The following is a 72,089-nucleotide window of genomic DNA, read 5'->3' as shown; positions in this document are numbered from 1 at the left end:
CAGGCAGAGTGACATTCCTCTAGGGACTCAACTGCCTTGATGTTGACGCTTTACTAAGGGCAAAAGGCAATCCTAGCCAGACCCCAACCCCCGACCCCGACCCCTACCCCCACACCCCGCCCCACTACCACTCCCCATCCTGGATCCTGTAAGCCTACTTTAACATGTAAAAATTCCTTCGGAAATTTCCTTATTCTCTACTCCCCAAGATACATGTGGGCAGTCATTTTCCAAGCATGTGGCCCACCCATATACATCTGAAGGGTCTCGTGACTAAGGTTTTATTAGACGGTAATAAATGACCTTTTCCCAACAACAGCTAGCCCCCTCAAGGTCTTGGAAACTTTGCTTCCAAAATTCCTTAGAGACTTATGCTATCCCAAACCCTCTCCCAACTTGAGAGTATGTAATAAGCCACTCCTCATGACCCTGGTGCAGCGCTTTCTGCCCACGGGTCCTGTCCCCGGTCTTTAATAAAACCACCTTTTTGCACCAAGGATGTCTCAAGAATTCTTTCTTGGCTGTCGATTTCGAAACCTAATGCCTTTCCTACATCACTCCCATCTTAGTGGTCCTTCCTTTTTGTTCCTAGATTAGATTTAAGGTTACCAGATTTAGCAAATAAAAATCCAGTTAAATTTGATCTTCAGGTAAACAACAGACAGAACTCTTAGTATACAATATTTGGGACATACTTATACCAAACATTTTCTTTCTTTCTTTTTTTTTTTTTTTAAAGATTTTGTTTATTTATTTATTTGACAGACAGAGATCACAAGTAGGCAGAGAGGCAGGCAGAGAGTGAGAGGGAAGCAGGCTCCCCGCTGAGCAGAGAGCCCGACTCGGGGCTCGATCCCAGGACCCTGGGATCATGACCTGAGCTGAAGGCAGAGGCTTTAACCCACTGAGCCACCCAGGCGCCCCTATACCAAACATTTTCATTGTTTATCTAATATTTAAAATGAACTGGGCATCCTGTATTATATGTGGCAACTCTATCCAGGTGGCCTTTCTTTTATTCTCTGAAGATCAGGTAGACCTCAGTCAGTAGTACAAAAGAGCTTTGTCTTCACACTATTTCTTTTCTTAAAGGGACCCACAGCTGTTTACATAACATATGGCAGTCTCACACCCGTGCAATTGTAAGTTAGAGCTTGCTTATTTATCGTCAAGTTAGGAACTCAACCATATTTCTCAGCTGTCTTCAGTTTCCCAGCCTCAGATTTAATAAATAAATGCATTGTTCTCATAGTGTTAGGGCGTTGTGTTGCCTTTGTTCATTGTCTGTACCCACTTGGGGCCGCTGGGCGAGATGGCCCTGCCACCCTACTGTGACACTGCCTCCACAGTTAGCATCTCTGGGTTAATCTTTGTAAGGTTTGAAGGTAATTCTTTACCAAATATCCATCTTAAGAACATTAGCACATCCTGTTGGTTTCCTCATTTACAGGTGCTGGCCGGTGACGGGTGTATGGAGAAGGACTTGTTAGTACCAGGTGCCCAAGAACACAAACCGGACAGAGAATTCTTGTCCAAAAGAAAACCAAAATTACAACGGAACCAATTACATGAAAGAATACAGGGAATGAATATAATGACCCTAAACCATGCAGGAAAGCAATTCCCAAAATAACATTAACATTTTCATCAAATCCCCCTCGAGTCATCCTTTTTTAGGTCATCTCGTTGAAGGGAATTCTTCCTTTCCAGTTATAAACCTGTCTGTGTTATTTCACTCTCAATTCACCATCAAGAACTCTCCCCAATCCATTCCTGAGGAGATCCAAAGGGGTCAGCTATTAACGGAGCTGAGCTAAATACATCCTTTCCGGGAGCCTCCAGTGGTTGTCCCAGCATCCGCATTCTGTCAGCTGGAGCTTATTTATAATTTAATAGCTTATTTATTTATTCCTGCTTCCCTTCCACCTGGCCAGGCTGCCTCATCAGAGACTTCTTAAAGGCTCCATTTACATGACACGGTTGTCCCACCCGCTCTGCCTTGCCGCTTCACCACACACACATCTATACATCTCTGTGTAGCCTGCCTCCGTGTAAAACATAAAACATATAATCCCCTGACCTAGCAGCAAAGACTCACGCTAAAGGGGGGCTTTTATACCTGGGATTTGCGGGGTTCATCAAAGGGTGGGGGGGATCCCCCCCCCCAGTGGAAAGAAATGAAGGTTTTTGAGCAAAGAGTCTGAAATGGAAATTTTTTGGTTTTCTTAGGACCAAGGGGCTTTCCCAAGACAGTTTAGGACAAACCAGGATGGCTGGTCACTCTCCATCACCTTCCTTATCACCACCCTACAAATGCCCTTCTTCATTTGTCCTAGCACTCACTAGCCGAGAGACAGGGAGATGGGGCATAGCCTGAAATGGAGCTTTCGAAGTTTTTGCCAGACAATCCAGAGATCTGGAGGGTTTCGTATGAAAGCAGCATAAGGAGGAGCCAATAATTTTTTTAGAAAGTATGTGTGAGAAAAGGAACCTTAAGAGATGAAAGGGGAAAATGAAACTGTATTTCTCATTTGTAAAACCCCTCTGAAGAGCTATTTAAAATGTTTGTGAATATTTTGTTTGCATTTTGCTATTTCAGCAAATGTTTCTGATAAAAGAGAAATAGAAACACGTATGATTTTAAATCTCTAGGGCTTGAACCCAGAACCGTAATCTGCAATTTTCGCAAATTTTCTAGAGACCCTTGCAGACTCCACAGCCCATGGCACTCTGCCTCCACCTGGTGGCGGTGTACGTAAATTCAGTCTTGACCACCCACCCTAACTTCCATTTTTTGGTGTGTGCTGAGGGACTTACTTTTAGGAATTGAATCTTGAAAGCCAAATTATAATAAAGATACCAAGTGGTCTCATATGATACTGTGGTCCTTTTTGTTTGGAATGCAGGGTCAATGTGAAACAAAGACTATGTTTTTCTATCTATATATACCTCATGCTGTGAAGTACTATGAGCCCATGAAACCATTAAAATAATTGATCTCTTCTCTTAGGGATTACAAGAACATTATAAGCTGATACTGTGAAGTGCCTAATTTGTGAAAATGTCATGTGTATAGATCTTAGATTATAATAAATAAAATTAAGAAATTTATTAATCAGACATGGTTCATCACAACCATTATCACACTGAGTTTGACAGTTATTAGTTCACATCGGGGGACTTAATTGTAATTGCTTTTACACATGTAAATCTCCCCCTTTTTATGTTATGTTTTCTCTTTCTATTTTGTTAATTCTTCAGCGTGTGAAATAATTGCTAAAGTTCATGAATTGTTTTATCATCAACATACTTTGTGGGAGCAGAAGACTCAAACCTCACTTATGCATTTTGTTCCTTTTGGGGGAGAAGTCATTTCACTTCCCTAGGGCTGGATTTCTGGGTCTGTAAGGTTGAGATAATAATTATGTATGTCATTAGCTTGGTGTAAGAGTCAAATTGTTTGTGTGTGTGTGTGTGTGTGTGTGTGCGCTGTTAGCCACATGTTAGTCTCAGGGACATTATTATCCTTGTAAATTGAAGACAAAGTTTCCAGATTTTTACTATCTAGCCCCTGGCTACCAGGACTGAGTTTCCCTGAAATATCCCCAGGAATTCTGATTCCCTCTCCATGTGCTGGCCCTCATCCCTTCAAGGCCCTCCCACGAGCCCCTCACACTCTCTGCCCATACCCCCAGCCTCTCTGTCCCCCACACCAGATGAAAGCCACCTGCACCAGAGGAGAAGGGGCACTGGGCCTAGACTGGTTGTGGGGTTCTGGGGGGTTGGGAGCCACGGTGAGCGTGGGTGGGACCTGGGCTGGTTGCCACAGAGGGAATAGCTTGAGCTGAATTGGAAATCGGAGGAGCATGGGGCGTGGGGGCAAGCAGAGGCGAGGTCCTCCCCAATCTCACCCTCTGCCTAGGTCCGCTGACCTGAGTGAGGTAATGACAACCTCAGGTCTAGTTCTCATTTTAGGAAGAGGGGAATCCTGTATCTCCCTGCCCCTCTTCCTCGTCACAGAAGGGGGCGGGGGCGAGCACCAACACTTTATCTTCTCTTCCACATGCTGCTATGACTGATGTTCCTTCAGTAAGACGCAGGCATCTGGCCTCACCGAGTTAAAGGTGTGAGAAGTGCTCTGGGAACCCAGAGTGAAGGGGGAGGGTGGGGAGGTGGGAAGTGGTCGATGGAGGTGGGGGGCACAGGACTGCAGCAGGGAAAGCATCTGGGACAGTAAGGTCTATATCCGCTCCTGAGGAAGTAGAGTTCAGTCTGTTGAAGATAGAGTATGAGAAAACATGGTCTTTTCCAAGAAAGGTGAACGCCGATTGTCCATCCAGGCCTCTGCCATTCCTTCTTCTGCTCGGGGTCCGGGCCCCTTCTCCACACCTTACCCTAACCCACCCCTCTCTGCACAGATGCACAGACAGCTGGCTTGTACGGACGGGATCACGGGGCATGCATTTCTGGAAAACCACTTCGATGACCCACTTCCTTTCACTAACCTGATTTTATTTTTACCTTCATCTTGATTTTTTCCTAAATGGGGGGAAAAAAAACCCCACACCTATCTCAAGCTTTTTTCTGAAATCAAGTTGCGGTTTCCAGCATTTTGTCATTTTTATAAGGATTCAAAATCACTGTGGTTTTCAGGCTCCCGGGGCCTCCCGCCACTCTCTGCTGTGTCATGTAGTGATGTAGGGCTAACCTCTCGGCCTCTCTGCCCTTCCCACCCTTGGTGATGCTGTTTCTGACAAGCCTCCATGTTGCTGGCATGCTGCTTCCCAGGTCACCGAGGTTCTATTACTGTACAGGAGTTGGAGCAGCCACTGAGCTCCTTCCAGAAAAAGAAGGAGAAAAAGAAGCCTTTCCATGCATAGATAGTGCTGCTGCTGAGGCTATGCTGTGTGGGCAAGAGCACACGTTGGGTGTTAAACCTTCTAGAACAAAGGAGCAGTCAGCCTTCTCCTGTCTGGAGTCTGAGGCCTAAGCCCATGGAGGACGTGCTGTACCTCGGGGCCATGTTTGGAGATTGGTTTCTCCCTGCGTGGAGGTACAACCCTTGTCCCAACCTCGTTTTTGCACATCTGGCCTTGGCAAGGGGAGGCCAGCCACAGGTGGACTTCCATACCCAGCAGCCTGTATGTGGGATGGGGGGGCTTTGGAGGGGCCAGAGCCCCTAGGCCCTGTCATTCTGAGATCCAGTGTGCCTTCAGAAAATACTTCACGTCAAGTTCATCCATTTCAAAAGTCTATGAAACCATAACGGGCGATACCATCTACTAGCTCATGTAACACCTTTCATGTCAAAGCCAAATGAAAATCTGCGTGAGATTATTGCCAGAAAACATTTTGTCTCTAGAGATAAAATTCTGGTGTGAAAAGGAAAATGAAAACCATATAATCCTTTGCATTTTCCTCCAAGTCTTGAGTGCCAGAAAGCTTAGAGTCGAAGATGTTGTCCAAATGTCCTCACTGGCTTAAGTCAGTGCCTGAGATAGAGTTTCCTTTGGCTACTTTTTAAATGAGATTATCTTTTGGTTTATCTTTCTGTCCATTGACATGTCTGTCCCTCCGTCATTTTTTTTTTAAAGATTTTATTTATTTATTTGACAGAGAGAGATCACAAGTAGATGGAGAGGCAGGCAGAGAGAGAGAGAGAGAGACGGAAGCAGGCTCCCTGCTGAGCTGAGAGCCCGATGCGGGACTCGATCCCAGGACCCTGAGATCATGACCTGAGCCGAAGGCAGCGGCTTAACCCACTGAGCCACCCAGGCGCCATTTTTTTTTTTTTTTAACTGAAGTGCTCAAGTCCCCGACAGAAGCAGATTTGCAGGTATAGACTCAACTTGAAACTAATTCCTCAGGATATGGAAGAAATGGCCATTTCAGAATTGCAGTAATTTCTTCTCATGGTTCCATTCAGACATTTTACAACCATTATGTGGTGAAGCCAAGAGACCCAGACAGGCAGAATGGGATCTATTTCGATTTTTATTTTTCCCACAGGAGAGGTGCACTGGGTGAATGGGGTGGGTGGCATGGTGTTGAAGGCCCAGCAGCCATGGGGCACGTCTAGGGGGCTCAGGTGCCGGCAGCCACATCCCAAGAGGCTCTTTCTTCTTGTAAGACCTAGATTGTCTTCCGGCTACCATAATTCCAACCCACAATCTTGGGCTGGCTTTTCTGTTTCTGGCCAGTTCTGTGAGCTTCATGGTATCTTTTTTTTTTTTTTTTCTATTTTATTTTTAGTTTTTTTATTTTTTCAGCATAACAGTATTCATTATTTTTGCACCACACCCAGTGCTCCATGCAATCCGTGCCCTCTACAATACCCACCACCTGGTGCCCCCAACCTCCCACCCCCCACCCCTTCAAAATTCTCAGATCGTTTTTCAGAGTCCATAGTCTCTCATGGTTCACCTCCCCTTCCAATTTCCCTCAACTCCCTTCTCCTCTCCATCTCCCCTTGTCCTCCATGCTATTTGTTATGCTCCACAAATAAGTGAAACCATATGATAATTGACTCTCTCTGCTTGACTTATTTCACTCAGTATAATCTCTTCCAGTCCCGTCCATGTTGCTACAAAACTTGGGTATTCATCCTTTCTTTTTTCTTTTTTTTTTTTTACAGCTTTATAAACATATATTTTTATCCCCAGGGGTACAGGTCTGCGAATCGCCAGGTTTACACACTTCACAGCACTCACCATAGCACATACCCTCCCCAATATCCACAACCCCACCCCCCTCTCCCAACCCCCTCCCCCCAGCTTCATGGTATCTTGTCTATAGATTTCCTTTCTTTCTTTTTTTTTTTTTAAGATTTTTATTTATTTATTTGACAGACAGAGATCACAAGTAGGCAGAGAGGCAGGCAGAGAGAGAGGGGGGAAGCAGGCTCTTCGCTGAGCAGAGAGCCCAGTGCAGGGCTCGATTCCAGGACCCTGGGATCATGACGTGAGCCGAAGGCAGAGGCCTTAACCCACTGAGCCACCCAGGCGCCCCTCCTTTCTTTTTAAGTAAGTCCTATTAGTTTCTATTGCTTGCAATCCAGAACTTTGATGCCTCTAGTCCGCAAATTAATTAGTTCGGTGATTCGCTTAATCAGCATTCCCTGAGCAAGACACCCGTGTGAGGTAGGCATTCTTGGTCTTCATCTCGTGGATGCAGAAACGGAAGCTCATGGAATTTGTTTTGCAAATTGATATTATAATTGAGGGTTTGGTGTTTACAGTGGTGTTTTCCATTTCTTCATGATCTTCCTGCAGGCAGTGGTCCACATTTTACCTCAAATCCTAGAGAATGTTGAGGTTTCATCACCAGGAAAATGCCTGTCCTCAGGACCCCAGCGGTGACTTACCCAGTTGGAGTTATGCTCCTTGTCTAGGAAGAACCAGGGTATGATGGCCAGAAGACCCTTCATCTGTAAGAACTACAAAGGCCCCAGTATGTGGAGGCTTTTGGTGGGATCTTTTTTGAACAGCACCGCCTGGTGACTCAGTGGAGGCAGAGGGAGACACACATACAGAGTGGAAGAGAGAGAGAGAGGGGCTGGGGGAGAGACAGACAGAGGGAGAGAGAGAGAAGAAAAAATAAAAGGAAAGTTCATCTTTACAGAAGAATGTTAGCTAACAAATATAGAAGGGAGGGTAAAATGAGGCAATCCCCACAAACCCAACATAATGACGAATTCAGGTAAGGATCTCGATGGTGCTAAAACAGTTGGGTGAGAAGTTTGTATATCAAAGTGTTATCCCACAGATTACTAGTGACAAAGGAGGAGAAAATGCACCTATACTTGGGGGACACTTGGCCATCACCACCTTAACCAAGGGACCAGACTTAACATCACAAATACTAGGACTGCTTGATGTGAAGTGGCTTCTGGTGGGAATCAGTATGAAGAACACAAAATCGCCCCAGAACCATTCTTGCCAGAGGTGTTGACCTGAATCTGAAAGTCACCAGACCTAACTTTAGGTATATACAGAATATACAGGCCTAGAGGAACACGCGAGATTTCATGACAAGGGAGCAGCCATGTCCAGAATGTGTGAAGTGTTCTTCAGAATAACTGGGTGGCTTGGAAAGTGAATGTAAATAAATTAAAAAAAAAAAAAGAAAAAGAAAAAGAAAGGGAAGCCCTGTTCAGTATCTTAAAAATGCTAAAGGCTAGGGGCGCCTGGGTGGCTCAGTGGGTTAAGCCTCTGCCTTCAGCTCAGGTCATGATCTGAGGGTCATGGGATCGAGTCCCGCATCGGGCTCTCTGCTCGGTGGCGAGCCTGCTTCCTCCTCTCTCTCTGCCTGCTTCTCTGCCTACTTGTGATTTCTTCCTGTCAGGTAAATAAATAATCTTTAAAAAAAAAAATGCTAAAGGCTAAACTCCTAATTGAGTGCAAGAATTTGGTACAATTAGAAATATGAATATGACTTGGATATTAGAGTATGCTGAATTATTATCATTTTTCTTAGATGTGATTATGATGTTGTGGTTATATGGATGGATAGCTGATTGATAAATGGTAGGAGATAGAGATACAGACAGAAACAGAAAATTAAACAAACGCAGCAAAATGTTCACAATTGGTGAAATTAGATGAAGAGTGTATGGATGTTAGCTCAGTTTTTTTCTATAGACTTGAAATTTTTCCCAATAAAACGCTCGGGGGAAAAAACCCAACTGTATAAAATAAGACTTGGAAGAGTCCTTCAATTTTTATATTCTAAATCTTTCCTTTTGTGAATTGGAAAATTTAAACCCATGGGGGTAAAGCAGCTTGCCTGAGGCCCCAGAGTCAGCAAGCAAGAGAGCCGGCCCGCAGTATTATTTCCACTTTCTTCGCTGTCTCATGAAAATTAGACTCACGTTTTAATGTAAAATTCTTTTTAATCTCTTCTAGCATCGCACTGGCCTTTCCATATTAAAATGAATGGGGGCGGGCAGGCCATGTTGTCTCTCTCCCTAGGGCCTTGGTTTCCCCCTGCTCACTAGACCTGCGCCTTGCCTCTGGCCCACAGGACTCCCTCAGTGCTCTCCTAGGTGGTCCCCCTCAGCCCCCAGCCCAGCCCCCAGGGCTTCACCGTCTCCTTGTTTCATTAACTTGGTGCCGCTCCCACGGACCCGAATCAAGCATTGGTTCTTAATATTCCTGGGCTGGTTTTTAAACAGCTTCTTTGCAGAATTGAAACAAATTCTAATACAACCAAGTCAACATGATCACATTTGGCATGCTAATTGAAAACCTCCGTTTTAAACAAAAGGTTATACCCAGGGCAATATCTTCCTACAATCTCCAGAAAGGTAGCTTGAAACGCACCAACCTATAAATAAAACTACGGGGCTGAGAACATTTTGTAAGTCAGTGAAACCACAAAAACGAAACTTTTCCCAATTAGCCTGTCTTCTCCCAGAGGAAGGGGGATCGTGGTGGAGAAGCTCTCTGGAAATTGCACATGGGTCTGACGACGCCTGCAGAGGTGGGAGAGTGGGAACAACTCAAGAATCTTTAATCAGTCTGGATGGAACTAGTCTGCTAGTTGATGTCTCCCCTTTTTTGCATTTTTATTTACCATTACCTTTTCTCTTTCCTATTCTGATGTGCCTGCAGTTTATTTTGTTGTTGTTCACTAGAACAAAATGACTGTTCGTCTTCATGCGTATTGGCCGTTCGGTATACAAAATTCTAGATGCTCAACCCCTTTCCCCCCACCTCGTTGTTGCTTACAATGAGCCTCTTTTCAATGAATATCTGATGAAGGTAGCTGTTAAATAAAAATGAATGTTATGTATAAAATTGTGAAATGTTATTTTCTACCTTTGAAAAAAAACAAAAATACATCGGCGTGGAATGTATAATTTATAGTCAAGCTGGAAGACTCTGGGAACCCAACTGGCATCAGCCGTGGAGTGGGCAGAAAATCTGAAGTCACCAAGAAAAGCTGGAGGATATTCTAGAGATTGCAAAATAATCCTCGGGGGTTCAGTGTGTTTGCTGAGTAAGGTCCTTGGAAAAACATTCCTGTGGATTCATATTATTGGCACTCCAAATGGGAGACATAATATCTTCTCCTGCGTTTATTGGGCTGAGTTTCTCAGTACTAGTGTGTTGTGTGTCTGCTGCAGATGGTTTTCTAAAATTAACTTGAAAATAACAAGCTGCTGGCCTGGATTTTATTTGGCCTGTACAATATTTTTGAAAATCAGAAATTTGCACATAAAAATCCAGATTTCCAATTTCTCTCAATGTGCCGGAAGATCTGACAACAGTGGGCTTGAATTTTCCTCCCGGTGAAGGTTGTCTCCCATGGCCATGAACTCTGTGGTTTGCCACAGTCCCCAGAAGTCCCTGTTGTTGTGTATCCAGACAGCTTTATTTAAATGGCTAGCTCCTGGAAGCATCTGGGTTTGGGAACTACATTATCCATCTTCAATTCACTTAGATAAAATTATTTTGACAAAAATAGGTACTTATATCTGTTAAGGCATCTATCTCATGCATAAGGCGTGAATTGCCTTATGAGACATTTTATATTACATTTTGCATTACATTATTTCATTTGCTTCTCCCCCAAATCCTTTGAGATAAGTACAATTATTACAACCACTTAAAAAACATGATACTGAATGCTGGAGAGGCTGGGTACCTTGCCCATGGTCACAAGGTTAGTAATGAGCAGAGTCAGGATTCGAACCGAAAGATGATGCTATCAGATAAGATAGGCAAAAGAGAGCCCCGAAGTTGCAGTTGTCTGCAGCTGATTTCCTTGAAGAGGAAGAAAACAACATAGTAGCCTAGGAAGAACCATGAGTCAAAGACCCAGGAACCAGGACTGAGAGAACACAGGCTTGCTTTTCTGAGAACCTTACCACTTGTTAGTTGGTAAACTTAGGAAGTCCCCTTTCCTCCACTGGTCTGTTTCACAGTCTATAATATGAGGGTGGGGAAGGTGGATAGGATACGTCTCCAAACACCCGTGATCTGTCTCCCTCTCTGGCACCTAATCTGAGAAAGGATTTGTTCCTTTTCTTTGGCTCCCTCTGCTGACATGGAGCAAGAGAACACATTGGTTGCCCAAACCATTTTGGGTTTATTTCAATCATTAATCAAAGGTTTGCCCTTTCCAAGGTTGCGGTGGGCACCTGGTTACCTGCTGAGAAAACTTAGACCAGTAATAATTGTAAGTCACTTCCTGATCACCACTCAGCAAAACAAAAGAAGTGAAGGTCTAAAGTAATTCAAGATTTTATTGTATATGTGGGAAATCATAGAATCATCACCACCACCATCATCATCATGATGGAAATAAATAAGAACTAATATTTATTAAGCACAGACAATAGGCCACTGTCTATCTAAAGTACTTTCTCTACTTTCATTTTCACTTTATTCTTAAAGTAACCCAAAGCTGCTGTTTATCATCCTCACTTTGCCGTGGGAGAGAAGTTACAATCCCAAGTCCTCCTTTTCCAGTTGAAGAAATTGAGGCCCAGGGACATTAAGTGATTTACCCAAAGTCATACAGCAGCTGACTGCTGGTAGAGCTAATACTAGAAGCGAGTCCAGAAATCTCTTATTTATTTATTTTTTTGTCCAGCTTCTTCAATGTAAAGTCTGGCTGAGGAGATAGAACTAATATACTAAGAAATAATTAATAGGAGGAAGCATGTAATTAGAAGCTTAGATTTTGAGGTTGAAGGGGGCCTTAGAAGCTATCTTGTATGAACTTTTGCTTTGACAGAAGCTTCTTGGGGCACCTGGGTGGCTCAGTCGTTAAGCGTCTGCCTTCTGCTCAGATCATGATTCCAGGATCCTGGGATCGAGCCCCACATCAGGCTCCCTGCTCAGTGGAAGTCTGCTTCTTCCTCTCGCACTCCCCCTGCTTGTGTTCCCTCTCTCACTGTGTCTCTCTCTGTCAAATAAATAAATAAAATCTTAAAAAAAAAAAAAAAGAAAGAAAGAAAAAGAAGCTACTCTTCCTATCCCTGACTTTGAATACTTAGCAGTTGAGTTGAAACCTACCTCCAGTCCCAATCCTGTTCCCTGGAGCTATATAGGATATATTTAAGCCATCTTCTGTACACAGTCCTCCCGAAATTTGGAAACAACCCTTGTGAACTTGTAAAGCATCATGTCTGTGCTAAAATCCCCAAATGTATTTGTTTTTCACATTATATATAAATCCTAAAATTAAAATTCCTTACAAACCTCATTGTCCTGCTCCAATGAACTCCAAAGATGGCCGCCAGTGAATGACTCCTCCTGGTATCTCTGTCCTTGTGTAGGCCCTCCCATCCTGAATTTTGGCTGTCCTTTGACTGACATTGGATGGGAAGAAGTGACTGTGCCAATTCTGGTGTTAAGCCTTAAGAAAGCCTGACACCTAGCGTCTCTGTGCTCTTGGAAGCTAGCCAACATGTGAGAAGTCTGGCTGCTCCGCTGGGGAGGAAAGGCCCTGGAGGGTAAGACACCGCATGGAGGACGAAGGCCTCAGCTCTGGGAGTGACGTGGCCCTCTTGAATGTTCCTGCCCAAGAGCTTCGAGAGTACTTCAGCCCCAGCTGCTGACTGACCACAACTACAAGAGAGTTTCCAAGCAAAGTCAAGAGAAGAACCACACGACTGAGACCAGTCAACACACAGAATCGTGAGAGATAAGGATAACATTTATTGAGCTACTAAGTTTGAGTGGTTTGTTCTACACCAATAACTGAAACAAACCACTCAAAAAATATTCCCAGAACCCGAATTGGTTGTCCACTGCCGAGGATGGGAGGAATAATGTCTGTTTATCCTCACACTATTAACACTGTCCTGGACTTACTTTGCATTAACAGTCATATCATCAGATTGAATGTGTAGCTAACTACACATCTCCAGCATTTGTTGCAGGATGGCTGTTTGGCTACTTCTCTTCAATGTCTTCCTGAAAGGTATTAGGGACACAAATAAAATATTTTATATCTTTTTCCTTGATAATTTTCATCTCTCCTGTTGTGACTCATCATTCCAGCTCGATGAGATGTTTGGAAAAACATTTTGCACTGTTATCTAAGATAATAATGATCTCTTGTGCCCTCTGCAATCTGAGAAACATACCATATATATCTTATTCAAACCACTGTGATAAAATTGTTGAATGGGACCAGGCAGATTTCGAGTCCTTCAGCCGGGCCCCGAAGGCTTCCATGAGGAATAGGTTTGTTCTACTGATTGGGTGACTCTTAGGAAATGATTGTTCCAGGTCCAAGTGTGTGCGGCCTGTTGTTCCCTGAGCTGCTTTTCTTTTGTTCTTCACAACAATATCGCAGAACATTCGCCTTCCCTGAACTTCGTGGGTATAACTTTCCAGTAAGGTGGTTCCAATTTAGTCTGACATGATTGGCTCTTAATCAACTCACGTAGGCTCCTCACAAACAGGACTTTATTTTCTACACAGTCAGAGACAATTTGTGGTAGAATTTGAACAGCACCGGTTTGGCTTTAAACACACCTGGGTTGAAAGCCTGGCTATTTTTAATTGAGAACTCAGCCAAGTTGTTCAGCTTCTCTGAGCCTCCATTTCAGCTGTAAAATGAGGATAATGATACTTTCTTTAGGAGTTTGATGTGCTGATCAAAATGAGAGATGGTACGGAAAACGTTTAGCGCCTTGCTCCTCGTGTGATACGTCAATACGTGTTGGGTTTCATTATTGTTCCTGTCTTATTACAGTAACAATGAGTTGTTACTCAATCAGTAGTTTCTAAAATTGACCTCTTTTCTTTGCACTTCTCTGAAGATTTGAATAATATATGCCTATCCCTAGTCTTATAGTGCTGTGTTGAAGAATATAGCAAAAATAAAAATAGTGCTTCCTTCTATCTGCCATCTGTTAACATTAACCATCTGCCTGAAGCTATGGGCCTATCCCTTTTTTCCTTCCTGCTCAAAACACTGATTAAAGTGTGTCCCCCACCTCTGCGCCCAACTCACACCTTTTGTGTTCCTGGCATGTTTCATGGGGCTCAATTCATTTGGGGCTCCAACCTCCATCAGACACCCATTCGGGCTACTCTTGCTCCTGCCGTATTTTGCATATGTCTCTCATCCTATCATAGGTCTGTCAACCCAGGAGTAGGTTAGGCCAGTACTAGAAGTTACTTAGCTCTTCCAGAATGGGGTAGAAAGCCAGTCAACCCTAAGAAGTCATAAGATCTGGGGTTAGGGAGCAGGGTTTGGAGAAGCAAGGGGAATTGGGGCACCAGAAAGGGAAATGAAGTAGAATTACATTAGCAAGGATATGGGTATCAAGTCATAGAACCAGGCACAGAGCTGACACAGTGAGATCCTAGAAAGTACCAAATCCAGGTTTCCTCCCATACCACCCCCCACTACCCCTAAGGCTGGTGGTGTTGGATCCTAGGTCTGAGTTGAATTGTAAGTAGAAATAGGTGGACCCCAGTGATGCAGAGAGCCCAGTGAGGTACAAAGATGTCCTCTCAGAGGGTTTCCAAGATTTCTGACACTTGCTTATCCCATCCAGTTCTGGCAGTTGGTTTTGAGTTAAATCCTGGAGAGCCTTTCTTAACCGATTTCTGAGACTTTTGAAACATGGCCTTATTTTAAGTCTAGATAGAAACCTATCAGATATCTTTCTTTCAGCAAGATGACAATAGTTGACTACAGCTGAGTGGGATCCAGGTCACTGCTGACTCTGAGTACTCAAAATGTCAATTTTATGTTAGAACAGATCTGATAAGAGTGGAGAGAGGCAGTGATGGGTTATACTTCACAGGGCAGTCATTTTTAATCCACTTTAACAACCTAAGGGAATGGTACTGGTTATAATCCTTCAGATGTCTATAACATCAAGGTGCCCTTAAATGTCACTCAAAAGCCATCTCAGACTTTTACCATTTCTTAACCTTTTAAAACAAAACAAAACAAAAAATATCCCCTTCCATTTTCTTTTAAGAGTTGGAGAAATAAACGTCACCACAAGCCCACCTCCTAGAGATAACATCTCTTAACATTTTGGAGTGTATTTGAGCTAGTTTCTTTCTGCCCTTCTCTCCTTCCTCTATCCTTCCTTCTTGTCCTCTTTCTCTCCTTAGACCTCAAGGACAGAGAGTTGAATTATTTATACCTCTCAGTCATGACACATTATCAACATTTGCATGTCCTTGGCTTTGCTTCTATTTTATTTTATTATTTTCCCCCTTTATCCTGAATATTTGTTCCCAGTCCTCACTGCTGCCACTGCTAGCCATTCTAAGATGCTCTATTCTTGTATTTGCATGCATCATTAAAGAATATATTGTATTTGTGTATTTTTAATTTGCATAAAAGGTACTTGCTCTAGGTCTTGTTCTGTTTCTTTTTAATTTTAACTCAACACTATGTTTATGATCTATTTAGAGTGCAAAATGTCCATCTGGCTCATTGCTGCTGACTGCTGCATGGTGGTTGATAACAGATATCCACCATATTTCATTTATCTATTTCTTGAGTCATGGACTTCTATATTATTTCTGACATCCTGCTATCAAAAACAACACAGTGGGGCACCTGGGTGGCTCAGTGGGTTAAAGCCTCTGCCTTCAGCTCAAGTCATGATCCCAGGATCCTGGGATCGAGTCCCACATCGGGCTCTCTGCTCTGCGGGGAGCCTGCTTCCTCCTCTCTCTCTCTCTGCCTGCCTCTCTGCCTACTTGTGATCTCTGTCTGTCAAATAAATAAATAAAATCTTTAGAAACAAAAAACAAAAAACAACAACACAGTAAACATGCCCATGTATATATCCCTATGGATCTGATTACAGGAAGTATATGGATAGGAGTGAGACTGCGGAGTCATAAGCATACAAATATCTACTATAACTAAATGCTTCTAGGTTGTGGTCATGTCAAGTGTGCCTGGCTGGCTCAGTCAGTAGAACATGCAGCTCTTGCTCTTGGGGTCATGAGTTCAATCCTCATGTTGGGTGTAGAGCTTGCCTAAAAAAAAAAAAAAATACTAATCTAAATGGTCATAACATTTTTTTTATTTGAGAAATGACTTGCTTACCATAAAATTCTCTCTCTTAAAGTGTGTAATTCAGTGGTTTTTAGATTATTCACAGACTTGTGCATCTAATTCCAGAACATTTTCAGCACCTCCAAAAGAAATCCGGTTACTATTAGCAGTCACTCTCCCTTTCCTCTTCCTGTGGACCATGTTCATCTGTTTTGTTTCTTAAATTCCACATGTGAGTGAAATCCTATGATATTTGTCTTTCTCTGACTTATTTTGTTAATTTTATCTATTGTTTTTCTATTTCTTATTTCATTAATTTTTACTCTAGTCCTTATTACTTCATTCCTTTTGCTCACTCTGTTTTGTTTTGTTTTGGTTTGGTTTGTTTTTTTTTTTTAATTCCAATATAGTTATCTCTGCTGTGAGGTTAGCTTGACCTTCTTTTTCAGTATCTTAAGTTAGAAGATTAGGTTGTTGATTGACGATCCTTCTCTTTTAATGTACATATTTATAGCTATAAATCTTCCTCTGAGCAATGCTCTCATTGCATCCCATAAACTTCCATATGTCATGTTTTCATTTTCATTCATCTCAGAATATCTTCTAATTTCCTTTGTGATTTCTTCTTTGACCCATTGATTATGTAATAGTGTGCTGTTTAATTTATACATATTTGTGAATTTCCCAAATTTCCTAGTTATTGATTTTTAATTTCATTTCAGTTGTGGTCAGAAAACATATTTTGTATGATTTCAATCCCTTTAAATTTGTTGGCCTACCTGTAGTCCGTCCTGGAGAATGGTTCATGTGCACTTGAGAAGAATATGGTTTCTGCTGTCTTATGGGTTGAGTGTTCTATAGACACTGTTAGGTCTATTTGGTTTATGATGTTGTTCAAGATTTTTATTTCCTCTGCCTATTGTTCTTTCCATCATTGAAAGTGAGGTACTGGTATATTTATAACTGTTGAATTGTCTGCTTTTCTCTTTAATTCTGTACATTTTTGCTTCGTGTATTTTGGAGCTCTATTTTTAAGTACATGTATGTTCATATTTCTTATGTTTTCTTGATAGATGGACTCTTTTTTCATTTTTAAATGCTTTTTTTGTCTCTGGTAATACTCTTTCATTAAAACCCATTTTTCTGGGGCACCTGGGTGGCTCAGTGGGTTGGGCCTCTGCCTTCGGCTCAGGTCATGATCTCAGGGTCCTGGGATCGAGCACCGCATCGGGCTCTCTGCTCGGCAGGGAGCCTGCTTCCCCCCCTCTCTCTGCCTGCCTCCTCTCTGCCTACTTGTGATTTCTCTCTCTGTCAAATAAATAAATAAAATCTTAAAAAAAATAAAAATAAAACCAATTTTTCTGATTTTAGTATAGACACTTCTCTTTTGATTACCATTCATATGGTAAGTATTTCAAGTAGTGCAGATCTGCTAGTGGCAAATTCTCTGTTTTTGTTTATCTGGGTAAGTCTTAACTTTTCCTTTATTTTAAAGGATAGTTTTGCTGGACATAGAATTCTTTCTTGACCATCTTTTACTTTTATTACTTTGAATTTACTATATTCCACTGACTTATGTCCTCTATAGTTTTTTTTTTATCATTTTTTAAATTTATTTTCAGCATAACAGTATTCATTGTTTTTGTACCACACCCAGTGCTCCATGCAATCCATGCCCTCTCTAATACCCACCACCTGGTTCCCCCAACCTCCCACCCCCCACACCTCTTCAAACCCTTCAGATTGTTTTTCAGAGTCCATAGTCTCTCATTGTTCACCTCCCCTTCCAATTTCCCCCAACTCCCTTCTCCTAAGTCCCCATGTCCTCTATAGTTTTTAAAGAGTTCTTGTATTATTATTATTTACACACAGTGAATTGCACAGATTTTTTAAGTGTAAGGTTTGATAAGTTTTGATGTATGTATTCATCTATATACTGTCTAACCCAATCAAAAACTATAAAACTTCCATATTTACAGGAAATTTCCTCTAGCCCTTTTATAACAAATACTATTGTCCACCTCTACAGCATCTACTACTCTGATTTCTTTTTCCTGTCCTTGAGCTCTATAAAAATAGAATCATATATTATGTATTTTTTATGTCTGATATTTTTACTCTATATATTTTAAAGATTTATCCAAGTTGTGGCATGTATAATAACATGTTATTTTTTATTGTTGACTAATGTTTCATTGGAAGAATATACCACAAATTATATATACATTTTCCTGTTGATGGCAACTTGGATTTTTTCCAGATTAGGGCTATAATGAATAAAAAAGTTAGTAACATTCTTTTTTTTTTTTTTTCTTGAGCGAGTGAGCAAGAGAAAGAGAAAGAGCGAGAGCATGAGTGGAGGGAGGGGCAGAGGAAGAGAGAAGCAGACTCTCTGCTGAGCAAGGAGCCCGATGTGGGACTTGATCCCAGGACCCTGAGATCATGACCTGAGCCAAAGGCAGACGCTTAATCGACTGAGCCCCCAGGCACCTCTGAACATTCTTGTATAAGGTTTTTTGGTGGACATATTTTCTGTTTAACTTGGGTAAATACTTGAGAGTGAAATGCACCATTATGGGACATATGTATGTGTAACTTTATAAAAAACATTTTCACAAAGTATACCACTTTACACTTCCACTGAAAATATACGAATTCAGATACTGTTATTTGACTTTGTCCAGTCTATTCTGGAATTAGCCATTCTAGTGCCTGTAACATGATGTATTATTGTGATTTTAATTTGAACTTCACTGATATTCTTATTGTCCATTCATATACATTCCTTAATAAAGTGTCTACTTAAGTCCTTAGCTCATTTAAAAATTTGATCTGGTGGGGAGGAGTCAAGATGGCGGAGAAGTAGCAGGCTGAGACTACTTCAGGTAGTGGAAGATCAGCTAAATAGCTTATCTAAAGATTGCAAACACCTACAAATCCAACGGGAGATTGAAGAGAAGAAGAACAGCAACTCTAGAAACAGAAAATCAACCACTTTCTGAAAGGTAGGACTGGCGGAGAAGTGAATCCAAAGCAATGGGAAGATAGACCGCGGGGGAAGGGGCCGGCTCCCGGCAAGTGGCGGAGCAACAGAGCACAAAATCGGGACTTTTAAAAGTCTGCTCCGCTGAGGGACATAGCTCCAGAGGCTTAACCTGGGTGAAGCCCGCGCGGGGTCAGCGCGGCCTCAGGTCCCACAGGGTCGCAGAAGGATCGGGGTGTCTGAGTGTCGCAGATCTCACAGGTATCAGAACGGGGAAGCCGGCTACAGAGACAGAGCCGAGGAGTGACTCTCAGCTCGGGGTTGCCTTGAACCGGTCGCAGGCTCGGTCAGCTCGGAGCGTGGCCGGAGGCCAGGGTGACGGGAGTCATTGGGCGCTGTTCTCTGAGGGCGCACTGAGGAGTGGGGCCCCGGGCTCTCGGCTCCTCCGGGCCGGAGACCGGGAGGCCGCCATCTTCATTCCCGCCCTCTGGAACTCTACGGAAAGCGCTCAGGGAACAAAAGCTCCCGAAAGCAAACCCGAGTGGATTACTCAGCCCAGCCCGGGTAAGGGCGGTGCAATTCCGCCTGGGGCAAAGACGCTTGAGAATCACTACAACAGGCCTCTCCCCCAGAAGATCAAGGAGAAACCCACCAGGACCAAGTTCACCTACCAAGGAGTGTAGTTTCAATACCAAGGAGAGCAGTGGAATTCCAAGGAGGAGAAAGCAAAGCACGGAACTCATGGCTTTCTCCCCATGATTCTTTAGCCTTGCAGTTAATTTAATTTTTTTTTCTTTTTCAATTTTTTTTCTTCTTCTGCTAATTTTTTTTAACTTTTACCCTTTTCTTTTTTAACATTTTTAAACTAGTTTATCTAATATATATATATATATATATATATATATATATATATATATATATTCTTTTCCTTTTTATACTTTTTCTTTATTGGTTTTCTTTTTTTAATTTTTTTTCTTTCTTTCTGAACCTCTTTTTATCCCCTTTCTCCCCCCTCACGATTTGGGATCTCTTCTGATTTGGCTAAAGCATATTTTCCTGGGGTTGTTGCCACCCTTTTAGTATTTTACTTGCTCCTTCATATACTCTTATCTGGACAAAATGACAAGGCGGAAAAATTCACCACAAAAAAAAGAACAAGAGGCAGTACCAAAGGCTAGGGACCTAATCAATACAGACATTGGTAATACATCAGATCTAGAGTTCAGAATGACGATTCTCAAGGTTCTAGCCGGGCTCGAAAAAGGCATGGAAGATATTAGAGAAACCCTCTCGGGAGATATAAAAGCCCTTTCTGGAGAAATAAAAGAACTAAAATCTAACCAAGTTGAAATCAAAAAAGCTATTAATGAGGTGCAAACAAAAATGGAGGCTCTGACTGCTAGGATAAATGAGGCAGAAGAAAGAATTAGCGATATAGAAGACCAAATGACAGAGAATAAAGAAGCTGAGCAAAAGAGGGACAAACAGCTACTGGATCACGAGGGGAGAATTCGAGAGATAAGTGACATCATAAGACGAAACAACATTAGAATAATTGGGATTCCAGAAGAAGAGGAAACAGAGAGGGGAGCAGAAGGTATATTGGAGAGAATTATTGGAGAGAATTTCCCCAATATGGCAAAGGGAACAAGCATCAAAATCCAGGAGGTTCAGAGAACCCCCCTCAAGATCAATAAGAATAGGTCCACACCCCGTCACCTAATAGTAAAATTTACAAATCTTAGTGACAAAGAAAAGATCCTGAAAGCAGCCCGGGAAAAGAAGTCTGTAATGTACAATGGTAAAAATATTCGATTGGCAGCAGACTTATCCACAGAGACCTGGCAGGCCAGAAAGAGCTGGCATGATATATTCAGAGTACTAAACGAGAAAAACATGCAGCCAAGAATACTATATCCAGCTAGGCTATCATTGAAAATAGAAGGAGAGATTAAAAGCTTCCAGGACAAACAAAAACTGAAAGAATTTGCAAATTCGAAACCAGCTCTACAGGAAATATTGAGAGGGGTCCTCTAAGCAAAGAGAGACCCTAAAAGAAGTAGATCAGAAAGAAACAGAGACAATATACCATAACAGTCACCTTACAGGCAATACAATGGCACTAAATTCATATCTCTCAATACTTACCCTGAATGTTAATGGGCTAAATGCCCCAATCAAAAGACACAGGGTATCAGAATGGATAAAAAAACAAAACCCATCTATATGTTGCCTACAAGAAACTCATCTTACACCCGAAGACACCTCCAGGTTTAAAGTGAGGGGGTGGAAAAGAATTTACCATGCTAATGGACATCAGAAGAAAGCAGGAGTGGCAATCCTTATATCAGATCAATTAGATTTTAAGCCAAAGACTATAATAAGAGATGAGGAAGGACACTATATCATACTCAAAGGAACTATCCAACAAGAAGATCTAACAATTTTAAATATCTATGCCCCTAACGTGGGAGCAGCCAACTATATAAACCAATTAATAACAAAATCAAAGAAACATATCGACAATAATACAATAATAGTAGGGGACTTTAACACTCCCCTCACTGAAATGGACAGATCATCCAAGCAAAAGATCAACAAGGAAATAAAGGCCTTAAATGACACGCTGGACCAGATGGACATCACAGATATATTCAGAACTTTTCATCCCAAAGCAACAGAATACACATTCTTCTCTAGTGCACATGGAACATTCTCCAGAATAGATCACATTCTTGGTCCTAAATCAGGTCTCAACCGTTATCAAAAGATTGGAATCATTCCCTGCATATTTTCAGACCACAATGCTCTGAAGCTAGAACTCAATCACAAGAGGAATTTGGAAAGAACCCAAATACATGGAGACTAAACAGCATCCTTCTAAAGAATGAATGGGTCAACCAGGAAATTAAAGAAGAATTGAAAAAATTCATGGAAACAAATGATAATGAAAACACAATGGTTCAAAATCTGTGGGACACAACAAAGGCAGTCCTGAGAGGAAAATATATAGCGGTACAAGCCTTTCTCAAGAAACAAGAAAGGACTCAAGTACACAACCTAACCCTACACCTAAAGGAGCTGGAGAAAGAACAAGAAAGAAACCCTAAACCCAGCAGAAGAAGAGAAATCATAAAGATCAGAGCAGAAATCAATGAAATAGAAACCAAAAAAACAATAGAACAAATCAATGAAACTGGAGCTGGTTCTTTGAAAGAATTAATAAGATTGATAAACCCCTGGCCAGACTTATCAAAAAGAAAAGAGAGAGGACCCAAATAAATAAAATCATGAATGAAAGAGGAGAGATCACAACGAACACCAAAGAAATACAGACAATTATAAAAATTTGATCTGTTTGTCTTTTTTATTGAGTTGAAGGAGTAGTTCAGATGTTCTGGGTACAAGTCCTTTGTTAGCTAATAGGTATTACAAATATTTTTTCCCAGTCTGTGGTGCACACATTCATTTATTTTCCATCTTCCTTCCTTCCTTTCTTTCTTCCTCCCTCTCTCCCTCCCTTCCTTCCTTCTTCCCTCTCTTTCTCTCTTTCTTTGTTTTTTTTTTAAGATTTTATTTATTTGTTTGACAGAGAGCATGAAAGAGCACAGGCAGGGGGAGCGGCAGAGGGAGACAGGCTTGGTGGATCAGTCTATCTATCTACCTACCTATTTATTATCTACCTATCTATATATCTACTTATTTTTTATATATATATATTTATTTATTTGACAGAGAGAGAGAGATCACAAGTAGGCAGAGAGGCAGGCAGAGAGAGAGGGGGAAGCAGGCTCCCTGCTGAGCAGAGAGCCCGATGCGGGGCTTGATCCCAGGACCCTGAGATCATGACCTGAGCCGAAGGCAGAGGCTTAACCCGAGCCACCCAGGCGCCCCTTTACTTATTTTTATAGAGACCTAGAGAGTCAACCCAGTAATTAACCCAGGACTAATACTGCTTCTCTCCATTTGCTGTGATTAGTAAATATGTTATCTCAGAGAACTTAAATTCCCAGTTTGAGAACTGATCAACATCTTTGTGAGTGATTTTTGGTGAGTTAAGTAGTTCTGTTTAAGGTGGCTCCATTGTTAAGTCTCTGCCTTTGGCTTGGGTCACGATCCCAGGGTCCTGGGATCGAGCCCCGAATCTGGGTCCCTGCTCGGCAGGAAGCCTGCTTCTCCCTCTTCCACTTCCCCCTGCTTGTGTTCCTTCTCTGGCTGTGTCTCTCTTTGTCAAATAAATAAACAAAATCTTTTAAAAAAAATTTATGAAGAAGTCGGAAAATTACCTGAGATTGAACTACCATGACCTTTGGAAGGTTCTATCCTTGAATCTAATCCTTTTACAAAAATGTTCATCAACAACTTGTTCCACGTCCTTTATCAATGGCTTTCAAATTATGTTCTGAAGATCCCCTACACACATACACACCTACAGTTTCTTTTCAGAAACCCCTCAGCACTGGGCTACGTGGGGGCAGACAGCAGTAGCATGATGATACACAGGCAGAGTGAAACTTCTCTTTCCTTCCCCACCCTCCTTCTATTTATAGCATCTTTGGTTTACTAGTGGTTACCATACAAATTTTATTTGACTAGGTTCTGTGGCTGAATAAAACTTGTAAACCCTTCTCTTTAACTGGAAGTTGTATATCTTTTTCCATGATGGTATTTTTGAGTACCGATGTGTCTTTATGTAAGACTGTGTGTGTGTATGTGTGTGTGTGTGTGTGTGTGTGTAAACAATTTAATTTATATCTTAAGGATCAGATTTTAATTGTTACATTTCTACTTCATTTAGCCTGTTCAACAGCTGAATATTGACTCTGGTTCCTACTGGTTAGAAAAGTCCTACAACGTCTGACATACTTTGAGATCTCAAAGGGTTGGGGAATCATGGAGAAATTGTTTTTGGCATAAAAGTAAATGATTCTTTTAAGTTTTGTGATCAACAAGGAAGGGGGGGGGTGTTTTTAAAATTCCACCTCCTAAAGGATCTATTTAAAATATAGGTTATTTGGCTCTACTTGACTTCTGATACAGATCATTCAAACACAAAGACATTCTCTGGTATAAGAATCCACCACAGGCAAACCCAATTGTAAACTGGGGGAGAGGGAGAATTTGAATGTGAACACGTAGAACAAGAGGACTTTTTTCTTTTTTTTCCCCATTTAAAAAAGTCTTCCTGGGGCTGATTTCCTAATGTGCATTCTCCTTTCATGATCCCGGTCATTAACCACCAGTTAGTGTTTAATGATCACCTGCATGGATCCTAGATTCCACAATCCAACCTGAAAACTCAAAATTTAGGTTGCCTTTTTCTCTAATAATTATAATCCACCAACCCCCAGGGGTTGTTCCTCACGTGTTTGGCATTTCTGTTTTTGCAGAATGTGAATCAGGGCACAGGACTTAGCGTCGTCTCTTATTCCTCCCCTCGCCTTTTCTCAAATCCAGAATCTCTCAACCTCTGCACAAATTGCCATTTTGGGCTGAAGAATTCTTTATTGTGGGCTGTGGGGGTGGGGGGGGGCTGTCCTGTCCTTTGTAGGATGTTTAGCAGCATCCTGACCTCTACCCACTACCCACCAGCAACTCTCCCGCCCTAACTGTGACAATCAAAAATCTCTCCAGACATTGCCACATATCCCCTTGCAGGGGTGGCGGAAGGGACTGAGAAGGGGGTAAAGCTGCCCATTATTGAGAACCGCTGCTCTCAAATCTGTAAGAATCCCAAGCCTGAGAATCCTTCCAGAAATCATCTGGCCACCACTAGACATGGTCCTCAAAGAAAACTTAGACACATGTAATCTAACCAAGTCAATATTCTCGACCCCCACTACACATTTGAATCACTTCAATATTTACAAATGATTAACTGGGACATTAGTATTTTTTAAAAGCTCCCCAGGAGATCTCAATTTATAGACAGGGTAAACATGTGCCCTTAATAGTCACAGCACTCATAAAAACTTAGAAAAAAAAGCCACCAATTTTATTTCAAATGGGAAATATCCAGGTAGTTTCAGAGCAAGAAAAAAAATTCCATGTTGGTAGATTATAGAGCATAGGCCACTGGAGACATTTCACATTTGCTTTTTGTTCTGTTATCATCACAATGCAACTGGGAACTGGACACCTCTGGGAATGCTGGGCTTTTTAACAGTTTGACTGAAGGTGTATCGTTTGATGTAGAGCAATTTCTCTGGTGCTTGTAACTCACTGACACTTTCACCAAAGTGACATCAATTAGGGAACTTCACAGGGAAGATCCTGACCAAGGGGAAAGTCCCCATACATAATGTTTGTGATTGGCGGGGAAGGAGGAGCAAGAGTTACAAGGAGCAAGGGTGGGCTAGGAAGGGAGGCCTTCAGATAATGTTTTTCAACACATGAAAAATAGGACCAAATTGCCATGTCTTTCCTTGGTTAGTGTTTCAGTAACAGCAGGAATAAAACCACACGATGAAGGTCTTTATCTTTTAGGGTCCCAGGAACATTATATCCAGAAGGTGGACACATTCTGGCCGCTGCCAGCGCCACGTCTTCTGGCCAGCCAAGGAGGGCTGGCCGAGATTCTTGACTAGTTATTGATCTTCTGAAAGGTGTAGGATGCATTAGATGAGGTTTGACTTTCCATGTGACCTTAGGCAACTCACTCAACTTCCCTGAGACTTTGTTTCCTTGTCTGAATAAATGGGCAGCACAGCATTTACCTTGGACAGTCATTATGAGGATTAAATGAGATAATAAATGGGAAAGTGTTTTTGTGAATGGTAAAGCCCAATAAGGTAACATTATCTTTCTGGGGTCCTTCTCTCCTGAAGATTCCACTAGACCAGGATCCCATGGCTTCCAGTTTTGGCTTCTAGGACACGGGTAGAATAATGGATGAGTGCAGCCATTGACTTAACTTGTCAAATGTCTGTCCTCAAGTGGACAATTAGGAAAATGCATTTGAGTTAAAAATATAGGGTGATGTAATTTTCATGACTGAGGTTATGGCTGTATTTTAGGTTATTATATACTAAAGACAAGAAAATTAATTGGTGCCCTCTAAAATGCAAAGAGCAAGAGATTAATCTGATAAATGGTTTCCATTAAAAAATTCCATTTGGTTTCCCAAATTTATCTTGTCTCCTGAGGTTTTTGAATGCCACAGTGTCCTTCCCCTGTGCTTTCCAGGTGTATTCTACTGTTTCCCATATTCCTAGGTTTGAGGAGTATCTGTATTTACACAAATATAGTGGCAGAATGTAACCGTACAGTTGACCTATTGGCTCCCTAATTCATGGATATATTAACTGAAATCACTGTTTTGTCTTTCAATTTAGTTTTGGTTGATACTCAAAACATAATCTTTGCGGAAAAACAAAGCTTTCATAATGCTATTACATACGGGTAGTGCAGCTGAGATCATCCAAATAAGTCCACGGTCAAGGTTCTAAGTTATCGGTGCTCGCCTAGTAATAAGGATTCCCATCAAAGGATGAAACAAACAGAGCAGGAGATGAGGCTATTTCAGGGGACAGTCAGTGCTATTCTGGGGGAAACCGGTGAAGAAGAGGTCAGCATTTGCCAACTTTGACTTGAATGCGTTTACAATTATGCGCCTCACATGGCTAGCAGAGAAAATTGGGTGGATTCCATCCTACTCTTATGAAAACACAGACACCTGGATGCCATCTTTTCTGATGAGAATACTAGTGCAGCCCATTGTAAACCCAACCTGAGCACACGACTACATTATCACACTAAGTTCATATTTATCTGGTTTGTCCTCAGATGGTTCTGTCTCGAAGTCTGGGTCAGGATCCGGGTGGTGGATTTCAATGACAAGAACATAGATGAGGCCTCCAATCACAGCACCAACCAAAGGGCCCACTACCGGAATCCACCAGAAGTTATTTCCAGCTCTGAAAACAAACAAGAAGTTAGTGATACACCAACTTGGATCTTCCTCCTGGTATTACTAGCTATTCCCTAACAAGCCAGTGTTTCCAATGCTCATGGTTCCCTTTTAACTCAGCAAGAGCTAAGCATAAGGACATTTACTGTAGCTTGAAAAATCATCCTAGATTTTTCATATACCTCATTTCAGACAATCTAGTCCAATGTGCTATTAGTACCTGTGAGAGAATAGGTCCCCTTTATTTTCCTTTCAGGAAACAGAGTCCCTGAACCCACTGTCAAAACTGAAGTCATCTAGGGAAAGTGCTGGTCGATTATTCAGGAACTGCTTTGTCCTCATCCTGAAATGATGAGTCCTGGGGATTATGAATGGAAGGATGTGGATAGTCGGTCTAGGAGGGCAATCACAGAGTAAATAAACAGGAAATGTTTGCCAATGAGTGGATTTTAAAAAATGAAAGGTGGATATATGAATTACCTACTAAATATAATTTAATTTCATGCTTATTTTTTGAGGTCACAGCTTTTTTTTTTTTTTAAGATTTTACTAATTTATTTGACAGAGAGAGATCACAAGTAGGCAGAGAGAGGCAGGCAGAGAGAGAGAGAGGAGGAAGCAAGTTCTCTGCTGAGCAGAGAGCCCGATGTGGGGCTTGATCCCAGGACCCTGAGACCGTGACCTGAGCCAAAGGCAGAGGCTTTAACCCACTGAGCCACCCAGGGACCCCAAGGTCACAGCTTAAAGTTACTCTCTGATAAGGCTTTCCTGCCATGATTCTCTTTTCTGCCATGATTCCAGAAGTTCTCAATCACAGTACATTGTACTGAAAGTAGAGTTCCGGAAGAAAGCAGGTGCCTTTGTAAATTGTCACCATCTTCTTCAGAGGAAGGAAATCCATTTAAATACCTCCATAGGAAGGAACACAATGTTCAGAAGCAAGCAAAATTATTCAATAATACTATAAAGTTATTTAAGGGTGTATATATTTCAGATAAAACTTGCGTAAAGCAGGGGAATGATAATCACCACCACTGAGAATAATGTGGAGGAGGCAGGGGAAATAACAGGAGCTGTTTGAGGACTTCACAGTTGGGGAAAGGCTTGCGGCTGTTCTTTTTATCATTATGCTTAGTCACCACATATATGTTCCAGGTGGCCTTTTGTTTGTATCACATTTGGATTAGAAAGAATAATAAAGGAACGAAGCCCCGTGCTTGACCTTCATCCTTCCCTCTGTCTGGCGATCCCTTTCGCCTGGATCATCCCCAGAAATCTTAGCTCACGAGTTCAGGCGCAGGGGAAGAGCCCTGAGGTTGAGCACAACAGCCACCAGAGGTCGCTCTTACTGCGCAGCTGAGATGACGCTATACTTCGAGGCTCTCTCGGTGTCCCCATATTCAGGAGGGGTGAGCCCCCAAATCCAGGAGGACTTTCCTGGGAGAGGCGCGTGGGCTTTACAGAGCTAGGGACCTTCTCTTGGGCAAACACATGAAGCACGTATAAGCCACCTCATTTGTCTCTCATTTCTTTTCTTTCATCGTGACTTAACCACTGAATCTCACTGTCCTCGAACAGATCCAGGTCCCACGTATCTGCCAGGACACATGTCCTCCTTTCACTGGCCGGACTCTTCCTTCTGTCGGGGCTGAATGTGTTGTGCCAGGGTCACAGGTCAGAAATGGAGGCCTTCAAACATGGGTTCCCGCCTGGCCCAGTCTTAGGGGTCCTCCGTGTCATTCACACGCCATGATTTGGGGGATGTCAGGACAATGTCTTTGTTACTTGCTTAAGGTACGGACCAGCATCGGGGATTCATTCCTTTGGGTAAACTATTTAAAATATTAACAATCTCCCTGAGATCCTTCATCCATGAAGTCATGGGAATTCGTGGAGAGCGCTTAGATGGAAAACACTATAATATTGAAGGGAAAAGCCAGAGTCAGCCAGGGTCTATTGACTGGCCCTTGTCTGGTGCTCCCCTCCCCTGGCCAGACTGGGGCGAGTGGGGACCTGAGAGTTAGGCAGTCTTGGTTTTACCTGAGGCCTTGGGGGTAGACCCAAGCTAATATAGCTACTGAGATGCTTACTGGGGATGAGGAACCCTGAAAGGGTGGGACGATCTAGGAACACTTTAGAGATCTGTTATCCCTCCAAGGTTTTCTTGGGCATTTTTGAAGATTACCAGCCAGCCAGCTCTTTCCTAACTGGCTTCTACTCCTCTACTCTCTCCTTTTCAATCCATTTTAGATGGTGACGTCAGATTAATTTAGCTCAATTGGAGTTCTAACCATGTCAAACATCCCCTCTTCTTTTTTTTTTTTAAGAATTTATTTATTTATTTGACAGACAGAGATCACAAGTAGGCAGAGAGGCAGGCAGAGAGAGAGAGGGGAGCAGGCTCCCTGCTGAGCAGAGACCCTGATGTGGGGCTTGATCCCAGGACCCTGAGATCATGAGCCAAAGGCAGAGGCTTTAACCCATTGAGCCACCCAGGCGCTCCTCAAACTTCCCCTCTAAATTCTTTGCTGCTTCCCATAATCTATGAAAGACGGGGCAGCCCAAACCCCAATTTTTCATTCTGGGAGTCTAGATCCTCTGCGATCCGACATGCTGTCCTTTCTAGACTTCTCCGCGCACCCTTCCAGCTAGACGAGATCACTTGTTACTTAAACATGATGAACAGATCCTCTCTGCCCGCAGTCTCCTCTCTGTTCCCCATTCAGGCACATCCAAACACTATAAAATGCCCCTACTTCCACTCCCATAATTCCTAACTTTGGAGCTGCAAACCTCCCACGTGCTGAAGTGAACGAGTCAAATCTCTTAAATGACACTTGACAGCTTCAGCCTGTGGAAGTGGCTAGGCTGAGCCCGCTGAACAGAGCACAAAGGAAGCAGAAGGGTAGCTGCTCGGTTTCCTCATCTCAGCCCAGGGCCTGGAGCAAGAGCTCAGGTAGCTGCAGGGGTGAATAAATGAACGTATGAGAGGAAAAGACCCTGACACGGAGGGACAGGGACGTGGAGCTCATCTGGCAGTAGGGGATTCTAGCATTTTGCCAGATGCGATCTCCTACCATTGACTTCACAAAGCCAAGAGAGGATAGACAAGACCTTTATCTATCTTAGAGTGACCATCCCTCCTAGAGTTCGCGTGAGTCCTGAAACAGGGCTCAAAGGGAGGTTTCGAGGCCTCTTTGTTCCAGGGGTCTGTGTGAAGCTAACAGGTGACCAGGTCGTGGGGGCAGCGGTATCCTAGAGTGAGGCTCTGGGAGCTGGGATTAAAGAAAGTCAGGTTAATTCTGGGCTCTGAGAATCTTGCTGATACATGTTTTGCATTCTCTCTTGGAAGGATACAAAAGAACCTTCTTGGTTGGGGAAGTTCTGTTCAACCTTTTCATGTCCTAGTGGTAATCATTCTGGAACATGAGCTCCTCATTTGTGGAGCATTCTTTCATTTTTGGCTGAATAATTCTTTCTTGTGGGAATCTGTCCTGGGTGCTGGAGCTTACTTGGCAATATCCCTGACCTCTCTCTACCCACGATGCCAGTAACAACCTTCTCTTCTACCCTCCCCAGTTGTGACAACCAGACATGTCTCCAGGCATTGCCAACCGTCTTTGGGTGGAAAAAAAAATCACCTCTAGTTGAGAACCACTGCTCTAGAAAACTCATTGCATTATCAGTTTCTTAAAGATAGGAGATGTTGCTTTTCTTTGTCTTCCTCATCTCCTGGGACATGTCTGGCACATAACATTTGCCCATTCTTTCATTCAGGCTTTTATTAACTTCTCTGGAGACTCTGTATATGCCAGCCTCTGGTCTCATCACCGTGGGGACAGCGGTGAGGAAGCTGCCGGGTCCCGGTCCTCAGGATGCTTCCATTCCAGCAGCTCTCAGCCCTGTCTGTGGTGGTGATCTGACTGGTGTCAGTTATTTAAATAACTACTTTTTCACACTGGTGAAGGTAGCCCAAACTTTCACCTAAATAAGTCATCACATGTGTATGATTATACGTGCAGGTCAGCCTTTAAGGACATTCAAGTCTTTTCTCACAGCAAATATCAAGCTAGAATTTCCTCACATGTATTTCCTACTTCTCTTTCTCCATGTTAGAGCTCTGTTTCTTGATGAACCAACATGAGTTCCTCTCCCATAGAGAGATGTGCTAAGTGGATGGGGACAGACCACTGTGGTTGCATGGGGGCAAAAGTGGGAAGGAATAAATGGGCACAGTGTGTCCTGGAAGATTGGTACCAACAGCTGACGTATTTCCTCAGCACATTCTGAGGTAAGAAAGTATGGCGTCTTGCCATTTCCCGTGCACGGGCTCTCTTTCATGTCTGTTCTGCCAGGGATTTCCTACTCATACCTCAAGACCCAACTCATCCCTCACTTCTTCGGTGATGCTTTTCCCAACTTCCGAGGCGTAACTAGTCACTCTCTTATCTACGTTGGTTGAGCACTTTGTTTTGGCGGTTGCCAGAGCTCTTATTGTATTGCTCAAAGCTAGGGTTTTAGCTGATTTCGAAATCTCCCTTTACGTAGCAGTGACCACAGCACAGATAGTGTTCAGTAAAGATCTGTTGAATGAGTGAAGCATAACATGGTTCACTACCAAGAACCCTAGAGTCGTATCAGAAGACAGAAACTCTAGGCCCAACTTTATCACAAAATGAATCTACAGACAACTTGTACAACCAAAATATTCACATAAAACCATCTACCAACTGAGTATTATTATTATATAGGTCAAGCCCATCTCTTTTGAATTTACCTAGAGCCTCTCTCTCCCTGTCTCTCTTCCTCTTTCTCTGTATCTGTGTCCATATGTGTCTCCTCCCACTCCCCTCCCTGCCCCCACACCCCATATCACAAAGCACCAGCAAAACAATCCACGCCGATGACCAGGACATGCACTTAATCTCCACACTCCCAACTGAACACTCCTGGACCTCCAAGGTCCAAGCAAAGCCCTTCCCAGTAAAGGCTCAGCGTGACTCTCTCTTCCCCCAACACCACCATTACTTACGTGAAGACCTCAAACCCCCATCCTGCCAAAGCAGTGAACAGTCTGGGACTCAGGTCTCGAGCCGGGTTCATGGCACAGCCACTGTTCAGTCCCAAGGAAGAAGCAATGGCAATAATCAGGAGGCCGATGACAATGGGCTCTAGTCCTTTGGGGACTCCCAAGTTTCTGGAGTCAAAAATGGCGAAGACAATCATGAGGAGGAACATGGTGGCCACTACCTGGGGGAGGGAGAAAATGCACAAGGGATTTAACTTGTATTCCGCTCACTCGCCCACATCAGAATTCACCCCCTCTGGTGAAAAACAAACGTGGTAATAAACAACACGCACTGGTGGGCGCAGCAGGCCAGGCTCTCTTCTCATCACAGCGAGCCCTGATGTGGGGCTGGCATTGTTTACACATTCGTGATGCGCCAAGGTCGCCTGCCCAGTCAGTGGCAGTCAGGTGTGGACCCTGAGAGCTCGGCTCCAGAGACTTACCTTCGCGACAGCTATCCTGCTAAGCTACCATCGCGCTCAACAGAAAGGCAAGCCTCCAGCTGGCAGAACAGTTGAGATGCCCCGTCGGACGGGCGAGAAAAACAACGTGAGACGTCAATGGATAAACGGGCAAAGGAAGTGAACAGAGTTTCATCAGAGAAAAATAGAACTAAGAAACAGATACGTGGGAAAAACTGACCTGTAATGAAGAGAGGCAAACAGTACTAAACGTTAGGGGAATGACCGCCGTTCTCTCAGGCTGTTCTAGAAGAATGAAACCTGCCACCTTCAAAGGGAACGAAGACACTGTCCTTTTCGATGCAAGCCAAGGTTTGAGAGAGAGAATGCCAGCATTCTTTCTTTCTTACCTCTAATGGAATTCACATGAGAAATCTTTTTTTTTTTTTAATTTTTTTTTTAAATTTATTTATTTGTCAGAGAGAGAGGGAGAGAGAGCAAGCACAGGCAGACAGAACGGCAGGCGGAGGCAGAGGGAGAAGCAGGCTCCCCGCCAAGCAAGGAGCCCGATGTGGGACTCGATCCCAGGACGCTGGGATCATGACCTGAGCCAAAGGCAGCTGCTTAATCAACTGAGCCACCCAGGTGTCCCTCACATGAGAAATCTTGAAAGAGAAAGCCTAGTCCCGATTGTTAGGAAGGTCTTCCTTTTATTAAATATAATGTAACTTTATCTCACCATAATTTCATGAGCCAAGAATTTTATAATTAGTATAGAAATATTAGTGTATGCATACTACATAATTAATATGTAAGTCTATTAATCAGTATTTATTGAGCACCTGTGATTACTAACTTCCATCAAATCTCCAGGGAGCATGTGCATACCACGTCTAACTTCTTTTGCACTTGACACTCCTTCAACTCTTTGGAAGCTACTAGTCCATCTCGTCACCTCCATCCCCCCAGCTCCCGCACACACCCCCTAGAGCAAACATCCCCATTCTCCACACATTGCTGTGTGACATCTTTTGGCTCATGTCTTTTAGTAGTATATGCCCTCTTGAACTGTGACATTTAGAATGAATCTAATATTCCCATACAGAATAGAGTGTAAGACCCTAAACTACTTCATCTGAATACTGTCCTTCTATTTTTCCAGCTTAGGAGAACATTCTTTTTCTGGCAGCTACAGCTCTCTGTATCTTTTCCATCAGAACTTTTCTCATCATCCCAGCTCATTTAGGCTCTTGGTGCCAAATGACTAATGTGACTCCTATAGTCTAATTGTCTTCACTTTTGTGTTGTTCCTTTTGTCTTCAGGTGATCATTTTGTTCTTCGTTTTATTCAAAATTCCTGGGCAGAGACTGTTTATAATGCATTTTCCTCCTATTATTCACTTCATCCTTACAAAGTAATCTGATAAGTGCTCATATTATCCCCACTTTACAAATGAAAACATGAGACCCCCAGAGCTCAGTAATCGAGCTAAAGTTGCTCAGGGAGTTGGCACAGAACTGTTATTTTAATTCCGGCACTCAGACTCCAAATCTTGGATCTTTCCAACTCACATTTACTTGTCAGTCCCTCAAGCTCCAGCCACGGGGCTGAGCATACAGAGAGAGCTCAAGAAAGACTTGTTGCCTGTTTGGTTTATTGATCAAAGTGAAGAGGAAAAAGACCGAGGGCATGAGGGCGTGGATTTTCTCATCTCTCCATTAAATGGGGGTGGACAGAGTTGGCAATCTGGAAGATCCGTTTTATACACACGCCCGCTCTAGCCTGCCCCATCATGATCACAAGAGAATGACTGAGAGTTGTTGGAGATGTCCTCCCTCCTTGCCCCCCTCCCTCCTTTCTTCCTTCTGGGCTGACCAGTCGGCTTTCTGGGCTACGGTAAGGAAGGAAGAGGCCCTCAGGTTGACAAGGTTGGTCCTGCCACAAGGTGACCAGAAGAACCATGCTGTCGGCTACATCGCAGGTGTCTGGGTGCAGCTTGTTAAGATGTCCACAGAGCAGAGACTCTTAGCTACCTTGAGATTCGATAACCCTATGCACCTGAGGAGACTTAGAGGATCCAGCGATGCTCTAGGTTCAACTGTCACACTTCATAGTCCTTGAACTGTGATGGAAATGTCTTTTCTTGTGGCCTCCAAGTTCAGAGTGTGGAAGAGACAGTGATCAGAAAGCAAACCCTATTTGCCCATTTAGGGGTTGAAATGTCCTGTTGTCCATTCTTTTCTGGACCTCAACCAGTGCAAAACAAGTGTATGCAGGTTTTTTAAGACTTATTTTATTTATTTTAGAGAGAGAGAGAGACAGAGAGAAAGAGCAAGGTGGGAGACCGAGGGAGAGGGAGAGAATCTCAAGCAGACTCCCCGCCCAGTGAGGAGCCTGTGGTGGGGCTCAGTCCCACGACCTTGAGATCATGACCTGAGATGAAATCAAGAGTCAGACACTCAACCAACTGAGTCACCCAGGTGCCCTCAAGTGTATCTATTAACAAGGAAGCAGAAAACTTTGTTAGTGGTATTGACTTTGGTAAAGGGAAAAATTGGTCAAAAATGCCTGGGTTATGCCTAGTGACCTCTGACTTTGGGAATACAGCCTTCCCAGTCCAACGGACTATAATGTTCCTGTGCATTCCCCTTATTAGATAGTATCTTTTCCCTGAAGTCCAGTCTTTGGTAAACAGACACTTACCTGGTCTGCAAACGCATTTGTCAGAGACAGATATGGAGCGGGGTACGTTGCAAAAATGTGGGCTGTTGCATTTTCTCCCACGATGAGCAGTTTTCCACCGGCAAAGGCCATAAGTCCATCTGTGGAAGAAAGAACTCTGGCACATTAGTGTTCTCTGGGCAAAGCTGAGGGAGGCCTATGCCGGGTCTTGTGCAAAACAACCACAATCAAACACTCAGGTCCAGCTTGGTGGACCTATTCCATTTCTCTCTCCTCATTTCATAGCCTGGCAGTTTTAGAGATGCCCATAGAAATTCTAGGATATCACGTCAAAGATAGAAAGCCCTGGCTGCCCTCCATGGTTCACTCCACACTTGAGTCAACCTTAGCCAGTGGGTCAGGAAACATATTCTATGGGGGTTAGACAGAAGAAACTACTTCAACAGTTGATTTCGTGCAATCTCAAGATTTTTTTTTGTTTGAAGGGTCTTAGAAGTCAAGTCCCTCATTTTGCAGAGGAGGAAACTGAGACTGACAAAGTCAGATGGCTTACATAAGTCCCCCAGCTACTTACTGACATAGTACAGAATTAAAGTCTGGGTCTTTGATCACCAGTACTGTTTCTCCTTTAGGACTGTTGGAGATCAGATGTCCTGGTTGTTGGACAGAATGGGGAAGAGATTCCCCACCTAGCCTATTCTCAACCGTGCCCTTCCTTTCAAAGACTTTGTTCCAGATTCCTGCTCTGAATACTTAATTATCACAACATTTGCTACCAGTCAACACCCTCTCTCCCAGCCAAGTCGGAGAAAGCTTATGGAGAATCCACTGGCCTATTGCTAATTTTGTGCCTGGTCACACTGTAGTACTGATTGGACCTAAAGACAGACTTCTAGTTCTGACCTCCATTTAAATTGTGACCATTTTCTTAAGAGACTTTGTGAATTTGTCCTAATGATAGTGTTGGCCACATTATTCAGAACTTCGAATTCTTGGAACTGCCCGCTGAATGTGGAACACTTCCCTGTTCCTGTCTTAGCTCATCTGTTCTTAACAAGTAATTCTGACTCCCCAGTCAGGGCCAGCTCTCCCTAACCCCTGGGCTCAGGAGCCCTACTCACCATAGTAAATGCCAAAGAGGACTGCAGCTCCTGCAAAGGCTCCCAAGAACTGAGCTCCCACATAAAAAGGAAATTTGAACCATTTCATTCGTCCAAAGAGACACATTGCAAAAGACACTGCTGGGTTGATGTGGCCACCTGCAAGAAAGAAAGACGGTTAGGGATGTTAGCAGCAGGCCAGGGAGAATTCTAACACAGAAAACCTTATCTAGAAACCTCAGGCAGAACTCGGTCTTCTAGGTAGAGAACTGTGTGAAGAGGCAGAGGCTTACATGTAGGTGAGTGTGTGCGCACAGTGTGCACGTGTGTGTATGCGTATGCGTATGTGTGTGTGTGTGTGTGTGTGCTCGCACGCACATGCGTGCACGTGTGTGTGTTTGAATGGGGAGGAAAGGGAGACCAATAATTCACATGAACCATTAGACATTGTGTAGGAAGTTTAGCTTTCTGAAAAGGGAGTGAGAGATGGGAAGAAACTTGTACTCAAGAGGTTCATTTTCTGTCTCTATCATCGATCTACTGTCTACCTCACTATCATTGACCTCCCAGGCTTTTATCCGTCTATGAAATAATTACCTCCAAGAGATTGATATAATCTGTTAACATCAATATGTTTTTTAAGTCAATATATTTATACAACATATTGTTTAATATTTAAATCTGCATCTAGCAGTTCCTCATCCCATGTCCAGAGGAGATACAACAATCTTAAGATGGAAAAGAGATGTCTAAGGGGGAAATGAACCGGGGCGCCTGGGTGGCTCAGTGGGTTAAGCCTCTGCCTTCAGCTCAGGTCGTGATCTCAGGGTCCTGGGATCGAGCCCCGCATGGGGCTCTCTGCTCGGCGGGGGGCCTGCTTCCCCCCTCTCTCTCTGCCTGCCTCTCTGCCTACTTGTGCTCTCTCTCTCCCTGTCAAATAAATAAATAAAAAAAAATTAAAAAAAAAAGAAGGGGGAAATAAACCTTGGTTGGTGGACTGTGCCTCTCACTGAGGTAAGGGGCTCCATGTACTTTGAGGTGATCACAGTGTCTGGATTCTGCTCAGTTCCTCTGCAGGAACAATGTGTTTCTCTCACACACGCAAATGTAACAATGCTTCCAACACCCCAATCTAAGCTCCCGCTAGAGAATCAGCCTCCTGGTTTCTCATTTGGTACCAGATCACACAGAGGTTTGCTCAATGGTGGTCACCAATACCCCTGTGGCTTTGCTAGTAACAACATTTACTGAACATTTGCTATATGTTATTATTGGGGTATTATATACATTTTACCCTTATAAGAACCCAGTGAGGTGGGTATTACTCTCTAACTGGTGAGGGAACTGAGGCACAGAAGTAAATTAACTTTTTTAAGGCCACATGATTAGTTAAGTGGTGGAAATCAGATTCAAATGCAGGTTGATATGAATTCTAGAGTCTGTGTTCTATGCTATACCACTTCCAGACATGGAAGTGGTATACACCATGTTCATAAGCCTTCCCTGCCTTAGTGGGCAGAAAGAAAACCACATTTCAAATATCATCTTTGAGTGCAAATGGGGTTAGTTCTTGAAAATGAAAGATATTCATTTGTTCCATTAGCCAGCATATAGTACATCGTAAGTTTTTGTTTAGTGTTCAATGAGTCACTAGTTGTGTATAACACCCAGTGCTCATCCCAACAAACATAATACAAAATAAGAAAGTAAAAGTCCCTCCCCCCAAAAAATAAGAAAGAAAGATGTTCATTCAAAGAGTACACTTTGTGTGGAGGGGGAATTAGAGTCACTGTCAATGTGACCACACTGAAATGTAGACCTTTGGGGTGGGGACATGGTTGTGAACAACAGATGATGATGATGATGATGATGATGATGATGATGATGATGATGATGTTGATGAAGGAGGAGGAGAGAAGAAGAAACTTCACCATCTGACTCTATAAAACCTATAGGTCAGCCTGTTTCTGGAAGGCCTCCCCCTATGAAGAAAGCAATGCTTTCTTGAGTCTCCAAGCTCAAGTGGGCTTGCAGGGAGCAGTTCTCACTGCTGGCTAAGCCTCAAGGGTCCTTTCTTCACCTGCCCCTGCCACTTAAGGGCTCATCTGAGTAAGAAAATGCCAGTATATCAAAGCATGGGTGATTTCCTGAAGCCTTACAAACACCTCAACTGGTTCGTTTTACTTTGAAATCTAAGAGAGACCCAAGTCTGGAGACCAGCAGGAGCACCACTTACTAAGGTAGCTGGGAACAGGGATTAGGAGACAGGAGTGCACAGGCAGTGGAAAGTTCCCAAAGCCAGCCCTGTTTCTCTTTTCCCAGAGGCTGTTTGGAGGGGAGCCAGCACCCAGCCAGCGCAGAGAGATCCACTGTGAAAGGACAAGGGCCCATAAGAGATCAGCCCTAGTCAAAAACTGCTCCCCGCAGATGAGCGCATCAATGTGAGAGTTACAGAGTTCCGTTTAGCAAGCTCCTCTTCCAAAATAAAACTTCCTGTGGGTAGGTTTCTGCTTTTTATCTCCTCACAAGCACTCCGAGGCAGGGTGCTCATTCTTCATCTTGGACTTTACACAATGCAAGGCAGGCAGCAGGTGTTCCAAATATGAAAGTTGAGTCAGTCAATGGTCAAGGACCTTTATTTGGGTAGCGCAGACGGTGAAGGCCTGCCGAGAGGGAAAGTTGTTTGGGAATCCGAGAGGGTGTGTCTAGGAGAGTGTGTTGCAAAGCAGCAGGAAGATTTCTCCTTGCAGGGGTTAGTGCCCAGCCTGGCTCACTGCCCCACAAAGCAGAGCAGTGTAGTGGAAAGAACACGAGTGAGGGACTCGGGGAACGCTGCCCTCAAGTCTTGGCTCCATCCAGGTTGTTGTGACAATCAGATGATTCTTGAGAAGAGCCCAGGGCAGAGCTGGAGCCCACCAGGCCTGAGAGGAAAGTCTTAGGTGAGCAGAATGAACCCTTTCAGATGCTGCCCTGGGCAGGTCGCCTCCTTTCTCACACTGTGAGAGAGACAACCTTAATATTTTATTTGTCAGGATGCAAAGTTCTTTTGCTTTTGCAAGAATTTACATGGCTTATAAAATGTTGCATCAAGGGCGCCTGGGTGGCTCAGCGGATTAAAGCCTCTGCCTTCAGCTCAGGTCATGATCCCAGTGTCCTGGGATCAAGTCCCGCATCGGGCTCTCTGCTCAGCGGGGAGCCTGCTTCCTCCTCTCTCTCTGCCTTCCTCTCTGCCTACTTGTGATCTCTGTCTGTCAAATAATAAAAAAAAAAATGTTGCATCAAAACAGCCACCATGTAAGAGACAGCATATACAAGGTTGGATGCTGCATCATTAATGGGGGAGTCATGAGTTCTGATTGGCCAGATTCAAGGGACAGACCACTGGCATGTTCACAGGGAAGAAAGGTGTGGTAACTTCCTTCCAGGAAGGTAATGTTTTATATTGCAAAACCAGATGTCAGTTGACTTCACCAGTCTGTGACCACAAAATGGGATCTTACTTATGTTTATACCCACTACGCATTGGTTATTTTCGGAATCCTCAAAGTGGGCCTCCTACGTGCTCACAAACCAGTATGTTAGCTGTAGCCACAGGAGAAAGTCACCTCCTCTCCACAACAGTCTTCCTGTCCCATTCCTGTGGCTGCTTAAACCAATACTGATGTCTGTGTGCGTGTCATTGGTGGGCTTCTGTGTGGTCTCTGCACATTCCCAAAGCCACCCATCCTCAAGGAGCCTAGGATCGCTAGATTCCAGAGATGGGGAGCTAAGTTTCCTTTCCAGCCCAATACTGCCTTGTATCAACCAGGCTCAGAAAATGCTCTACTTATATTTTGGGGTCCTACAGACTCTGGTGAACAATTTGGTTGGCTCTTAACCCTCACCTTGGAAAGAACCTCTGGTAGAAATAGTCCTATAGGCTCTAGCTCTCACTCATCTGAGCACCTGGCCTTAACCCCAGTCCAGGGCCCAGATGGGAAGGCTTCATGCCATCTCCCACCCTCTCGTCCTCTGCCTGCTGGTCTCTGCCCTTTTTTTCCTATGGAGACGGCCCAGATCCCTGAGTATATCAATAGATGCAAACAGACATGAGCCACGTTGGTGATGAAAGCTATTACCTATGCTGGTTGGGTCTGGGACCAATTTCTTCTAAATAAATATGTGATGATGTTCAATTCAGGGTATTATGCAGGTGAAATATTCCAAAACCATGTCTCTACCCCAAAAGTACACCCACCTTTCTATTCCCCAGTCTGTGGCCGCCAGCCTTGTGTGAACGTAGCGGGAGCACAGAGGGGGCAGCAGTGGAATGTCTCGCAAGCTGATTTAAGGCCAGGACTGATCTGTGTCCGCTGTCTCCTGCACTATCATTAGGAGAGTCCCCTGCCTACTCTGGTGTCTAGGTGGACACCTCAGTGCTGGGATCACAGCAGAGACTTGACAAGAGTGTGAACATAGACACAGCTCATGCCGAAGCAACCACACACACAGGCCTCCCTAACCCGCACCACCGCACCATCTGAGTCTATGCGCTCTGGAAAGGGGGCAGCCAGCAGATGACTGTTCCAGGGGCCCAGCCCAGTGGGGCTCCCAGGGGGTCGGGGCAGCCATTCTTCAATGTTCCGGTGGTAGCAGCTGCCACCAGGCCGGCTGGCTTGACTACAGGATCTTCTGCCAGGGTTGTTCTGCCCAAAGGCCCTGCTTGTAATGTCATGCCCTGCCCAGAATAGACCATTGTGAACACTGTGTAATGGTGGGGACAGGAGCTCTGCTGTCATGTAGACCTGGGGCAAGTTTTTGCTCTGCCTCTTAACCAGCTGTGGGACTCTCGCCGTTGTCTTACCATTTCCGAGCTCCAGGTCACTTAGGGGCATGGGGATTGGAATGCCTGCTGCAAAGCGCTGCTATAGAGAAAGGGGACAGAGTACGCACAGCAGCCTGCACAGAGCCCTGGCGTGCGTGGTCTTCCCTGTCGTCCCTCAGCCTCGGCCAGCTTGCCTCAGTGTTCTGACCAGGCTGCTGGAAAATTCTGAGCGCCTTTGAGAACTGCATCATTTCCACAAATCTCTCCAGAGTTACAGGCTGCATTAAGTAGCATCATTTCATTTTTGCTTCTCAGAACTCTGTGAACGGTTTCTAATCAGCCCACCCCTCGGGGCAGAATTCAACCAAGAGTGCTGCTCTGTGAGACCTGCCCACCCACAAGAACACCAGACATTTTGCAAGTAGCCGAGACTTCTGTGATTGCTGTGGGTAAAGGTGCAGGGACTTGGCTCTGTTGGAGTGATCTTCACTGGGCTCTGTGCAGGGTCTCTGGGAATGGCTTCCAATCATGGGGTAGAAACAGGCAAAAGATCCTACTGGCACATGAAGAACAGGATGTAGGAGTTCCATTTAGGAATTAGTCAGTTCAGGGGTGCCTGGGTGGCTCCATCAGTTAAGCGTCTGCCTTTGGCTCAGGTTATGATCCAAGGGTCCTGGGATTGAGCTCCAAATCGGGCTCCCTGCTCACCAAGGAGTCTGCTTCTCCCTTTTCCTCTGTGCCTCACCCTGCTCATGCTCACACACATACCCTCTCTCAAATAAGTAAATAAAATCTTAAAAAAAAAAAAAAGAAAGAAAGAAACCAGCCAGTTCTGAGTCCTAACCCCCATCTCTTGTCTCTCTCTTTTTTTAAATTTTATTTTTTCACACATGTTGTTTACTGTCTTGTTAATTTTGGCCATTCTAACTGGTGTAAGGTGGTATCTCAATGTGGTTTTGATTTGAATCTCCCTGATGGCTAATGATGAACATTTTTTGATGTGCCTGTTAGCCATTTGTATGTCTTCTTTGGAGAAGTGTCTGTTCATGTCTTCTGCCCATTTTTTGACATGATTATCTGTTTTGTGTGTGTTGCATTTGAGGATTTCTTTATAGATCTTGGATATCAGCCCTTTGTCTGTACTGTCATTTGCGAATATCTTCTCCCATTCCGTGGGTTGCCTCTTTGTTTTGTTGACTGTTTCCTTTGCTTTTGATCTTGATGAAGTTCCCCACCAAAAAGGAGAATTTCAGACCAATATCTTGATGAATATGGATGCCAAGATTCTCAACAAGATTCTAGCTAATAGGACCCAACAGTACATTAAAAAGATTATCCACCATGACCAGATGGGATTTATCCATGGAATGCGAGTGTGGTTCAACATTCGCAAATCAATCAATGTGATAGAACAAATCAATCAGAGAAGAGAGAAGAACCACATGGTCCTCTCAATTGATGCAGAAAAAGCATTTGACAAGATACAGCATCCGTTCCTGATTAAAACGATTCAAAGTATAGGGGTAGAGGGAACATTCCTCAACTTCATAAAATCTACCTATGAAAAACCCACAGTGAATATCATTCTCAATGGGGAAAAGCTGACAGCCTTCCTTTTGAGATCAGGAACATGACAAGGATGTCCATTCTTGGCACTGTTATTCAACATAGTACTAGAAGTCCTAGCAACAACAATCAGACAACAAAAAGAAATAAAAGGTATTCAAATTGGCAAAGAAGAAGTCAAACTCTCTTCTCAGATGACATGATACTTTATATGGAAAACCCAAAAGACTCCACCCCCAAACTACTAGAACTCATACACCAATTTGGTAATGTGGCAGGATATGAAGTCAATGTACAGAAATCAGTTGCTTTCTTATACACTAACAATAAAAAAATAGAAAGGGAAATTAGAGGATTGATTCCATTTACAATAGCACCAAGAACCATAAGATACCCGGGAATAAACATAAGCAAAGAGGTAAAGGATCTGTACTCGAAGAACTACAGAACACTCATGAAAGAAATTGAAGAAGACACAAAAAGATGGAAGAGCATTCTATGCTTATGGATCAGAAGAATAAACAGTGTTAAAATGTCCATACTGCCCAGAGCCATCTATACTTTCAATGCCATCCCAATCGAAATTCCACGGGCATTTTTCAAAGAGCTGGAACAAACAATCCTAAAATTTGTATGGAACCAGAAGAGACCCTGAATTGCTAAGGAAATGTTGAAAAAGAAAAACAAAACAGGGCATCATGTTGCCTGATTTCAAGCTTTACTACAAAGTTGTGATCACCAAGATAGCATGGTACTGGCACAAAAACAGACACATAGACCAGGGGAACAGAGTAGAGAGCCCAGATATGGACCCTCAACTCTATGGTCAAATAATCTTTGACAAAGCAGGAAAAAATATACAGTGGAAAAAAGACAGTCTCTTCAATAAATGGTGCTGGGAAAATTGGACAGCTATGTGTAGAAGAATGAAACTCGACCACTCTCTGACACCATACACAAAGATAAACTCGAAATGGATAAAAGACCTAAACATGAGTCAAGAATCTACCAAAATCCTAGAGGAGAACATAGGCGGCAACCTTTTCGACATCAGCCACAGCAACTTCTTTCAAGACATGTCTCCAAGAGCAAAGAGAACAAAAGTGAAAATGAACTTTCAGGACTTCATCAAGACCATCTCTCGTCTTTAGTTAAATGTGGCTTTTGCACAAGTCACTCACTGTTGGCCATTTTGATTTTAACATCTATAAAAACAGAATCAAATACCTATTCTTGCAGGGTTGCTGGGATGCAAATACACTGGGTACGCAAAGCCCCCAGCGCTGAGTGAGCCCATCGGAATGGATGCACGGCGGCTATTATTCCTATGACTTACCAGAGACACCTCCCGTCACGTAAATGGCCATTACCACTGCCATGGCAAATCCAACATTGATAGTGACAATTCCTCCAAAGTGTCCTCGACTGAGGATAGCCTGGGCGACAGAGCCGCAGCCAAGGACCTGGAATAAGAGGAAGCTCAGTTACTAAGTGAATTGGGGCGGGGGGGGGGGGTGGGGGACACAAACATTCTGACTGTTCCACCGTGTAGGTCCTAATGTTTAGAAAATGGGTCCCATATCCTCACTGAACAACCAATCAAAACCATTTAATCCTGGCTCACGAAGGAAACATTTGGTGAAGGAGTGTATTGAGAAAGACGGAATAGTCACGTGCAAGTCTGGTAGTAAAATAAGACAGTAAATGGCCATCAGCCATCCTCATGCTGTGGTTTAAAAAGCGAGTGTGGCCCTGGGGGAGGAAGTTCTGGACCGTAGGATCATTAAATCATAGCTCTTTATATGTTGAATTGGCCAAACTTTTTCTAGAATACACAGCCCAGCTTGGGGTTCACAATGAAGAGCAACCGACTTCAGGAAGAGTGCAGCATGAGGCAATGAATATTGTTTAAGGGCATATGAGGAAAGGTTTCAGGATCAAATATACATAAGGAAAAAGAGATTAAGAAGGTGGATGCTTCTTATCAAGAAGATAATAACCAGCCACTGCGTGTCTCTCCACAAAAGGATGAGAAGGGAAGTCTGAGCTTGAATTATGAGAGGTTGCATGTGAACAATTTCCCGACAGCGATGAATTAATTCTAAATAGCTCCCCCAGGGTGCCTTTGTGAGGTCTTTCATAGATATATAATTTACAAACAATAATTTAAATACATATAGAATGATTTTAGTTTATCCCTCCCTGAAGGCAGAGAAATTGTCTTGATCTTTCAACAGCTTCTGTAATCCCCAATTCTTTTTTTTTTTTTAAGATTTTATTTATTTATTTGACAGAGAGAGAGAGATCACAAGCAGGAAGAGAGGCAGGCAGAGAGAGGGGAGGAAGCAGGCTCCCCGCAGAGCAGAGAGCCCAATGCGGGGCTCGATCCCAGGACCCCGAGATCATGACCTGAGCCGAAGGCAGCGGCTTAACCACTGAGCCACCCAGGCGCCCCTGTAATCCCCAATTCTAAGACATATTGCCTCCTCTTAGTTCCACCAGCTGGACAGGAGGGTTAAGTACGTGGGCTTGACATCTTCAGCGGAGCCCTTGGGCTACACATCACATATGCACAGGCTGGGCTCCGGACCCTGCAGTGAATCCTAACTAAGGTTGTAGTAGTAACACGTTCCCTTTTCCCTATTCAAAAACATCGCCTGGGTTCATTCATAGCCTATCAATTCCACCTAGACTTAACCTACTTTTTTTTCTAGAATCCCTATCTATTAGAATAATTCTCTGCATTAAAACCAGCACCACATTGGCGTCTCTCTTTTTAATTTAAAGCCAATTAACCACCCCGTGCACAACTTCTCAGCTAACTGGCATTTTGACAGCATCTTCTGAAAAGAAGAATGAAATGTTACTGACAGCTGACATGACCTGATTTAGACAACGGGGCATAAGAGGAGACACATCCAGACAAGGGCCCATCCTGACCTAGTACTGCGTTCTGTATAAGCGTCTTCCCTCTTCTGAGGTCTGATGTGCATGCCCCTGTGCTAGTCTAGAAGGGGCAGAAAAGCTTTAAATGGCCCCGGGTGGGTTTAGGGAAGGCTCTGCCCTGTCAACTTCCACTATGATGAATACTCTCCTCTTCTACTCTACATACTGAAATTGTTTTTTGTTCTTTCCTTGGGAGGATAATTGATGCAGGGTGTTGCTGGAAAGGAAGGAGGAGAAATGAGCAATGTGGGGGCTTCAGTGACCTTTATCAGAAGCCGCCCAGAAGATTTCCGCCCAGATTCACATCAGTGCTTTTTATTTTAATTTTTTAAAAAAGATTTTTGTTTATTTATTTGAAAGCGCGAGAGAGGAAGAGAGTACAAGCACACACAGGAAGGGGAAGGGGCAGAGGAAGAAATCGGAGAGGCAGGCTTCCTGCTGAGCAGGGAGCCGGAGGCGGGGCTGGATCCCAGGACCCTGACATCAGGACCTGAGCTGAAGGCAGACACTTAACCGACTGAGCCACTCAGGCACCCCTACATCATTGGTTTTTAGTTTTAAAATATATTTATTGGGGCGCCTGTGTGGCTCAGTGGGTTAAGCCTCTGCCTCGGCTCAGGTCATGATCCCAGAGTTCTGGGATCAAGCCCTGCATCATCAGGCTCTCTGCTCAGCGGGGAGCCTGCTTCTCCCTCTCTCTCTGCCTGCCTCTCTGCCTACTTGTGATCTCTCTCTCTCTGTCATAAATAAATAAAATCTTTAAAAAAATAAAATCTATTTATTATAGCCTCAAAGGCAATGAGGAAGTCAGATAACTACCTTCTAGTATCATCCCTTGCCTGCCTCCTCCCCACTGCATCCACGCACCAGGCAGGCAGACAGACCTTGGGTATCCTGAAGTACCACGGCCAGACTGATGGGAAATTGGTCACCCACTCTGGCTTCCCTCTTCTGTGCATCTGGTATAATTTTTTCCCTTCCAAAATGAGAGATCTGTCCTTCATGGTATCATGGAGAAGATTTCCAACATGACTCCCTGCCCTCACCTTTAAATGAACTACCCTACCATTCCCCTTCTTAGATATAGAAAAGAGCTTATTATTATCTAGCTTGTCTCAATTTTCTGAACCCCCTATCTGGAAAGCTGTTTTGGACCCATTACTCATTCATGCTCTCGCCACACTGAACCTGTGTTCTCTGAAATTCAATTGTGCTCTCCCTACTATACAATTAGTTCTTAGTTCTTTTCCAAGTGCCAGAGCTTGGTTCTCCTTATCTAGAAAATAATCTCGAAGATTCCTTTCCATACCAACAGCAAACAATATGCGGGCTATCTCATTTCATTGTGTTTCCTTAGGTGTTGTGTTTCCCAAGCCCGCCACCCTCTCCTCCTGTGCTGGCCATCTACACACCTCCAAGTTCTCTTCCACCTTCTTGTCAGGATCTGGCATCTGCTCAGTCTAGCTTCCTTCTCCGGGAGATTTAGAAAACTCACAGAACCATGAAGGGGAGGGAGGGTATGACAAATCATGGGTCCAGTTCTCACCGTGCCCTTCACTGTGCCCCCAAAACTCCTCATTCACCTCTTATTCATATTTGCCCAATAGCTTCACCAAGCTTTGTCTTCTCTCAGCCCAGTTCCCCAGCCCCCCTTTCTGCAAAAAACTCCAGCTTCTACTTGACTCTGCACCTGTGAGTTGCCTTGAAGATCGGTGGCGATTTAGAATAACACATAAACATCATGTCCCTGTTATCTAGCCCTACGTAACTACCCCCCAAATTTACTGGCTTAAAATGGTAACACTTATTTTGCCTGTGAATCTGGAATTTGGGCAAGGCTGGGCAGGGTATCTCATCTCTGCTCCACTTGGTGTCAAGTGTGATGGTTCAAATTTGGAGGATTAGAATGATCTGAAGACTAAATCCATTCACGTGTTTAGTGGTTGATACTGGCTGTCAGCTGATGCCTTGGCTGGAGGGTTGGCCAAAGCACCTACAAATGGCTTCTCCCTGTGGCCTGGCTTCTTCACAGCCCCGTGGCTGGCTTCCAGGGGCAAGCACCATGGAGTCTCCAGAGCCCGTGGTCTCAGACCCTGCGCCATGCTCTCACCTCAGCCTCAACCCTACACTAGTTCTGAGCTCAATGGTACAGATACTGGATCTGATAGACACAGGCATTTTCCCTACGACATCCTAAACAGGCATTCATCTGGTCTGTGTTGGATTACTCTGAGACACGGGGAACTTATTACCACATCAGGCAGCTAGTTCTAGATATTTTTTATTGTCCAGTAGCTAGGGAGTCTTTCCTTACAGGAAGTTGGAGTCTTCTCTCCTGTAATTTCTCTCTGTTAGCTCTCGGCTCACTCTCGGGACCATAAATCATAAACCTCTTCCACACTCCAGGTCTTCCATTAACTGGAGGGAGTTCACTTTCCTGGATGCCTTTCCCTTCATCTTTGATTCCTGGTGAGTTTCACCCAGTCAAGCTCTGGGTTGTCAGCGTCTCTCTTAAAACACAGAGTCCAGGGGCGCCTGGGTGGCTCAGTGGGTTAAGCCTCTGCCTTTGGGCTCAGGTCATGATCTCAGGGTCCTGGGCTCAGGCCCCTCATTGGGCTCTCTGCTCGGCGGGGAGCCTGCTTCCCTCTCTCTCTCTGCCTGCCTCTCTGCCTACTTGTGATCTCTCTCTGTCAAATAAAATCTTAAAAAACAAAACAAAATAAAACACAGAGCCCAGACATGGACACAATCCTCCTGTATTTGTGTATTGCATTAGGACTGGGTAAGTCAGCCTGTACCTTCTGCTCATTGCTTCTGTTGCCATCTAGTGGGACACTCATGCACAGGATGTACTTTAACTGCTTAAGGATCTATGCCTGGTTTTCCCAATTTTATCAGGTACTCAAGATCCCGTATGAAACATCTTTGTCTCTGCACAGCACCTAGTATATTGAAGGGAACTAAATAACCAGATTCCAGGTGCTATTTCCAGGTATGACAGTATGTCTGTGTAAATGACACTTCTCAGTGTCAGCTTGATCATCAATTAAAGCATAATAATGATACCAGCCAGGCTTGTTTTGTAGGATAGTTTGGTAAAGGTTCAAACGGAGAACAATAATGAAAGCACTTTTTAAACCACAAAGGGCAATGGAAAGTGCAGAATATTGTTGCTCTTAGGATAAACTCAAAAGGAAACCCCCAATATAGGGTGAACAAGTTAAAACAAAGGGACCCGTGAACTTAACCGCTGACTCACTGACTGGCGATAAGAATAGGGAGAAAACCACATCTGTGACAGATGCTAGAAATAGTTGCTGTTTCATTCCTAGTCACAGGATCAAAATTTGCAGAAGAGGGGAAGTGGGAAGCTGACAAGAGCTTCGTGTTGTTTTGCTTACTTGTGATTCCTCTGGGTCCCTTTGTAGTTGGCGAGATTTTAGTGCTTTGGGTGGGAAAGCCACACTAGAAAAGAGGAGAGGGTAAATACTGTCACTCTCCTCAGGTGCCAAACATGGCAGGAACGGGAGAAAGAATTTCAGTGGGAAAGCAAGAAGGACATTTGAAAGACAGAATTCCTACAAAAGGCCGACTGGTGGCTAGTCATTCTCAATCACCCAGGCCAAACATTCTGGAATCATTTGGTATTCCTTCCTCTTCTCTCCCTTGGCCACCTATAGTCAGTCATTCCCAAATCTTTGGAGGCTTCTTCTTCAGCCCCCAACCAGCGTCCCTACCCCCAGTGTCTCCCCACTCAGTGACCCTGCTGGATGCAGCATGACTTAGCACCCTCCCCCCCCCAACCCCTGTTAGGTGGGAAATGGCAGCACAATACTCCCCTGGTACTCAGGGCTCTCCAGGGTCTTGCCTTTCGACCCCATCCACTTCATGCCCAGTATTCTCCAGCATAAATCTGCATCAGCCAGGCTGGCATCCCTGTTGCTGCGAGCCCTTTGAGCTCATGACACTCATTCCCACCCTGCACACTGGCTCATGCTCTCCTTTCTGGCAGAATGTCCCTTCTCTGTCTGTCCTTTTCCACAACCAAACTCCATGTACTCTTGACACTGAGCTAAAATCTTGTCTTTTCTGTGGGGCTTTCCTTTGACAGCTCAAGCCCTCAGAGGACTCCTCTGCTTCATCTACTATGTCTTTACAATGGCATTTTGTGACAGTCCACCTCGCCTCGGGCCACCCCAACAAGACTGTGATGTCCACCACAGCAGCTCATGCGTCTCCATATGCCATGCTCAAACAATATCTGATGGAGCATACTAAAATATCTAAACATAAGCTGGGGGCAGGGGGTCCCTATGTAAATGTCTTTAAAAAAAAAAGATTTTATTTATTTATTTGACAGACAGAGATCACAAGTAGGCAGAGAGGCAGGCAGAGAGAGAGGAGGAAGCAGACACCCTGCTGATCAGAGAGCCCAATGTGGGGCTCGATCCCAGGACCCTGGGATCATGACCTGAGCCAAAGGCAGAGGCTTAATCCACTGAGCCACTGAGGCACCCCTGTAAATGTCTTTTCACTAGAAAGAGGTGATAGGTTGTGAGAAGTGGTAGGTGTAATTTCTAGGAAATCTCAGCTGGGCTGCTGGGAAGTTCCCAGTGGAGCCATGACCCCTATGACAAGCTGATTACTGGACACAATGTAAAACCTAAAGAGGTAAAGTGATTATCACAAACATATCATAACTACACAGATTTTATTTCATTTGACTGTTCTCAAATCTCTTGCCTATCTAGTACCTTGTTTGAAGTCCAAACTAAGGAGCGCCTGGGTGGCTCAATCAGTTGAATGTCTGCCTTTGGCTCAAGTCATGATCCCAGGTTCCTGGGATCGAGCCCCATGTTGGGCTGCCTGCTCAGCTGGGAGCGCCTGCTTCTCCCTCTCCATCTGCTGCTCCCCGTTCGTGTTTTCTCTCTCTGTTGAATAAATAAATAAAATCTTTAAAAAAAAAGTACAAATAAGATGTTCCTAACACTGATACAGTGTATAACAGACACTGAACAAGTGTCTGTTCAGTCAGTATGCACAAACTGAGCCCTTTCGGGAAAGCAGTAGTTAATAAAGGCCAAGGATTCTTTAGAAAATGTTTGCAGGTGCATGCAATGTGAGGCCAGAGATCACCAGGGGACCCTTTGATTATTTCAGGGGGCCTGCGATTCTCTGTTCTCATCAAACATTGTCCAAAGAAGGAAAGGGTAACATGTCTTGTATCTACCTTCTGTAGTTCAGAGCTTTCAGAATTAATGGATACTGAGAGAGCAGTTGAAAGGGCTTCTGGGCCAGTATTGTCATGGACTTTGGAGCTAAGGCCGCGTGAAATGTTTAGTGTCTGTCCTCATCTGTTTAGGGCAGTATGAGCAAAGAAGTACAAACACCAGGTACACTCTCTGTGCCCAGACCCAGGTACCTGTACCACTTCATCCCTGCCAACATCTGCTCACCCTGGGAGAGGAGGACAGGATTACTATCTCCACTTTATGGATGAGCAAATGGAGGCCAGGAGAGGCCAAGCAAGTTCTCCAGGTCTGCATAATAAAAACACAGGAGACAGAACCTGGGTTAGATCCCAGGTCTGTCTTATTCAGAGGCCTGTGCTTTTAACCATTGCACAATGGATGGAGTGAAAGGTCACTGGTAGAAACCAACACCCCCAAGAATGCATGGCCACATCCGGAGACCAGTGAGGTCCCAGGGAAGGTGGGGTTGGGGCACCAGCTTTCCCACCTGCACACTGCAGGTGAAGGGCTGGCCGGGAGTGCCGAAGGACCTGGAGAGCCAAATAGCCATCCAGTACCCATCTACCCCACCCTCACTGTAAACCAGATGCGTCAGTCTGAGGAAAACGGACTGAGCATGAAGCTCATTGGGGAATCTTCTTGTAGTCCTGGGTTTTTGTGCTAGGACAAGTTGCTTTTCTGGTGATAACACATGGTCCCTCTGGTTCCGAAAAATACCCAACACTTGGGCTGTTTCACCAAAGCCTCCAGTGACCTAGGGAGACCTCCTCTTCAGCCCCATTTGCCTCCTTTCTCAGAGGGCGATGAGACAGGCCAGCGATTAAGAGCAGCTTTTCGGTTTACACAAAACCAATTTTCACTGAGTACCATTGGCTTGCTTTCTAGCTCCTGCCCGCACAGACAGCTTCTCCTAGATGACTAAGCACTCACCAGGAGAATACTAGACCAGAAAGCCCATCAAACCCTTTTCTCTTTCTCTTGTTCTCTGTGGCTCGCTCCTTTTCTCGACGTGTCTCCCAACTTTGTGGTCAGCAGCCAGCAGGCACGCTCATGCCCCTAATGCTGGCCAAACTGGCTGGCACGGGAAGTGAGTGGGCTGAGATAATGGTGGGGCGGGCCTTTGTGCACAGATGAACCACACCCACGAGCCACAGACATTTCTCGTGGCACTAGCCGGCCTCTCCAGACTTAATAGCACTCATATCTGTTCTCAACACCAAGACTTGAGAAGCCAAGCACTTCCTCCACTCTCACCTGCCCCTTTAAGAGCCAAAGAAGTGGGGCGCCTGGGTGGCTCAGTGGGTTAAGCCTCTGCCTTGGGCTCAGGTCATGATCTCAGGGTCCTGGGACTGAGCCCCACATCGGGCTCTCTGCTCAGCAGGGAGCCTGCTTCCTCCTCTCTCTCTGCCTGCCTCTCTGCCTACTTGTGATCTCTCTCTCTGTGTCAAATAAATAAATAAAATCTTTAAAAAGAAAAAAAAGAAAGAGCCAAAGAATTGACCCAAGTGGCCACTGATAATAAAATGGCCCAGTAGCTTCCAACCTCACCTGGCTAGTATTTATTTATTACCATTCTCCTGAAAACTTTTCTAGGAAATTAGTATCCTTTAATCCGGTAGTGCCAGTCTGGGGCATGGTTGCTGTGATTCACGTGGGCGGCAACAGTGGGACCCAAGAATGTGAGTCATGTATGGCTGTTGACCTTGTATGTTGCTGCCTGTCTTCTTGGAAACAGGTAAGCAATATATTTTAAATAAAAACTATCCTACAGTAGAAAATTTGTCATTTAACTAAATGTTCACCAGACCGAAGTCAACGTTAAAAGAGTATAGCTGGGGCAACATTTGTGTTTTAAATAAACTGCTTTCTTTTGTGTTTAAAGAAACTGATTTGTTTACCCATGCACACATTACAAATACTCTTTTAGTCCCCATCATAATCTGAGGGGGAGGAAAACTCTACTGTTTTCATCCAAAGAAACCTTGGGACAAAGAGATTAAATAATTTGCCGGAGGACAGGCGGCTAGTGAAAAGATCTTTTGGAACCTAAAATTAACATTTGGGTCCAAAGGTTGTGTTTCTTCACTTAAACTAGACTGCCCTCAACCATTCCTGAGCCAAATAGGCAGTTTGTCCAGATTATGCTTTATAAGTCTGTCTTTCAAAAAGCGAAATTGGAGGAAATTAAGATCCTCGATTCTGCAAGTAGTCCTAACTGGAATTTGGCATTCGTTCAACCATTCCTTCCTCTCTTCATTTCTTCCTCCACATATAGGTGCATTCGAAAATTCTCAGTGCCATGCATGATGCCTGGTGGTAGCAGGGAGGCCACAAACAAACCAACCAACCAACCAGACACAGGTCCTCTAGGAGCTCACAGACTGGTAGGAAAGGTAAGATAGCTGAGGATAGCTGAGAACTGGTAAGAAAAGTATGGATGAAGGATGGTACTGTTATTTAAAATTGTAGTCTTGTTTTTACAAAAATGCCTTAAGTATTTACGCCTAGGGAAAGTGTACATGAAGATGTGGTTTTGTAATGTTGCCTTATTAAGTAGGAGATGTTTTTTTTTCCTCTAAAAATGTAATTTAATTCTTACTAAAGGAATGTGTGCACATAATTCTAAAAAATCAGGTGCTACTCCGTGACATGTAAGAAAGTCAGCAGTTGTCTATCCCAGCCTTCTGAAACTTGCATTTCTGGTTCCCTTCTCCACGGCTCAGAAGAAATGCTTTAAAGTTTTTAGTTTCTTTCTTTCTCTTTAAACTTTGATATTTCTATACAACACATTTCTATTGCTAATTATGATTTTCAACATTTTAGAAGTCATCTACTGACTTCCCATTTCTGAAATTTTATTATGTTTTCTAGACAACCATACATCCCATCCCTCTCTTCTCAACTTAGTTGTATCAGTTTTTTGTCAAATCAGTATTTTGTATTTGCCATCATTATGGTTATACAGATGTAGTTCACAGCTAGAACATGTACCATATTAGGATTTTATTTCCCTCATTATACCATTTTGTATTCATTGCCTTACTTTTTGTTTACTTAGTTTTATAGCAATTACTTATCCCTGATTCATCCCTAAATGTTCTGAAAGAACGAATGTTCCATGCAGTCAAACGTGCCTCCTAACTGATCAGCTGCAGGGTCTGCCCTCTGAGCTAGACCTGCTGGGCCCAGCATTCACAGAACAAGAGGGGAGGGGACCTAGGGGATGGTTATTTTGACATTTAAGTCTCCCCAAATCCTTGAATCATTTGATTAATACCCCAAATTATTGAATCATCGGACATAATACTGTTAAATCTGAGATATATTAATATATGCACATGACAGATTGGCCTCATGAGAAACCTGATTAGAATTACATAAGATCAAGATTTCTCTTCTGGTATTGCCTGAAAAAAAAAAAGTGGTTTTCACGTGGTGACGGGGTGGCTCAGTCAGTTAAGTGTTTGCCTTCGGCTCAGGTGGTCGGGCTCCCTGCTCAGCGGGAGCCTGCTTCTCCCTCTGCCCCTTTCCCTGCTTGTGCTCTCTCTCTCTCTCAAATAAATAAATAATATCTTTTAAAAAATGGTTTTCACACGATTGCCTCAATCAGTTTTGCCAGGTGTTAGGACAGGAAAAGAAAGGCCAACAATCTCATGTGCAGGAATTAGGTTTCTCATAGCCAGGCCTCTTATAAACAGATGATATTGAACAGAAGGCTGAGACCCTCACAGTCTCTCCATTTGCCCTTTTCTGGTGAGAATATTTTGTCTTTGTAGAATTTGGTTAAGGACATTTTACAGCGGAGTCACAAACTGGTGGTCCAAGGCTGAAGACAGCCTGTGAGTGGGATTGACGCAGAGATCTATTTGTTTGGCCTACGTGGTGGTGCCTTTTTTTTTTTCTTTTTCAATTTTAGGAATTATTGCTAGTAATACTGTAATAAAAAGAGATAAATAAGGATAAATAATTAAATAAATAAATAAATAATAAAATAATAACTATAAATAGAAATAATAAAGATAAATAGAGTAATAAAAAGGGAAAAATTCCATAGAACTTTTGATTTCTGGCCATTTTTGAAAACTTGAAAATCTGATAAAAACCCACCCCTTTCCTAGTTGGCCACAGTGGAGAGAGCCTGGGAGGCAGAAGTGTCCCAAGAGAGGACATACATGGTCCCTTTCCTCCTTAAACCCACCATGTCCCCTTCACTCATATATGTGACCTGCCTCATCTCAATAAGCTTTGGGGCTACTCACCCCCATCCAAAGTCCTGGGAGGAGAAACCCATTGAGCTTCTAGTGCCAGTGAATTTTTGGTCCCACAGATGGCATGATGATAACATCTCTGGGATGAGAGGTAGCACAGCCTCTTAGTGGCTTAGTTCCTGGAGGGAGAATCTGTGGGGACCTTCAAATAAAGGACTGACTGCGGGCATGACTTTATCTAAAATGGCTATGATAGGGAGACCAAAAACCCGCTGCCCATTTTTTTTTGAAGATTTTATTTATTTATTTGACAGAGAGAGATCACACGTAGGCAGAGAGGCAGGCAGAGAGAGAGAGAGAAAGAGGAGGAAGCAGGCTCCCCACTGAGCAGAGAGCCCAATGCGGACCTCGATCCCAGGACCCTGAGATCATGACCTGAACCTAAGGCAGAGGCTTAACCCACTGAGCCACCGAGGCGCCCCCTGGTGCCCATTCTTGAGGCAGGAGTCACTTTAGGGCTTTGCCCGCGGTTCCCCACCTCCTAACTTTTTTTTTTTTTTTTTTTTTTTTTGGTAACTGGAGAGGAAGGAGAACAAATGCCCATCTGCCAGTATATTCTCTGCAAACCTTGGTCCTCCAGCCCATGCTGTATGTATATGTTACCAGAAGTCCCACACCCTGCCTGTCATAGATCTTCTCAGTTTATGTGACTATATCCATTGAAACACAGAAGGATCATAGTCACAACAACAACTAATGTTTATTGCGTGTTTTTTATGAGCTAAGCACTTTCCATTCATTAGCCCATTGGTCCTCACAACAACCATGTGAGTCAGGTCCTCTTACTTCCTCCATTTCGCAAATAAGGGAATGAAGTTTTTAGATGGGTTAAGAGAATTTCCCACCCTCACATGGGTAGTCAGCGGTGGGGCCCAGGTGTGACTACACATAATTCTGAGCACTGGATAGGGGAATAAACACACCTTTATAGCATGTATACCGCACTGTCAAGCACATTACCTGCCGACATTTAACCTGAATTTCAAAAGTGGAAGACAGTAAAGAGGCAACCCAGAAACAGACTTGACTCTAGAGAACAAACTGATGGTCCCCAGCGGCGAGGTGGTGTGGTGGGGGCGGGGGCATGGGTAACATAGGTGAGGGGGATTAAGGCGTGCGTTCGTGATGAACACCTAGTATTGCACGGACATGTTGATTCACTATATTATACACCTGGAACTCATATTGCCCTTAACTAACTGGAATGAAAATAAAGACTTAAAAAGTGGAAGACTGGACAATTTGACAGAATTCATACGGCTAGTAAGTGGCAGAATCTGAACCCAGAGCCAGGTTTTCAGATTCCTGGTTCTGTGTTCCTCTTCTGACAATTGCTACTGTTTCTGTGGGTCTGCTTATTCCCCGAATGTATATTTATGTGCAGCTTTTCAGTCAGTTAGTTTTCCAATTGGAAAATAAAATTTTCTCAGTCATAACAAAATAGTCACACACAAAAAAAGAAAGAAAAAAAGAAAGAAAAAACCCAAGACTGAAACATGGACATTCTGGTTAAAAATCATTTGGTGGCATGTAGCCTGATAATATCAGGATAAGATCAATCACCACTCGAGAACCAGCTGTACTTGAGAAGAGATGATATTAGGGCAGGCTCATAAAAACTGAGGAATCTGAGACTTGAGAACCAGGTGAATGGGCAGATGGCCAACCTCAGAGCTCTCTGAGTAGAAAAGAGTACCAAGAACAAAATTGGGCCTCAGAAATATAAGGTGATTAAACACCATTATTTCTCACAAGCTAAAAAAAGAACAATGCTCTCCTTGTCTGACCTACATCAGGCATTCACATCCCTCAACTCATCCAAATAATGCTAGCTTGGATGAGAACTTGATCATGATGCCAGGGCCTGAATAAAGAACTAATTAAGCATTTATTTATTAAGGTCTGAGTGTTCATATTAAGATAATCATGGTCTGATTATGCTGAATGTGGTTGGAGTGTTGCTCAAGACAGCTCTCCCTTTATTCAGAGTGGTCTAACAATGGTAAGCACACCTTGGGTCACTTGCAGTCTGGAAGATCCCTGAAGACAGAAGAATTCTGGGGCTGATTAGTTTCTTAGATTCATTCCAGGCCCTGCAATTCCCAAAGTATGTTCCACAGATCATCAGTTCCATGAGATACTCCTCAAAAAAAGGGATTTGTGCAGGTGCCATGCAAATCTTCTTTGTGTCATTTCAATTTTTCTCCAAAGAAGATATACAGATGGCCAACAGACACATGAAAACATGCTCAACATCACTCATCAGTAGGGAAGTAAAAATCAAAACTACAATGAGATATCACCTTACACCTCCCAGAATGGCTAAAATCAAAAACACAAGAAATAACAAGTATTGGTGAGGATGTGGAGAAATAGGAACCTTTGTGCACTGTTGGTGGGAATGGAAGCTAGTGCAGCCACTCTGGAAAACAGTATGGATATTTTTAATTTTTTAATTTTTCAAGGAATATCCATACTGTTTTCCAGAGTAGCCTTCATTTTGGGGCTGTTTCAGCATTTTGCTTAGCTCTATCAGTTACCTCACTTTTATGAGGATTCTCTCCCTCATGGTCCCTCACTCTATGAGGTGTCTTCGTCACAAGCCTGTTGAGTGAAGAGGAGGCAACTTCTGCTCTCGTGTCTATGTTCTCCTTTCTTGTCAAGTAATGGGAACATGTTGCAACGGGCTCTGTCACTAAAGCAAAACCAGCCAAACCCATTCTGGAAAGTAGAAAACAAAAGTACTTCCTCATAGAAAGTCAATGAAAGCGGCAAGTTTTCTGAGCCAAAATTCAAACTCAGAGATCAAAAGCAGAGTTCTGTTTGGCAGAAGTGTTTGGCTTTAGGTATATCTGTAATCTTCAGATCAGTGACCCAGAATGGACTTTTCTCCCCAAGTCCTTTGGAACTCTGAAACTTTCCGGGCTAGTCTGGCCCTTCATGTTCACTGCTGATCAGGGGAAGTCTATAGGAAAGTCCTCCTTCAGCTGATCCTGACTCAGGTTCTAAGGACTTGAAAAGACCTGCTTCATTTGGAGAAAGCATGGGATTTTCTAATCATTCATGGTCACACATCCCACGTTGGGGGAAGGGCATGGAGAGCCATTTTGGGGGGAAACTTCTCTTCAACGGAGTATGCACATCAGTCTTCCTTTTCCAGGTTTCCACTTCACGCTAATCGTATCTGGTAGGTGATACACCTGGACAACATAGCAGAAGCAAATGCAAACCGCTATTGAAGAATGACCCCACAGCTCAGGCCATATAGAATTCCCACAGAAAAGAACAAACCTTCCTGAAGAGTTTCCAATACAAATTTACAACACACTAAAGGAAATGATCCTTTGTCCATGAGAGTTAGTAGATAAGATAAAGAGGATTATTAGCTCCCTCAAAACTTGAGATGACAGAACATTCATAAAATACCATAAATACATTAGACTTTAGTGAGTTAAAGAGACAAAGGGAACAAACTCAGAAGAAAAGAAAAGCAATCTTTAAAAGGAACCAAACAGAACTTCTTTGAAATGAAAACATGAATGAGGTGCATAAACAACGAATTTTGGAACACTGAGGAAAAATAAAATTAAATAAAATCATAAAATTCATCATGGAGAGATTAAGAGATACAGAAATGAGAGAATGGTTAAAGACATAAAGAAAAAAAGTGAGAGAGTTGGGTATATTTGCATACATAATAGAAGTTCTAAAAGGAGAATACAGACTGGGGAAAGGCAAAGTAATGCAGTGGAGAATTTTCCAGAATTGGTAAAAATTATAAATCTTTAAGTTCTGATAAATGATGAATCCTGAGCACTACAAATAAACCTTAGTTTAATTGTAGTGAATAACTCTTACTCATATTGTAGTGAAATTTCAGGGGAAAAGAAAGAGAAACTCTTTTTGTTATTGTTGTTTTTAAAATTTCAGTATAGCTGACATGCAATGTTACACTAGTTTCAGGTATATGACATAGTGATTCAGCTTCTCTATAGGTTATGCTATTCTCACCACAAGGGTGGCTTCCATGTGTCACAGCACAACAACACTTTTACAGTACCATTGACTATGTTCCCATATATATACATGCTGTAGCTTTTGTTCCCGTGACTTATTCATTCCATAACTGGAAGCCTGTATCTCCCTCTCCCCTTCATGCATTTTGTCTGTCCCCTGCCCTTCCCTCTGGCATCCATCAGTTTGTCCTCTGTATTTGTAGGTCTGATTCTGCTTTTTATTTATTCATTCACTCATTATGTTTTTTTAGATTCCCCATTTGAGTGAAATTATATGGTATTTGTCTTTCTCAGTCTGACTTATTTCACTTAGCATAATAACTTCTAGGTCTGCCCCTGTTGTTAAAAAAGGCAAGATCTCATCCTTGTTTTATGGCTGAAAATTTATGTGTGTGTATGTGTATTGTGTGTGTATGTGTGTGTGTGTGTGTGTGCGCGCGCGCTACATAAAGAAACTCTTAGTAGTAATCAGAGAAATTCAGATGAAGAACAACAATTAGACAAGCAACAGACTTGTCAACAGCAACAAGAGACACTGGGATGACACCCGCAAAATGCCAAGCAAAACCAATCATCAACCTAAAATTTATCAGCCAATCATTGAAACTTGAGAGCGAAATAAAGACAAACTCAGAAAAAGACTGAGAAAGTTTATCCCTCATACACGCTTCCTCAAAATTTCCCAAAGAAAGCTTTCTTACTGCACACAGAAGGAAACTGCACCTAAAAGAGGTGCATGTATATAGGAATAATTAGCAAATAAACCGATAAATGATAGCAAATTTAAGCAAGTGATCACTATTAAAAACACCAATAATAAAAATAATGACGGTAGAATTAAAATGTCAGGCAATAATGATGCGTGAGATGGAATGGTTGATTACGGTCAGGATTTTAAAGTTTTCCTGTTGATCAGAAGGAAAGAGATGTTGACTCACTTTAAACTTTGTTAACTCAAGAATACACATTTGTACATTTTTAAAACATCCAAAACTGTAGCATATATTCTTCCAGGCAACAGTAGTAAAAGCTCAAAAGCCTATGTGAGAATAATTCGAGCATGGTGAAGGAAAAGCCGGGATTTGACTCTAATCCCTGCTCTGCCGCATACTTGTCTGTGGGCAAGGGGCTTGATGGTACTAAGCCTTCATTTCCTCATCTGTAAAATAAGAACAACTCCCTACCTCATGGATGTTTCCAGAATTAAAGAGTGTCAAATAAAATCTTTAAAAGGAAAGAAAAAGGGGCGCCCGGGAGGCTCAGTAGGTTAAGCCTCTGCCTTCGGCTCGGGTCATGATCTCGCGGTCTTGGGATCGAGCTCTGCATCGGGCTCTCTGCTTAGCGGGGAGCCTGCTTCCCCCTCCTTCTCTGCCTTCATGTGATCTCTCTCTCTCTTTGTGTCAAATAAATTAATAAAATCTTTAAAAAAAAGAATTAAAGAGTGTCTGGGTATAGTGTATGCTCAATAAATGTTAGCCCCTTTCCTTGTCTTTTTTCCTCATCACATTGCCATACTTGAAGGGAAGGCATCTCCTGCTCTAGGCCTTCTCACACCCTCATGCCAGCTGAAGGCACAGGGCAGGAATCCACACAGATCCTGCCATGTTCAGCTCTTCCTCATGTTCATAGTTAGAAGAGGGCACTGTCTTAAAGTAACAGAATGTCCCTCACCCCACAACAGAGGTATAAATCGCTGAGAAGCTGAGAGCCAAACATAAATCATAAGTAAATCATAGGAATCAGCTGGGACCGACTGTCAAGTTCTCTCTGATGTCCTCCTGTGGTGGGAAAAGCACTTGAAAGATTTCTGTGAGCATGTGGGTCTCCGTTTCCTCATCTGAAAGACACAGGGGTGGGACGACAGACGCCACTTCATTTCAAAGGCAGTGCATGAGAGCCTGAGGACAGAGATTCTCCCACTGCTCCCACAGACATGCCATTTGTGGCCAGAGTCTGCCAGGCACTGCTGACAGCAGAGGCTTCTGTCCTATCAGCTGTGGGAAGACTGACAGCTCGAGCTCAGTGAGACCCTCATCCTGGACATCCCAGCTTGGAGTGGGGCAGGTCTCTGCAAAGCAATGAGCCAGACCAAGCAAGGAGGAATCAGAGGAAGGGCAAGTGACTGCTGAGTCAGAAAGCAAGAAAGAGGAGTTACGGTGTCTCTTTATGACCATCGGCCTGTCGGTCCTTTGCTCTGAGCCACAGGGTGGTCTCAAGGAGAACCCAGGAAATAGAAGCACTAGAAGGAACACAGTGTAATGCATGGTCAATGTGTTCATGGGGGACATGAAGATATAACTGAACCACCTCAGAACCCCCATGTGACAAGAGGTTTGGATGTGTTCATAGGTACTGAAGCGGCCCATAAACTCTATGCTAACAGGTCTTCTATAACATTTCCCTGCCCTGATTGTGTCTGTTCCATATAATAATCTTTTGGTGACTTCACTGTCTAATGTATTTTACACTATAAAATTAGTAAGGTTCTCTTGGGCTTTCCCAGGAAAGGAGTTAATTCCCACTAAGCAATGGCACATCAGGAATAACTAACGTCAAATATCAAGCCTTGCTCTTGCATTCATAAGCTGGGTGACCTTGGGCGAACCTCTTAATTATGTCGTACCTGTTTCTCCACCTGGCAAAATGGAGTTGATCTCTCTTTCTCCCCCCACCCCACCTTCCAGGAAAGATATAAAAATAAACAAGAATCTATATGAGATTTGCAACAACTTGGATGGATCTAGAGACTATAATGCTAGGCGAAGTCAGTCAGAGAAAGACAAACACTACATGATGTCGCTCATATGCGGAATTTAAGAAACAAAACAGACAAAGAAAAAAAAAGAGACAAACCAAAAAACAGACTCTTAACTCTAGACTGATGGTTGTTACCAGAAGGATGGCGGGTGGGGGGATGGATGAAGTAGGTGATGGGGACTACGAGCACACTTGTCGTGATGAGCACTGAGGAATAGACAGAATAGTTGAATCGCTGTGTGGTGCACCTGAAACTAATATAACACTGTATGTTAACGATACTGGAACTAAAAAAAGAAAGAATGTATATGAGAGAGCATTCTATGCCTCTTGGAGGAATGCACAGTGGAAACCAAGGGCAAGTGCATGTTTACGTCAGGGCACCTGGGCTCCACACTGATTTAAAGGACACAAGATGGCATCGGCCCATGCCTCAGCTTCCCCATCAATTAAGAAGGGCAAGCAGCATCTATCTCAGAGCTGTCCTACTAGCACCTGGGGATTCTAAATTCCTAGCAGTCCAAAATGTGCAGAATTATGCCCTGCAAAGCACTTGTTTTGAGAACTAGCTTATTTGTTATATAGATTTTTATTTATTTATTTGACAGAGATCACAAGTAGGCAGAGAGGCAGGCAGGGGGCGGGGGGAAGCAGGCTCTCCACTGAGCAGAGAGCCCGAGGTGGCTCAATCCCAGGACTCTGAGATCATGACCTGAGCGGTAGGCAGAGACTTAACCCACTGAGCCACCCAGGCGCCCCAAGAACTAGGTTATTTTAAGAATTTTCCTATTTTACTGTAAATGCTAATCATATATTCTTTTATTTCAAAAGTTCTCTAATCTGCACTACACCCACTCCAAGATCTGAGCACGCTTTGTAATAATAATTTTAAAGCCACAGAATTTCTATAGTCAGCATATCTGAGATCTCTTCAAGACAGAATGACAAACTCAGTGACTCTGGCAAGGTGGGGAGTTTGGTCATGTAGTCATGGAGGAAGGCAAGAACAGATTCGGAAAACACTGTGGGGTCTGACATTCCTCATGTACCATCCACCTCACTTCCACCCTCTCTTCTGCACTGCCCATTCCCTGATGCCCTCCATATCCTATGTCCTGGGTCTCTGCTCATCCCATCTCCCTTCGGGGCACAGATCAAGGCTATAGCAAGTATTTACCTTTTTTTCATTCTTAGAGATGCCAAAAGTTAGATCTCTAATGTGCAAGCTTGACAGAGTGAGACAAGAATTTAGAGCCTTTCTCAATACCCAAGTAGATAATTACCCACTCATAAATCCAGCCCCGGAAGGACGCCGTTCCACCGTGGGAGGAAATATGGCTGCTTGTTCACTTCAGCATCTTCGGCAGGGCGAACGCTATGTCAGAGAATCCCTCCTCTATGTCACTTCACTATAGAATATGGAGGAGTGAACACAGCTACTGCAAGGAATGACTAGAGATTCTGGGACATAACAGCCCCTGAAAGACATTTTAATTGAACGCCCCTTTGGGGGGTCCCAGTCATTTACGTGCAGAAGTCTGTGGCAGTTGGGGGAAAGGAGCCTACAAGATGTCCGGAAGGAGACAGAGCAGTTCTTTCAGACACTACAAAAACTCTCAAGTAGAAGAGGGGAAGGCGTGAGGACTGGGACAGGGAGCCAACATTTAATGAGTGTTTCTTACATTGGGAAATTTCCATGGAGTAGATGTGTAATGTGCAGCTTGAAATCCCCAGGACACAAGCCATGAGCAGGGGACTCAGCAGTCCCCTGTGCTCTGCCTTCCCCTCATACCTGTTGGCTCCCACGGAGCTGTCTTTTCTGCTTCAGACAGCTTTGGGATACAACGCATGGTCTGGTCTTATCAGGTGCCCATCAGCTAAACTGACATGCCCACGAGCCAAGGAGAGCTCATGCACAGTTCCGAGCTACGGAGATGTTAAAGTAGAGGGAGTCGGATTTACTATCTATCAGGGACACTGGGGAAGGAATTCCAGCAGTAGATGGGAAGTGTAGGCTCTAGAATTAGAAAGGATCCCAGTTCAGTGGTTTCCTGGTTTGGCCCAGTTGCTTCATCTCTTTGAACCCTCATCTCTCCAACTGTTTATGAGTGTTAATAAAGCCTTCCTACTGCAGCTATTGTAAGGTTAAACAGATGTATATAAAAAGCTAACATATGGGAGGTACTTAATACATGCTCTCTCCCTACCTTTGCAGCTCAAGGTTTCAAAACCTCTTCTACATATCAGGGAAGATACATTTCAAACCCAGAAAAGGCAAAAAGGCCTACTTATCCCATGACTACAAGCCCAAATTGGAGTTAGTTCATCGGCTTATGACTTAATCATTGCTGTTTTTAGTCGTAGTTTACAGAGAATTTTTCATGGACTTCAATGGTAATGATAAGTGGGCCTCATCGGTCATTTACGCTGTGGTGTAAATGAGTTTAAGATGCTTCTCCTAAGAGCAGGTTTTGCGAGGAGGGGGGAAAATGGCACCAGATTCCCAACATCTGGGGGCAAACCATATCTGAAGTACTGGTGTGTCCCGTATATCCATTTTTATCTTCCCTTTTGCCCATGGATTATCAACGTGAAAAGCTTTTTACTATACAGAAGCATACTAAGCATACCAACAATGACTTTGGTTAATAGTTGAGCAAAACCATGAAGACTAATTGGTTAAAAAAAATACTGTGTTTGTGCAAAAATGCCTTGTTTATATACCCCTCAAGCCTCAATAAAAAGATTATAATCACAATTATGACTTCCATCAGAGGTTGCCTTAAAAAGTAAATGTACAATGTAGATGGAAATGAAACATTTAGGCAATTATTTGCTTTCACCAGAAGATACAAAGTTTTATTTTCAACATATAATATGAAGATATTTCTTTAGCTCCCACCTTGAATACTAGAGGAAGATATGCTATTACTTATATGAGTAGAATGGTGAATGGCTGAAAGCAACTTTTATTTACTCAACACAGAGGGGATAGAATTACGAAACAGCTTCTCAGAGATCACGACCTGAGCCAAAGGCAGACGCTTAACTATCTGAGCCACCCAGGTCTAGAAACAGCTTCTTATTAAGAAATAAAGGAGGTTTTAGCTTTTTCAAATTGCAAAATGGGTGTTTAGTTCACTTCCTCCTGTGTTTTCTGCAGGGCCCTGCAGATTATAACTGAATTTGCTTTACTTCTCTGTACCTCAGGTCACTAAAGAGCTGAATCCACTCTCCTCACTGGGACCAAATTGTCAAGTAACATGACCCCAGCATTCTTGTCTCACTGAGGGTGATGTTCCAGAAAGCACTGAGTAAGATCAGAAGAATCATGGGCTTTTATTTTCTCTCTTTTCCTTCAAACTACTCACTTTATCCACATTCCTAACTCAGGTAAGTGAGGATAGTCAAGAAGGGGTTGTCCATATGCCTTGAAAATACTCGAGTGAATCCAGTAAAAACAGAATCTCAGAGACCAGAAAACTTAGGACTCTCTCTCGATTTACATGAGTTCAAATGTTTGAGTTCACACTTGTTTCTTGCTCTTAGGCTTATCCCCTAAATTATAATGTATTTATACCAAGCAAAGAACTTTTTTTCTTTTTTTTAGATATAGCTGACATATAACATTATAATAGCTTCAGGTATACATCATAATGATTCAATAGTTATATATATTTCAAAATGATCACCACAGTGAGTCTAATTAACACTTATCACCACATAGTTACACATTTCTTTCTCCTGATAACAACCTTTAAAGACCTATTCTCTTAGGAACTTTTTTTTTTTTTTAAGATTATTCATCATTTGACAGAGAGAGATAGCAAGAAGAAAGAACACAAGCAGGGGGAGTGGGAGAGGGAGAAGCAGGCTTCCTGTTGAGCAGAAAACCCAATGCGGGGCTTAATCCCAGGACTCTGGGATCATGACCTGAGCTGAAGCCAGATGCTTAATGACTGAGCCACCCAGGAGCCCCTCTTAGGAACTTTCAAATATACAATACAATGTTACTAACTGTAGTCACCATGCTGTACATTACCAGAGACCTTTTAAGTACAAAATTTATGGACAACTCTCTATAACTTTAAGAAAAATGGAATTATTAATACCTGAAGTAGGGAATCTTTGAGCAGCGTTTTTTTTTTTTTGTTTTTTGTTTGTTTTTTTTTTTTTTTAAAGAGCTAGTTAAAGTCGGTAGTTGTTGCATATGAGAATAATTGAACATTTCATTTTTTGCTCACAAACGGTCTGGCTCCAACTAAAAACTCAGCATCCAAAGAATAATATGATGTGCAGTAGGACAGAAGCCTAGAGCCCATGCCACTTTAGTAGACTGTCCAGTCTTCCATTAATAGCTGCACAATTTCCTGGCCAAGATCCTTGAATGATTCTTAGAACCAGTCCTTCCTTTATATATAGATCTGTCTCATTAAAGGCCTTAGGGATTGGCTTAAGGTAAACAGAGGGGGAAAATTCACGTGAAACCAAAGCTGGAGGGTTGCAGAAAACATATTTCTATCTAGGGAAATTTCTGACTAAAAGTCAAGTGATCTGACAACACAGTCCTTTGCCAAGCATTTGTACTACTGAGTTGTTTCTTGCCATTCGTATTTATTGACTGCCGATCCTTATTTCAAGGGACTGAGTCACCTCAATGTTTGTGGGAAACAAACAAGGTATACATCAGTTAATCAACGAGAAAAATTTCTAATGGCTGACTTTCTATCAAAACCAGCTCAGAGTCTGAGTAAATCTCTGAAATGAAGAAAGTAGTTGACTCCCCTTCTCCCACACCCACCAATGGTTATGTGAATAAACGAAATGAGTAAATGGAAACCTAACCTGTGGCCAGTAAATAGCCCAAAGCCTGGAAGTAACATGCTCTTTCCTGGAAAAGATGACTCTCGTGACAAACTTAAAGAAAACAAAACATCCGCCACCGGCTGCGGAGAAGGAGAGGCATAATTGGGTCAAAATCCAGGAAATACTTACGATCATTATGAAGGTGCCCAAGAACTCAGAGATGGTTTCTTTAGCTAAGCTGCTCTTCAAGACCAGCCTTTGCTTGAAGCTTTTCCCCTTTCTTCCCTTCCCAGGCTGCATCGTGAGGTTTCTCCAAGGATCACTCTCGCCACCAGTACCCGCTTCTTCTGGTCCCTACTTCACTCGCACGTGAAAATGGAAGTTTTGACAACTGCTCACAGGTTCCTGGAGATGTCTGGTGAGGTTCTCTGACTGTGCAAACGCTGTCCCAATTAGAGCCCGTGACTTAATCCTCTTCTGGTGAAATTGTCATCCCCTGTCCACGGCTGTTTATCTGACTTAGCAAGTTAGAATCTGAAATCCCCAAAACGATTCTTTTTGTGCCTGATAGATTAATCATTACCTTTATTCTCAAGGCATTTTTTTTCTCTGTTGGTTTTTGTTTTGTTTTGTTTTGTTTTGTTTTTAAGAGATGAGAAAAGAGATGTTGTGCTGGTTGTATTGCCAAACCACAGCGATGGGCTCTGGTCCAGAAGAGATTTGCATGTTACACAATTGCAGGCTTCTGATTTTTTTTTCCCCTATTCAGAAGTGGGTGGTTGGGGAGTAGTTTGGGATTATCAAATCAGGTATACATACATCCCATGTACACATTCTCTTCTGAAGGAACTTTTCATGCATGTTGGAGGATATGGAGAAAATACAGATGTGGTGTTCTGCAAGATAAAATCACTCTTGTTTTCTTCCAATATCATTTCAGTGATTTAATGATCCCTCCCTAAGGGGGGGTAAAAACAATTGTATCTATTCTAGAGATGGAGAAATTCACATACAAAGAGACCACTGCAAGTTTCACATTGCAAGACTTTAGGACAGGATGGCTCTCCTCCTTGATTACTGTAGCTGGGTTTCATCTACTGAGGACAGACCGGGATCCAAGAATCAGAATGATGGAGAGAGCAACTTGTTGACTTTCTTCTAAAGAAGGATTCCAGTTTGAGAACCAAGTTGCTCCCCTTCATTTTCCATGAACTATTTAAGCAAAATACATAGAAGATAAACTTGAAACCACACAGCTTGAAGATCAGAAAGACACTCCAGTTAAATAAGAAAGGGATTAAACACACTGAAACAAGGCTTTTAGGTTATATCATTTAATTGTGATGAATTACCATCCTTGCAGACAACAGGCTGTTTAGGACTAGCATTCTGCCATGTCAACTTTCCAGCCTTGCTTCTCAAAACTAGTTTGTCTGAAGAAAGAGAATCCAGCAGTTGTTTCTGAATACCAAGCCAGTTTCATGAAATTAGTACCCATGCTCTGTGCTTCCTCCCAGTCCTCCCACAGAGAAGCCAGTTCTGTTTCAGGCCTTCCCCTCCCTTTGCAGGAGGCCTACAGTCATTTCCAGCTGAGGAGGCAGGCAGGCAGGAAGGGAGGAGAGATCTAGAGAAAACAGCTATTGAGAGCCTAAGTACAGAGGAGATACCCAATCTATAGGTGAAACATAGAGTTGAGGCCTAAAGAAATTAGAGCTTGCCGGAGGGCATGCCATTGCAGAGCCAGCACAAGAATGCAGCGTTTCGGCTTTAACTCTTGGTTAAGTTATCATGGATACCTTTGTCTAGAAGGATTACTTATGACTGCCCTATTCCCAAGTCCCAGTGGACCGACCAGAGGAACAGGACTTTATGGCTATGATGACAATGAACACCACACAAGGGTGTTCTTTGGTCTCTTCGTTCACTCATCTAACAAATATTTATGGCATGCTTATGTGCCAACCACTGCACTTACCAAAGCACACACTGTTCTTGCCCTTTACAGAACTCAGAGTCTAGTGAGGGAAGTAGGTATAGTGAAATAAATCACACACGCAGGAATATGATATCGCAACAGAGATGTACGCTATAAAGATGGAAGACACATTTCTATGAGCAAATAAAAGAGGGGGATTTCACCTCAACAGATATCTCTGATGGCTTCTCCGGGGAGGTCATGTCCGTGCTGAGATCAGAAGGAAGTGTAGGGTTTAACTGTATAAAGTGGGGAAGGAAGTGCACGTACAATGGCCTTGGGGAGTGGAGGTGGGAACGGTATGATGCTTGTCCGAGAACAAAAGAAACCTACTGCTGGACGCCCAGAGACAGTGAAGGAACTTGGTGCAAAATGAGCCTGGAGCCATGGGTGGGAGTCAGACCACACATACTGAGCCTATAAATCATATGCGGCTAAAAGCAATGATTAGTTGCACGGTGGTTCAAGCGAGAACGTGACACTACTAAATTTGAGTTAAAAAAAAGAAATCATCCTGGCTGCAAGGTGGAACAGAGATTGAAGGGGGCCTAAAGCAAGCATTGGTAGACCTATTGGGGGATATTACAGAATTCCAGGACTGCACCTATTGGGGGATATTATGGAATTCCAGGACTGGTGGCTTTGACAATGGAGAGAAATGGAAGGATTCAAGAGTTCTTTATATCTTAAAATTGGAAGAACTTGAAAGTTTGGCTATGGAAGGTGAGGAGAGGGACTCAGCAAAGTTGATTGCTGGGGAAGGTGGTGCTAAGTACTGGGAGAGAAAATACCCAGAGAGGACCAGGACTGCTGCAGCAGACCATGACATCTGCATGGGCAGATCAAGCCTCAGGGGCTCTCTGGTGCTTTGGAGAGAAGCCAGTGCATAGGAAGGGATGCGATATTGGAGTCAGAGTAGAGGTCTGCGTGCTCATAGACATGATAATTGAAGCCAAGAATAAAGGTGAGCTGCCTGAGGGCAGAATTTGAAGAAAGCAGAGGTTGAGTTTGCAGTATTGGACATTCCATGCTCATGTGGAGAATGAAATCCTTGTTATCTGATTTATTCTGCTTCCAGATGACAGTCACACTCTCGCCTGCCTCACCATGAACAACTTCTCAACAAGCGTAACTCACTCACACTCTCCTTTGCACCCTCACACCAAAGTTCCTATTGGAGATATAGGGGCACTTAGTTTCATTCATCCATCCATCCATCCATCCATCCATCCATCCATCCATCCATTCCTTCATTCACTTACTCATTTAGAAAAAACTTTCATTGAGTATATACCATGTGTCAGATATAGGGGACTCAAAAATTAGGAAAACAGATGTCTAGTGCTAAAGCATTATTATAATCTAAGTGACAAAGACTTCCAAATGAATACATCATATAGTAAGATAGAAGCATATGGAAAGCACTGAACTAAAATTCCCCCTATCCCCACATTTGACATCTGAGAGGTCACTGTACATTGCCAACATATTGACTCGTTCTGCCACCAAGAATTCTAGAACCATGCTTCCCTAGATGCAGTGCCATGCTGACTCTCCAGGGCCAGGCTACCCATTTCCTCCTGATTCTGTCACTCCCTGACACCAACGTTCTCTTCCTCTCTATCTGTTTGGACCTTGAGTAACTATCTCTTCCTCCATTCATGGGATTCAGCAAGTCTGGTGTTCATCAGAAGAACTATATCACACTCTGACCTCACTTCCTTAACCTCTTCTACTTGGCCAACTCTATCTCCACTCTAGTTCAGAAGCCCCTTTGATGGCCATTGTTGGGATGTGTCACCATCTCCTCTTTGAGAACCTTTCACAACACGGCACATCTCACTGACTAAAACTTCCACTTCCCACTTTTCACTACTCTCTGACTTTCGCAAATGTGCTACACATCCTTCTCATAAATTTCAGTCTCTCATTTCCCTCCTCTCCACCCAGTTCTTAACCTCATGATCCTCCAGATTAACGATGCGCTTACTAGTATCTCGGGATCCACTGACACTGATTTCATTCCCCATCTAGGTTGCCAAAGCCTAACTCTGAGTATACCTAGCCACCTGTTTCTCTCAAATACTCTCTTTTCCCGGCATGTTGAATGATGCTGGAGAATATCATATTGACATGTTGATTTTGGAGGCAAAGATGGTTACTCAAGATCATGAGAGCATGGTTCTAGAACTCTTGGTGGCAAAAGGAGTCAATATGTTGGCAATGTACAGTGACCTCTCAGATGTCCATGTGGGGATAGGTGGAATTTTAGTTCAGTGCTTTCCATATGCTTCTGTTTTACTCTATGATGTATTCATTCAGAAGTCTCTGTCACTTAGACTATATAATGCCTTAGCACTAGACATCTGTTTCAGATCATTGTGATCTAGCATCAGCAGTAGGTGCATATTCTTAGTAAACCTTTTATTTCAAAGGTTCCGGACTCTCGTGTGCATTAAGATCACTCACATTCAGAGATAATGATTTAGCAAATGCGGGATGGAGTTCAGGGATCTCATAAGCATATACCTGATGACTCAGATACCATGCCTTATTTCATTTTATGCAGCAGCAATACATTTTCTATGCCCCTCCAGAGAGCTGTCCCAAACCTCTTGCTCAGCTGATGTACTTTTCTCTGAATCCACTGGGGAAAAACATGGGTTCATTAGCTATAGTACCTTTTGTTCCTCTCCTACTCAAAAAAATTGCCCTATTTTTATCTGTGTTGTCCTCCTTTTCTTTCCTTCTTTCTAAGCCTAGCCCTGATGCTACTGTGCTGTTCTAGCCCCTCTAGGATCTCCACTGATTAATAATCTCCTCACACTTTCAATCTCTTTCCTCCGTTGATTTCCTTCCCAGTGCTGACAAGCAACTTCAGGTCTTACCTGTCCTGACAAACATTCCTTTAGAGTTGTTCCACTTCAAATTCCTTGTTTTATCATTTGGGCCATTACAACAAGACTGAAATTAAGGTGCCAGTGTGGTTGGGTTTGGGTGAGGGCACACTTCCTGGTTTGTAGATAGCCATCTTCTTGCTGTATCTTCATATGGCTGAGAGACCTCCTATCTCTTTATCCCCCGTTAAGGACACCAGTCCCATGATGGGGACTGTGGTCTCAAGACTTCATTCAAAATCAGTTTCCTCCCAAGGGCCCCACCTCTGAATCCTAGCACATTTTTGATTAGGGCCTTAAACATACTAATTTTGGGGAAAACATAAATAAGCAATTCTGGGCAACCATTTCACTGGTTTTCTCCACATTCTTTCTTTTCTATTTGGGGAGAAAATAGCCAGCATAAAATCATATTACATTGAAAAAATAAAACTAATTCAGAAATATTTAAATTAAAACATAACAACCTCCCCTAATTCTAGCCCTCAGAGATAACCACTGCTAACAGGCTGGAATATATATCTGCAGAATTCTTTTTCAGTAGATGTACATAAATACTTTTTTCCCTTGATATTAGGTTAGTGGATTTTTTTCCACTTAATATATTCTGTTCATCTTGCAACGCGAATGTACAACTCCCAATAGGGGGCTTGAACACAGGA

At 43.3% G+C, this 72,089-nt stretch overlaps 1 protein-coding gene across 1 annotated transcript; it reads right to left on the bottom strand.

Annotated features, from left to right (window-relative positions):
- Window positions 1-26,523: 26,523 nt before the first annotated feature.
- AQP9 (aquaporin 9) lies at window positions 26,524-67,205 on the bottom strand. Its single transcript, XM_047738970.1, has 6 exons — window positions 66,745-67,205; window positions 43,847-43,973; window positions 36,162-36,299; window positions 35,062-35,180; window positions 31,921-32,138; window positions 26,524-26,895 (listed from the first exon to the last, which is right to left on the bottom strand). Exons 1-6 carry the CDS (start codon window positions 66,853-66,855, stop codon window positions 26,721-26,723), a joined length of 888 nt encoding a protein of 295 aa, XP_047594926.1. The 5' UTR covers window positions 66,856-67,205; the 3' UTR covers window positions 26,524-26,720.
- Between the last annotated feature and the right edge of the window lie 4,884 nt (window positions 67,206-72,089).

The sequence above is a fragment of the Lutra lutra genome, chromosome 7 (assembly GCF_902655055.1).
Source record: "Lutra lutra chromosome 7, mLutLut1.2, whole genome shotgun sequence".
Lineage (NCBI taxonomy): Eukaryota > Metazoa > Chordata > Mammalia > Carnivora > Mustelidae > Lutra > Lutra lutra.
Note: the sequence above shows the minus strand (reverse complement) of the source record. Positions and strands in the feature narration are given on the sequence as shown.

Excerpts from the sequence above, each read along its gene's own strand:
- AQP9 (XM_047738970.1), bottom strand. The coding sequence starts at position 66,855 with ATGCAGCCTGGGAAGGGAAGAAAGGGGAAAAGCTTCAAGCAAAGGCTG. Across the intron at positions 32,139-35,061 it reads CAAATGCGTTTGCAGACCAG|GTAGTGGCCACCATGTTCCT; the intron begins GTAAGTGTCTGT and ends TCCCTCCCCCAG. Across the intron at positions 26,896-31,920 it reads TGGGGGTTTGAGGTCTTCAC|AGCTGGAAATAACTTCTGGT; the intron begins GTAAGTAATGGT and ends GTTTGTTTTCAG.